Source organism: Ctenopharyngodon idella, chromosome 8, assembly GCF_019924925.1.
Source record: "Ctenopharyngodon idella isolate HZGC_01 chromosome 8, HZGC01, whole genome shotgun sequence".
Lineage (NCBI taxonomy): Eukaryota > Metazoa > Chordata > Actinopteri > Cypriniformes > Xenocyprididae > Ctenopharyngodon > Ctenopharyngodon idella.
The window spans coordinates 17,414,993-17,475,940 of record NC_067227.1 but is presented as its reverse complement, the minus strand read 5'-3'; the positions used below and the strand labels follow the sequence as shown (position 1 = coordinate 17,475,940).

Sequence of the window (60,948 nt, the reverse complement as noted above, 5' to 3'; positions counted from 1 at the left end):
GGGGTTGATGTTTCTAACAAGTAAATAGAGTGTTTGGTATTATCAAGTTATGTTTACCACAGAAGAAAATTGAAAAACCTCATTATAAAAACCCATAGGAAAATTAGTCCCTGCACCACTCTATTTCAAATATGCTGATGTTATTATTATTACAAAGTCGAATATATAAAGTAGTGCAATGTTGAATTCTGTTCTTTTTCTCTCAATTTCACAAGTCTTCCAAAACACTTTATTCAAGGTTTAAAGTCCATTAATAAAAACCAGATTTACAATAAAAGGCAAAACAAAGAAAATTATAACACACAATTCACAAGGTTCAAATCACTGATGGCAGGATTTACCTCTTCATATAAAACATGAAACATCAATTCTACATTTTCTGTTTATGCTATGACTGTTAAGAACATTTTTTTGTTTGAGTCTCCTGGTGAACCAAGCCGCTCCAGCATATACACAGATCACTGGTTCTGTCTCTGTCATGTGGTGTTGGCCTGACCGCATTTTAATTTGCTCTTCTTCTCTCGGTCTCTACTGTACTTTAAAGCCTATAAATCCTTTTTTCCTTAATTTATTTATCATTTTTCCATCCTTCTGAATGGAGGCACTTTCAGGGCGGGTGCCAAACTTCTTGGCACTCATGCATGTGTCCATGTGCAGGAAAAAGAAGTTGGCGTTTCAGTTCAATAATATAAAACACACCCTTTGTGCCTCTATCGTTCCTCAGAAAAATATGCTTTTTTATCATCCGACAGGATCTGCTGCATTCTGGGACTTTTCTGAGAGTTTGCTTTTGTTGATTAATTTAAATAAATCTCTCTAAACCTTAAAGAGTGACATCAGAGACAGAATTACACCTTATTCAAATACAAAAGGAAAAGAACACCATGTACAATTTTTACACTTAAAACGCAAGACAGTATAAACACAAAGCACAAAATCACGAGAAAAATAAATACCATGAAAGATAAATAAGGCAATACATTTCAGTACAGATGAAAAAGTGCCATCAACACTGAAGTCTTTTTAAAACAAAGAACTTTTTTCAGATGCTCCCTAACTTTGGAAGATTTGTCTTTTATTCAACAGAAGATCATTTGGAGACACTCCCTTGCTTTAGAAGATTTTTCAGATATGCTTAACACAGTTCTCAAATAATTAATTAGTTTTTAATATTAAAGTAAACACTTTTCTTGACCACACCCTTTCCAGATCATTCTTAAAAAGCTTAGCGATAGTCCTTCACATGATTCAGATATTAGCTTTGTTCCAAAACCTATAGTGAGCTGCCTCGCTGCCTACATAGGCAGCAATCTAACTATCATTGAACTCAATATGCGATTTGAAACAAACCACAATCCAAACGAAGTTGAAATTTTAATTAGCATGTTGCAAACAGCTCAATATTCTAATAAACATAAAATACTTGAAATATTTGGTAAAATAATATTTGGTAAAATAATCAATTTTTAATTATACTGCTGTTCGAAAGTTTGGGGTTGGTAAGATCTTTTTTAATGCTATTTAATGTTCTTCTGCTCACTAAGGCTGCATTTATTTGATCAAAATACAGTGAAATCGGTAATATTGTGAAATATTATTGCAATTTAAAATAACCGTTTGCTATTTGAATATATTTTAAAACATAATTTATTCCTGTGATGGCAAATCTGAATTTTCAGCATCATTACTCCAGTCTTCAGAGTCACATGATCCTTCAGCAATCATTCTAATATGCTGATTTGCTGCTCAGTGTAATCAATGTTGAAAACAGTTGCGCTGCTTTATATTTTTGTGGAAATCGTGATATAATTTTTTTCAAGATTTTTTGATGACTAGAAAGTTCAAAATAAAAGCATTTATTTGAAGTATAAATCTTTTGTAACTGTCTTTACTGTAACTTTTGATCACTTTAAAGCATCCTTAATGCTTTTGAACAATTTATACTGATACTTCTCTTTGAATGAAAAGTAAGTTTATCAACATTTTTCTCTTCTCATCCCCCATCTTGCATGTATTTTTCTTCCACTGAGCTTTACTGCTGCCGCATGATTCGTTTTGGAACAGAGCAAACATCTTAATATGATGGTGTGTATGCATAAATGTACTATGCATTCCGTATATTGCATGATTTGTTGTATTTATTTGTTTTGAGCAGCTTTGTAAACACCTGTCTATGCGCTCCTCGGCAGCCTCTGTGCTGAACTCTGCATTCTGCTCCGGTTCTTCCGCCCCTTCCCTTTCTCCTTCTCCCCCCCTCCTCTGTGCCTGTGCCGGTCTGCTCTCTTTCTGTCTTGTTTGTTATGCTTGTGATTCGCTGATTCCTTGTTGTTGTGACGTTGGCTGAGTTCTTTGCAGCGTCGCTCCAGTTTGCTGTGGTTGATCAGTGTCATCACATCCTGGTACCATGGCTGGGCAGGACCAAGGAAGGGCTGCAGGGCAGGGCTCCACACAATTAAACGAATAGTAACAGCTGTCCAGCGGAACTGATGCTCTTCTAGCTGACAGTGATAAACGCCGCCATGATTGAGCTCAGTCCGGGGAATGAGGATTCCCCTGTCGATGACAACCAGCTGCTCCCCAGATGTGACCTGAAAGACAGAGGGTTCATATTTAGAGACATCTCAATATTGATAAAGTTTTTAAAGTGTGCATGCATATTTTGAGGGTAGGTGTACCTTATGTTGCTCCAAGCTGTTCTCGCCTATGTCTTTATACCAGGTGACGGTGGCATGGTGAGATTTGGGTAGACACTCTAGGTAGGTGCTGTTACCTACAGCAACAACTAGTGTCTTCTCCTCTGCCTCCACCTGAAGACCAGCTGGATAAAAATAAAATGAATTACTTTACGTTAACTGTAAGTGTTTTTCTAATGGCTGAAATGATGCGAGTTCATTCAACCTTTTAGTTTCCACCCAGATTTAAATAAATAAAAACATAAAAACACATAAAAATTAAAATGACAGTGTTGTTCTAAGCAGGATGTTTAACAACAGTAAACGTCTGGTTGTCCGTGTCTCTTACCTCCCTGTCTGACACACTGGTTCAGCGGGTTGCCGTCATCAATAACCTGACGAATATTTCTTCTGCAGACAGGGAAGAATGTTTCAGATCAGATATATTTCAGATATCCCAAATACCAAAGCTTTCCGGTTTCAATGTACGAGAAACTGCGGATGTAATGGATTCTATCAAACAAGCTGCCCATACAAGATGTTTTTTAAATTTTTTAGTCAGTTGTAATCAAGGTAAAATATGCCTGAGTGTGAGATGTGTGTCACCTGTGTGCAGTTGGCATGTATGGGCTGCAAGAGTGCCCATCCCAAGTGCAGTACGGGTCTCTAGCTAGACAGCATTCAGCGCAGGCCTGGCCGTACAGATCACAGTGGAACAGACGCAACTGAACCACACCCTCTGCTGATCCAGCAAACAGCCACTGCTGGAGACAAAACACACACAACACACACAATGATATGAGCCTGTTTACTGCTCTTTTCAGTAACTGGGCCAGAAAAACCCAAACAATTAAACCACATTCCCATATACAGCTCCAGAATTACAGCGCTCTTTCCATCCTAGATTTTTCATGGGAAAAAATGTGTGAAAACTCTCAGTTTAATTTTAAGTATCTTCCACCCTCTCATGTTGCCATGGCGACAGGATGGGAACGTTTATAAAAGTGTTCATGTACATATTCATGTAAGTTTGCGTGTGTGTATGTGTGCTTCCATTGATAAACATTGTACCTTTTTCTTGGACATCGTCATGGCAGTGATTGGTGACTTGTTCTGTTGAGTGACAGGAGATGAGTAGTTAATGTTTAAAGTTTAAAAGGTCATCCTAATCTGGAATGTTAAAGCTGCAGATGTTTTACCTTAAAAACCTGCAGCTGTTCCAGAGTGACCTCCTGATTTTGTCCATTAGATTTTGGAAGGTGAATCGCTTTCAGAACCAGGCCAGAATCTGAATACACACACACACATAAAACTTTCAATGATGTGTTCTCTTTGAAGTGTATCCAATTGAGTCTTTCATTAATTGTAATTCTTCTTATGTAATTTAAGGTTTGAATGTGAATGTGGACATTTTATATAGGTCAAAAAAAAAGGAAGTTGAGATTGAGAGTGGTTGAACATTATGCTATTCGCACTAAATGTTAGTTGCGTCCTATGGCAAGGCATTATAATGAGGTGGGTCATGGTACTGATAGCTCCCTTAAAGTGATAGAAATTTAAACTATTCCATGTATTATAAGAGGTGGGAATAGATTGAAACGTCTTTTACAACGTGAGACGTTTTGAATTTACATGCTTAAATGGATAGTTCACCAAAAAATGAAAATTATCCAATGATTTACTCACCCTCAAGCCATCCTAGGTGTGTATGACTTTCTTCTTTCAGACGAACACCATCAGAGTTGTATTAAAAAATATTCTGGCTTTTTTAAGCTTTATAAAGGTAGTGAAGGGCATTTACGATTTTGAAGCCCAAAAATGTGCATCCATCCATCATAAAAGTAATCCATACAGCTCCAAGGGGCCTTCTGAAGTGAAGTGATGGGTTTTTGTAAAAAAAAAAAAATCCATATTTAAAACTTTATAAACTATAATAACCAGCTTCCGACAAACATCTATTCGCAAGTCGACTTACGGACGTATGACATAGGAGTAGGTGAAAGTAGACGCCTCTCGCGGTTCAAACAAATAGGGTTGGGCAACAAGCTCAACTCAAGCTCCTCTTCTCTTATATCGAAATCCTCTGACATTTCTCTTTAAAATTCTTGTTTTAGATTTCTAATTCGTGACCAGCGTTTTGTTTTGCTCTGTCCTCTGCTCTTCCGTGTTCCTCAATACGTCATGCGTCGCGTCAGATGTTACGCTTCCACCGTAACTTGATGCTTACGAATCAAGTTATGGTGGAAGCTGGTTATTATAAGTTGTATACACCTAGGATGGCTTGAGGGTGAGTAAATCATGGGATAATTTTCATTTTTGGGTGAACTATCCCTTTAAGGGATATATATATGCACTGTAGCCTCACAGCAAGGTTCTCCCTGTGTCTGTTTGAGTCTCCTCCAGGTGCTCCGGTTTCCCCCACAATCCCAAAAACATGCAGTGTAGGTGAATTGGAGATGCTAAATTGTCCGTAGGTGTGAATGTGTTTGTGTGTGAGTCAAAAGCCATGTAAAGGGGAAGACTGGGAGAAGAAAAATCATGGGCATTCTCATGTAGAATCACCAAGAGTCAGATATGAATTATATATATATATATATACAGTGCCCTCAACAATTATTGGCACCCTTAGTAAATATGAGCAAAGGTGGCTGTGAAAATAAATCTGCATTGTTTATCCTTTTTATCTTTCATTCAAAAAATTCACAAAATTCTAACCAATCATTGAAGTAAAACAATTGAAAATGGGGGGAAAAGCTCATTATGAAATAAATGTTTTTCTCTAGTTCACGTTGGCCACAATTATTGGCACCCAATTATCGCAACGTCCTTTTCCCAAGATAACAGCTCTAAGTCCTCTTCTAAAATGCCTGATGAGTTTGGAGAACACCTGACAAGAGATCAGAGACCATTCCTTCATACAGAATCTCTCCAGATCCTTCAGATTCCCAGCTCCATGTTGGTGCTTCTTCTCTTTAGTTCACTCCACTCATTTTCTTTAGGGTTCAGGTCAGGGGACTGGGACGACCATGGCAGAAGCTTCATTTTGTGCTCAGTGACACATTTTTGTGTTGGTTTTGATGTTTGTTTTAGATCATTGTCTTGATGGAAGATCCAGTCACGGCCCATTATAAGATTTCTAGCAGAAGCAGTCAGGTTTATCTGATAGTATTTGATAGAATCCATGATGCCATGTATCTGAACAAGATGTCCAGGACCTCCAGCAGAAAAATAGGCCCACAACATTAAAGATCCAGCAGTATATTTAACCGTGGGCATGGGGTACTTTTTATCCATGTGTGCACCAAACCCATCTGGTGGGTTTGCTGCCAAAAAGCTCTTTTTTTGTTTCATCTGACCATAGAACCATAGAACCTCCAACTGAATATGCTGGAGATTGTTTCTGGATGAGAGCAGAGGATTTTTATTGAAACCCTCCCGAACAACTTGTGGGGATGTAGGTGCTGTTTGATAGATTTTTTTAGGCTTTCTGAGACTCAAGACTCAACTAATCTCTGCAATTCTCCAGCTGTGATCCTTGGAGAGTCTTTGGCCACTCAAACTTTCCTCCTCACCGCACATTAGGGTGATTTAGACACACGTCCTCTTCCAGGCAGATTTGTAACATTTTTAGTTGATTGGAACCTCTTAATTATTGCCCTGATAGTGGAAATGGGGATTTTCAATGCGTTAGCTTTTTTCTTATAGCCATTTTCTATTTTGTGAAGCTCAACAATCTTTTGCTGCGCATCAGAACTATATTCTTTGGTTTTACTCATTGTGATGAATGATTAAGGGAATTTGGCCTTTGTGTTTACACATATTTGTACTCCTGTGGAACAGGAAGTCATGGCTGGACAATTTCATGCTCCTAGTCACCCTGGTGTGCTAAAAAATGTAAATATAAAGGGGAATATACTTCAGAGATATTTTACGCATAAGAATTTCTAGGGGTGCCAGTAATTGTGGCCAACATGTATTGGAGAAAAACATTCATTTCATAATGAGCTTTTCCCCCCACTTTCAATTGTTTTACTTCGATGAAAGGTTAGAATTTTGTGAATTTTTTGAACGAAAGATCAAAAGGATAAACAATGCAGATTTATTTTCACAGCCGCCTTTGCTCATATTTACTAAGGGTGCCAATAATTGTGGAGGGCACTGTATATATATATATATATATATATATATATATATATATATATACACATACATATATATACAGTGCCCTCCACAATTACAATGCCCTCCACAATTAATTACTATATATATATATATATATATATATATATATATATATATATATATATATATAGTGTACTGGAATTTATTACAATGTTTCATCTCTATAGGAGTTGGTTGGTTATAGCCACTCCCACATTTTAACCAGCTGCTTTGATGTTCCAATGATTGCAAATAGTTAAAAGAATGTTTGTGTGAACAAATGGATGTGTATTCTGAGGAAGGCTTAAGCCGAAACGCATTGATCAATTTTTTAATGACTCAATTTATTAAAGGCATTTTATGCTTAACCACATGAGTGCCTTGGAATATTTTGTTGTTACACACATACAATACACATACAGTATTTAAAAACTATATGGACATCTCACATAATATACATCCTAAATTCAGTAAACCTGCAATTTATTTTAATATTGACCACAAACACACACCTGTGCCGATGAACAACACGTCATATTGTCCATCTACCGCCTCCACTCTGTCCACAAGGAGGCGGGTCAGCTTGTAAGACACGCCCACTCTGATCAGCAAAGGATGACCCCCATGAGGATGCACCAGCTCCTGCATTAAAGGATGTGTGCGGCTAAAGAAGATAACGTCATCAGGATACTCCCTCGTTGATTTAAAGCCTCCGTATGTCTTGCTGGGACACTGAGTATTGACAGGAAGTTCAGTATTAGTGTCTAAAAATAATTACTTACATGATTTTATAGCCGTCAATATTGAAATATATTTAAAAAATGAAACATATGCATGGATGAATCATTCATAAAATTCATTTAGATAATCGTGTGAATTTTCATTTCATACTGACTATAAATCTTTTAAAATACTAATAATTTAATGACACTGTTAAATGTTAAATCTTTAGCAAATCTCAAAATGAACAACCATTTTTATATGTACATTACACTGTTGTGATGCCTAAATTAATATCTAGCATTTCAAATTATTGATTTTATTTTTTTTGTTTATTTAGACAAAATGGTAAAAAAATGTTATATTGGCCATAACGAAAATAATTATTGGCTTATTGTATGGAAAGACTTACTGTGCCAGGTCTGGGATAGGGAACTCGGCCTGTATACTCTGTCCACTTGTACTGTTGTCCCTCCCTGTGAAGGAAGTTTCCTTTAAAAGCTCTAATAATGTCCTGCATGCGGTACACGCACACAGCAGATCCATTCAAGACATTGCTGTAGGGAGAGGAAACCAACACAAACATAAAAACAGATACATAAATTATTAATTGATTGAGAGTTATAAGTAGACAGCATCATTTAGAAACATATGGGAATCAATTACAATGTATCAAAGCAACAGCATTCATTTTATTCAGTTCTCCTATGCATTTTTCACCCAGCTTAAATCCAATTAAAACCCAGCTCTGGTGGCACAAATGAAAGTGGCAGTGTCATCTGGTCTAAAGTGAATTGAATTTGGGACTGCTGTGAAAGCTGGAGTCTTTACGAGTCTCTGAGAGATTTAACACACTCAGTGGAACAGCTCAACAGAGAGCAATAACACTGTCACTCTTTCCAAACAGCTGTTTTAGTATCCATACTTCATTGTGCACTCCACCCTAAGCAACCATCTCCAAAAACTTGGGCACACACACACACACACATTTTCACAAAGAAGATGAATGCATGTGTTATTTGAGATGGCTGATGTAAAATTGGTTCAACTTCTAATGTGTTTTAAACATCATGGGTGCATCATTAATGTCATCATAGACCTGCTGGAAAGTATGACTCAGTAATACTGCAATTTTATCCACACCCTTAACCACACACACACACACACACACACACACACACACACACACACACACACACACACACACACACACAGGGTTTTCATGATTTTTACTCTACTCTTTTCCATACAATTAAAGTGAAGGGTGACCAGGAGCAGTTAAGCTTTAAAAAACGACAAGACAGAACCATAAAAGTATCATTACACTTATGAATATGACTTCTGAAGCCAAATAAGAGCTCTGTGTGCAGAAAAGGCTAAAAGTTGTTCTGTTATTCACTATATATATATATATATATTCACTATGTTGTTGTGTTATTCACAACACTATTTTAAGGTGACGTAGTTACACGTTACTACATATACTTACTATAGTAATAACAGTAAATTATGCATAATTAAAAGTAACTAACCATAAACCAAACCCTAACATAACCCTATAGTAAGTACATTTAGTTAATTAATATTACTCAATACTTATATGAGTAAGTACAATGTAACTGTCACCTTAAAATAAAGTGTAACCATATATTCACTATGTTGTTCTGTTAGTCACTATATATATTTACTATGTTGATTTGTTTTTTAAAAATTTTATTTATTTAATCAAAAATACAGTAAAAAGTGGTGAAATATCATAACCATTTAAAGAACTGTTTTTTATTTTAATATATTTTAAAATGTAATTTATTCCTGTGATGGCAAAGCAGCCATTATTTCAGTGTCACGTGATCCTTCAGAAATCATTCTAATATGCTAATTTGGTACTTAAGAACCATTTCTTATTATTATCAATGTTGAAAACAGTTGTAGTGCTTAATATTTTTGTGTAAACCGTGATACATTTTTTTTTCAGGATCCTTTGATGAATAGAAAATTCAAAAGAACATTATTTGTAACAGAAATCTTTTGCAACATTATAAATATCTTTACTGTCACTTTTGATCAATTTTTTTTTTTTTTCACAATAAAGTCAAGCAAGTTTGGAATGTTTTGAGGGTGAGTAAATGATGACAGAAATTTCCTTTTTTAATGTCAGCTCTTGCTCTTGGTTTAACATCTGATACCAGATCAGTGTATAAGACTCACCTGGTAGTGGTGAAGAGCCCATAGATGAGGGGGTTCATTTTGTCCTTACCACGTTGAATAAAAATATCCTCTACAGAAAAACAGAAAACAGGGTTAGAATATTAAGCATGCTTTGTGTGCGCTTCAGTCAATGCTAATGAGAGAGTGAGTGTGTGTGGTCTCTGGTTTCCTCTCAAGGCTGTATAAACTCATGAAAAGAGTATTTACCTGGTCACACTCTCTTTATCATACAAATAAACGTATGTAACGCAGCAAATTCGTGGTTTCATTTCTGCTCAAAAACACACACACACACACGTCTTCACAATGAACGTGTGGTGTTGAGGGTACGCTAGTTCATTTCTGCATTCTCACATTCCAGCCATGTCAGATATAATCAAAAGCCTTATCAAATCAAACACACATGTTAAGATAGAGGTTCTCAACTGGTTTTTCTTCAGGACCCAGATTTTACAGTGGATGCCCTAGTGCAGCTCAAAACAAAGCCAAAATTGTTGTTAAACTATAAAAAGTAAACCAAAATGTAACATCCGAATGGCCATGAACTTATTAGACCCAACAATATGCAAAACGATTAACATGAAATACTCTACCATTTGGGGACAGTAAGATTTAAAAAAGAATAAAAATAATATTTTTATTCAGCAAAGACACCTTAAATTGATCAAAAGTGACAGTAAAGAAATTTGTTAATGTAACAAAAGATTTCTCTTTCAAAACAAAAACTGTTCTTTCAACTTTTTTTCAGTTCCCACAAAAATATTAAGCAGCACAACTGTTTTCAACATTGATAATAATAAGAAATGTTTTTTGAGCAGCAAATCAGCATATTGGAATGATTTCTGAAGGATCATGTGACACTGAAGACTGGAGTAACATTTTTAAAAAAGTTGCATTTTAAAATATATTAAAATAGAAAACAGTTATTTTAAATTGTATTAATATATCACAATATTACTGTTTTTACTGTAATTTTGATCAAATAAATGCCACTTGGTGAGCATAAGAGACTTCTTTCAAAAAATTTTTAAATATCTTAGCGACCCCAATCAAAAATACTGTGGAGTTTAATCGGACACACAGCCCTTGACATCAACAAAAAAAAGGGGCACAACCCACCAATTGGAAACCACAGTATTAAACATCCATGCTACAGAGGACATGCTACTACAAATTTACTGACTCTCGTAAACTGTTGAAAACCGAGAACATAAACTAGATCTGCACTATAAAATGGTTGAAACCTTAATTACACACCGCTCTGCGGTAAACCACACAGACACTCTGTTTTCCCCTCATATCTTACACACAAACCAACAGAATCCCTTTTATTAAGTATTCACACTCCCTCTTTCCCTCTCATTCCCATTACTATCCCTCATTTCTGTCCCACCCATCCTCCATTTCTTTCTCCTCTCCTCCTTCTCAGATTGTTTTCACCACCCCCTATTCTCTGGCTCTTCTTCTCTTTCACTTTTGCGGGGACGCTATAGTTGTGTCAATTTCCTCCAACAAAAGCTTTTGTTCTCCTTGAGTACAGATAGTTTTGTCTGTCCTGCACATGTTGACACTTCTCTATCCTGCCCCTATCCATTCTTATCCCTCCTAACCTCTGATTCTCCTGCTCTCTGCTGTCCTCCCTCACCCCCATCTAGAGTTAGCCAGTAGATTATGTGGAAACAGGATGGGGGTGCCACCGTAGACGTGAAAATGCACACACACAGATACTGACGGTCTTCAAAACATTCAGCAGACCACCAAGACAAATGGCATATGCACTGGCACACTCATTTTAAGATATATTCATCATCATGAGGTTCAAAAATGCAAAACATTCAAGGGTGGATTCAAGAAAATTGGGTCTAGAGGTCCGATAAAATGTTTATAAGGGTCAATGACGTGACGGGTCATTTTTTTTTTGTCCAAAGGCCTTAATAAAAATAAAAAAAACAAAGATATGACATCCAAAGTATGTAAGGTAGTACAACTAGATCTCTTTTATTGAATCCAAAAGGTTTTAATTATATTTTGCTACATATGAAAGTATTTTAAAGATTTTGAAGTGTCAAAAGATCATTTGGTTTAACTGTCCAAAGGTCAATACAGCCACTTCATTTGTGATTAAAATATCTTAAAATATAATAAATGTATATATATTTTTTTATTCTGGCATGATTTTATAACATCATATATCAACATAGTGCAAAGTGGTATTAAAATTATGTGTTGAAGTCGTTGCTTTGTTATGAGAAAGAATGTCCGGAAAAATTAATTTCACTGATGTCATTCGGAGTAACCAATATAAAGGGCCCATTTTGGATCAAGTCATGCGATCAATATCAAGTGACATGATGTGACATTATTCAGACATCTGCAAAGGACCACATGGTCATGAAGCAAAATAACTAACTCTCTTTTAACTATTTGAAAAATTCATGTTTTCACTTACGCATGTCCCGAAATATCAGGTCTTTCGGTACAACCGCTATAAAACATGAAAAATGCTGTAATATTTTAAAAACTTAATATAATATTAGTACTAAATATAAAATGTCCTTTTTCTAGCTAGCTAGCAAGCTAACAAACTAGATATCAGCCTGTTAGCAAAACATCATAATTCGGTATAACCAAAATTTTGGTTAAACCAAATGACTTTTTGGTGACAAATTTTTTCCATCTTGTAAAAAAGGACGAAAGCAGAGTTAATTGATTATAAAAACCACATAATCTCATTGTTAACACTTAATAAAACCTAAATTACACTTAATAAGACAAAATTAATTATATCTCCATTATGTTTTTTTTTACACTTTTAAAAACCTTATTCGTCAATGACCCATAAACATAAGGAATAATTTCCCTCTTCAGGTGTTAACTCGTGTTCTATCAATTTGTGTCATAATTTCTGACATTAAACAGTCAATATGTATATAATTATCAGATGTCCTCCTCACTATGACAATATCAGTATATTAGAATGATTTCTGAAGGATCATGTGACATTGAAGACTGGAGTAATGATGCTGAAAATTCAGCTTTGCCATTACAGGAATAATTTACATTTTAAAATATATTCACATAGAAAATCTGTATTTTAAATTGTGATAATATTACAGTATTTAGTATTTTTGGTCAAATAAATGCAGCCTTGGTGAATTTTCTTTCAAAAACATCTCACCAACCCCAAAATTTGAACATGCATGCACACACACACACACACACACGCACAAACACACACATAAACACAAGACCAATCCATCTGAATTTCAGCTAATAAATACAGCCATTCATCAATCAACCACACATTATTTAAAATTCAACACAGAACATACATAACAAGAATTCAATTCAAATCAACAGTTTCAAAATCAGAGCCACAACAACTAGCAGCATCACCTCCACACTCACAAACACAGACATTATCTAAACTTATTTACACCAGACCGTGACATTCTGAAGTACCTTTAGTCTCAAATACCAAAAAACACACCAGTCAATTTCAAGATCTAATCAAGCTTCATCTGTTCCATATTTCATAAAAACATAAAATTCTATACAATTCTAACTCTATTCTTCCAGCAACCTCATAGTTCTTAACTCGCACCTGATTGTCAGTTAATGCATGTTTCTTCTTATAATCTATAACCTCACTATTCTTGATTAACATTTACTGTCTGCAGTGTGGTCTGGCTCATCATAACCATGGCAACATGAGGGTCCCTGATGTAGGGGGAGATTATGGGAGTTGTAGTTGTTTAGGGGCCGTGGAGCACAATGTAAACATGATATAGAAGAGAATTCTTATAGATTACCACCATAGGGCAAAAGTACAGCTAAGATGAGATGCATATTAGCATTACAGCATGTTTATATTATAAAATCATTAACACTTTTCACATTCACAATTCAAAGAAAACATGGAAGTGTTCGCCAATCAGAACAAAGCTGTTTTGCATGTTCTAAAAACTTTGGGAGGCCATGAAATAAACACATTTCACAACACTTGAACATAACTGGACATGCACTGAGTTGAACACGTTGCGTAAACGTAGCTGTTTAAAGATTACCATGGTGCTGGACAATGAATAGTTCTGTTCAGAGCTGCTTGCAGATTTGATAAAGATCCAGTCAGATATGGAAGCTATTCTTGATTTCTGATTATCGCAGGGTGTGTGTTTTATATCATAATTGTGTAAAATTGTTTAGGGGATGTGCTATCGTCAATGTAGTCATCTGATAAGTGAGATGAACATTTGAATATGTATGTGTTTTAATGTGTATATCTTATAGATATAATATGAGCATGAGATTATAGTAAAAGTTCAGTCAGACTGAGGATTCAAAAATTGTTTATTCTATGCGAGGACTTTGTTTACACAGACTGATTGATAAGAAACCGGTTTCTGTCTGAGTGTGTGTCTGAGTCTGTGTGTGGCTTGTGTGTGTGTGTGTGTGTGTGAGTGTACTGATAAACTTTTTTTCATAAATCACGGACGTTTAGGCATATATGACACACACTCAGTATCAACAGTATAAATTATATTCTAAAAAAATGTACAAGGTTATCTCAAAGCCTTATTTAATTTGAGAGATTAGCTTAAACTTTGGTTAGTTAATCATGTGAGATTGAAATGTTTGTGTGGCATTTCATGCGGCATGTGTATTACTCACGGAGTTTGTCAAAGTGTGTGTGTATGCCGTCAGGTCCCGGTACGGAGCAAACAATACGAGCTTTCTGGAAGGTGCTCCATTTATGAACCAAACTACGCTGACCACCAATATCATTCTAGAAAGAGAGGAAAAAGAGAGATAAACACACTGATTTAGTATCCCTTTCCTGCTAGTCTTCTTTAACAAAAAAGTACCATATATACTGATTACTTGGAGATGGTACCATGGATTTTTGGACATGTTCCCCTGCTAATACCATGTTTTTGGACATGTACCATGGTAATACAATGTTTTTTGGACATGTTCCCTGCTAATATCATGATTTTCTGACATGTACCAAGGAAATATCATGTTTTTTGGATATGTACCCTGCTAGTACCATGTTTTTTGGACATGTTCCCTGCTAATATCATGTTTTTGGATATGTACCATGGTAATACAACGTTTTTTGGACATGTTCCCTGCTAATATCATGTTTTTGGATATGTACCATAGTAATACAATGTTTTTGGACATGTACCATGCTAATATCATGATTTTCTGACATGTACCAAGGAAATATCATGTTTTTTGGATATGTACCCTGCTAGTACCATGTTTTTTGGACATGTACCATGCTAAAACAGTGTTTTTGGGCATGTTCTTTGATGTAGATACTCTAGTGCATGAATATGGTAATCACTCTTTTCTATGACATACATATGACAGTATTATGGCATTACCATCTGATGCCATCACTTTACCAATGTGCTTATTACAGAAATTATAATAACTGGGTAATAACTAGGTATTAACCCTGAACCTACACTTAAACCTAACCTTAACCCCTGTAGTTACCTTATATCACTCAGTATTTTAATAGGTACACTGTAAGTACATGTAAGTACACATACTGTAAATTAAAGTGCAACCGGTAATTGTGAATTTTTATCTCACAATTCAGATTTTTTTTCTCAGAATTGCTAGTTTTTATCTCACAATTTTGACTTTATTTCTTGCAATTCCGAGTTTACAACTCACAATTTTGACTTCTTTTTTGAGAATTGTGAGATGTACTGTAAACTTGCAACAACCTTTTATTTTTATTCCAAAGTGGAAACAAGCTTCCGTAGTAATCTAGTAGGCAAATTTTACATTTCTGTTTGGATCTGCATGTAATGCATTTTATTTTAATAAAAATTAGGTATATTTTAATTATCTTCTTAAAATATTATTTCATATGAAAACGACAGAAATCAACCAAAGAAACAGACAGCACGTCCTATCAGATTCACAGAGATGGGGACACAGTGGCCACACAAGTGCAGTTAGGCACGTAGGAACATACTGATAGATACCTTACAGACGCGGGCGACTCTAGAATAGAGGACCTTCCCAGCAGCCCCTTCTGCCTCCTGAGCGCGCTCAGTGAAGAACACGTAGACCTTATCATCCTCCTCATTATCACTCTCTGACATCGCTGCAACATGTACAAATTCAGCGCCTGGAGAGAGACAAAAATAAAGTTAACTAACACATAAATCTCTTATTGTGTAAACAATATGGTATTTTCTTGTGTTTAACCTATAGAGCACAGTGCATCCTTAATTGTTGTCAACAACGTGCTGTGTGTGTATTTTTGTAAGCGTAAGTCTAAGTGTTTTGTGCTAGATGAGGTGTATGTGTGGTTGCACATGTATCACCTTGCAGCCATGTAGAGTGATATTGTTCAGTGCGAATCACATGTCGCTCCCCCAGACTCCGAATAAAAGCCGTATCATGACTTAGAAAGTCAGATGAGATGCCAGCGTACAGCTCACCGTCTGAAAAAAAGATTTGGATCAGCGTAACACTGGCATGTTCTTACACAAACAGATAAACTACCGATAAACTATAAACACACTGTCTTACCTACGATGGCGGTAGCTGTTCTCTGGTGAGGGTCGTACGGACATTTTCCCTTCCCTGATTCAGTGTCTTCATACGGCAGTGTTTGCTCCTCGGCCTGAAAAACTCTTTACATTATTTACAGTTCAAATGATTTATTTTTGTTTATACACATTAATTGTTTAAGGATGTTTGGAACTACATTTGAGTTATTTCAATACAGTAAAAAAAAAATGTTTTATTTTATTTTTGTTTTAATTTGTATGTAACACTTTTTTTATTAAACATTTTAAGATTTTAATTATTTATTTATTTGTTTTTCTTGTTTGTATATGCATGTAACACATTTTTAGTTTTAGAAATAAAAATAATTAAGTACATTACAACCACTTTAATAAAATAATATTAGGTGCACGCTGGGAAATGTAGTCCTTCCTTACCCTGAGGAAGAGGTTGGTAGGGATGAAGGCACAGCGAGGGTTGAACGCTCCAGTTCCACATGCGTAAAGATGTGTTTGGTTATAAAGCTCTAACACACGCAGGAAGTTAGCACAGTCCATCTGTTACATAAACAGGAAACTATCACACATGAACAAAGCCTGCTTGTGATGTCGACCAAGCTTCAGTACAGACAGAACTAATAAACTCTCCATACAGTGAGGATTTAAATGATTTAATTTGTTTGTGATTAGACACTTCAAGAATAGCTGTCTAAATAAGCTGTGGTACATAAAATCATGTTTTACCTGCAGGTTTTTTCCAGCCATTATACATTCCTGGATCCGGTCTGGATTTGCAGGCCAGTGTATCTGAAATACAGTACACACACAGATATGAATTTGGTGCACAAGTATGTATAAAAGCTTCTCTATTCATATTAAATGTCGATGCATATGCTGATTTCATCATATAACATGTGAGGAATTACAGTTGAATGCCACTCTGGCATTACTAGATGAAATCATTATGAATACAGACTTAGTTATGTAGACAGGCAGGGATGGGCTCATACACATACTCTTACACACACATGCACAAATACACTCACAGGGCCTCATAGCTTGAGTGAACTATCCCTTTAATAAAATTATTTTCATTTATTAATCCTCAAGTTGCTTCTCTTTTCCGTATAATGGAAGTGAATGGTGACCAGGGACTGTCTAGCGCCAAAATAAAAAAAAAAGAATACCAAAAAAATACCATAACATCGGTCCATATGATTTATATATGATCAAAGTCTTCTGAAGCCATTTGATATTTTTCTGTGAGAAACAAGTTGTTTGTATTTTTCTGAGATTGACATTCACTTTCATTGTATGGAAAAGAGAGGCGCTGAACATTCTGTTAAACTTCTGCTTTTGTAAAGCAAGAGAGTATATGATGACAGGATTTAAATTTTCGAGTTAACTGTCCCTTGCTTAAGAATATAAGGAATATAAGAGAAACAGCGTGTGTGGGTGTGTACATACCTTGCGGGGGATTTGAGTAATATCATCCAGGCTGGTCGACAGCAGATGGTCCTTCATACCAATGTAAAGGCGACGACCGTCTTCATCCGGCAGCAGAGAGCTCAGATCCCCAGCAGGCACAGAGAGAGACATGAGCCTGCCGCTCTTCACCAGCTCTGAGGAAGAGAAAGAAAGAGAACAGGTTATTTTATACATTTCTGTTATGATTGATACCCTCTTGGCTGATCTGAGATCAGCTTATGTGCAGCATTTCTGTTTTCCATCACAAATCATATATATCTGACAGGCCAATAAAGAAAATGCAATTTAGCTTTATTGTTTATATGGGAAAGGGAAAAAACAGAGAAAGAGGCTTTCTTTCTTCCATGTAACACAGAAGGTGAATTTGCAAAGAATATCCTGGTCAATTTTTACAATATATTTAGTGAATGAGGCTGTCAAGCTCTAAAATGACAAGAAATTACCATAAAAGTATCATAAAATGGTCTATGACTCACATTCTATATCCCAAGTCTTCTGAAAATATACGATGGCTTTGGAATAGACCGAAATTTAAAACGTTATTTACTGGAAATAACTGCATATTCAAATGATCGTTACAAAAGTTAACAGCCCACTTGAGGAGATTGTCAGTGAATAATGGCTTAATCTTTGCATCTTTTTCTCATACAAAGTTATTATATGACTTCAGAAGACTTGGAATATAGTGTATGATTCATAAGGACCACTTTTATGAGGCTTTTATGGCACTTTTGCATCCTTTTAAATCCTGAAAGCTCTAGGCTGCATGGAAAGAGTAGCAAGTTGCCTATTTTTCAAATCATTTTTGTGCTCTATGGAAGATGAAAGCCAAGCCACAGGTTTGGGACAACGCGAGGGTGAGTAAATGATGATAGTATTCTGCAAATAAATACTGCCATGTGTTTAGCTGAAACAATAACACTGCAACTATTCAGTGGGGACCTCTATTAAGTGCATACGCTTCTTACTAATGTTTATAACTTTTTAACACAACAATAAATAATCCACCCAACTAACTCTCTTTAACATGGCAAATACCATGGAGACCTATGATTTCCGGAATGCAGAAAACGCGCGCGGAATCCAGTCACAAATAGAACTTACTGTATAAAGCGGAATGTCACGGAATTTCAAAAATAGTACTATACATTGAATAAAATCGTGAATATTAAAGCTCAAAACGACTGCTATTGAAACCTGAAGTCTGCACGTTCTGCGTAATAAACGCCGCAGTTTCATCTACTAAAGAATGCGTGACGGTCGTGGTGTTATCAGCATCTACAGTCTCACTATATGAGGACATGAACTTATGAACTTCATCTCCAGATCTGCTCTGAGTCACTTCACGAGCATTTCACCATTTCATTCAAGAAAAACAATCGCTTTATCATTTACACAGACACTCAGTTCTATCGACAACAAGTTGTTCTTCACGACAACCCGTCAAAATAAAAGTTTTAAAAGTTTTGGTTTAACTTGAAGAAATTATAACAGAAATGTATTACTATTGGACAGTAGAGTGTACTTAAAGAAAAAAAATAATAATAGTAATAATAATAATACAATTTATTAAAGGGTTATTTCACCCAAAAATGAAAATAATGTCATTTATTACTCACCCTCGTGTCGTTCTACATCCGTAAGACCTTCGTTCATCTTCAGAATACAAATTAAGAAATTTTGATTAAATCTGATGGCTCAGTGAGGCCTGCATTCGCAGCAATGGTACTTTCTCTCTCAAGATCCATTAAGGTACTAAAAACATATTTAAAACTGTTCATGCAAGTTCAGTAGTTCTACCTTAATATTATAAAGCGATGAGAATACTTTTTGTTCTCCAAAAAAAATAAATAAATAACGACTTTTCAACAAATATAGTGATGGGCAGATTTCAAAACACGGCTAAACTGCTGAAATCACATGATTTTGGCGCTCCGAATCACTGATTCGATTCGTAAAGCTCCGAAGCAGTGTTTTGAAATCTGCCCATCACTATATTTGTTGAAAAGTCGTTATTTTGGTCTTTTTTGGCGAACAAAAAGTATTCTCGTCGCTTTGTAATATTAAGGTAGAACTACTGAACTCGCATGAACTGTTTTAAATATGTTTTTAGTACCTTAATGGATCTTGAGAGAGGAAGTACCATTTCTGTGAATGCAGGCCTCTCTGAGCCATCAGATTTAATCAAAATATCTTAATTTGTGTTCTGAAGATGAACGAAGGTCTTACGGGTGTAGAACGACATGAGGGTGAGTAATAAATGACATTATTTTCATTTTTGGGTGAACTAACCCTTTAAAACACAGAAACTCAAAGGTCTTCATTACAACACGCCAAAATAAAAGTTCAGTCAGATTTAAAGAAATTATGAAAGAAACATATTACTATTGCACAGTAGAAAGTACTTTTTAAAGTAATAATAATAATACACTTTATTAAAACATTATTTTTATTTTATCACACAAGTTTTAATACACTTTAATTTAAACAACAGTAAGTAAACAGTAAGTAAACTTGATTTTTTTGATTTCTTGATTTTTTTTTATTTGATTACATTTTAAAAGATTAACTAAATTGTTCATTTTATAAATTGATTTTCCAAAGTAAATTTGTATTTGACATTACAATGTTTTTAATAATACTTTAATAGGCCTTATACATAAATAACATTTTAATGTACTCCTGACAGTAAAATAAGCCACAATAAACCTATATAAAGAACAAAATTTTGCCATAAACCTGCCAAAATCTTTAAAAAAATACTGTGATACAAATTTTTTGCTCATACTGCCTTGAAACTATCCCTTTAAATACATTTAAAACTCTCTACCAGAGTAACATTGTATTTTGTACATTTTCTTAACACAATGAACTCATATAAACTCATATGTGGACCAGACAGTCTCACCTTTGGGCAGAATAACCTGTTCAAAAATCTGAACAGCTGATGAGACAGACAGAGAGATAAAATAACCCATGAAATGAATAGAATAGACAAAAAGATTGAAAATATGCCCTGAGAATAATGGAAAATGAATTAATTACAGTGAGAGTGCATCAGATAATATCTTAAAACACCAAAAATCCAGTCACTAAAAAAGAACATATAAACACACACATATCACGTTGGTTGTTCTATACGGTTTGCGTGTCTTTAAAATATTCTCTCACCCACACGCACTAAAATATTTCAGCTGTCACGAGGGACATGCACACAATCTGTCACAGCCTGCAACCTCACACACACATTCCTGGCTTTTTCTCAGTGGCACCGGTCCTACTCATTGCCCCCTTTCTTGGGGGCAGTTGCTGTGGCAACAAGGGTGTGTGTGTGCTAAAATCACTCAGATGGATTATGGGCTGGTATTCCACCTGTCTCCTGATGTGTTTAACAGGAAGTGAGTTTTCATGACTAGGTGGTCTAGAATCCCTTATCCTTAGTCTGTAATCAGTTTGACTCATGACCTTTTTGGCCATAAACTAAATTAGACAAACAGTGAGACATTCTGATGGTCTTATACCATTAGTACAACTACAACTGTCATTTTACTCTCTTTAACAGACACATATGAACGCAAAGTGAGTCACAAACCCTTCTGTCCATCATTCTATGACCAGCTGAGGCTATATTTAGCCACATACAGACCTAGTGTTGTATATCTAACCACACACAAGCTGTGAGTGTATCTGAACATTAGATTACCTCAGTCATGAGAGGGACCGATGTGGGATTATTTGATTAGTGCAAATGTGTGGCGTGTGATACAGCTAAGAAACATTATATATACATCGATCCACAGGAGTACAAGCACAACCCCAGCAACAATTTTTCAAAAAAAAAAAAAAAAAAAAAGATTGGTTTTTTTGTTTGTTTGTTTTTCACAATAAATCAAATTCAAATTAAACTGAATTTTAATGGGAATCAAATCAAGACTTTGTGAATCAGAATTGAATTGGGAAATTTGTTTCAAAAACTTGCTCGCAAGCACACTTTAAGTGTGAATGAAAGTTAGGGTGTGTTTCATTTAGCACATATTCTCTCATAGCGCTACTGGCACGCAAGAACAACCAGTACACACTTCCTGTGCAAATTGAGTTATCAGCTTTTACTGCTCAGTCCACCAGTTGGCATGTTCATATGTGTGTGGTGGAAATGTTAACAGGTGCGACCATAAGTCTGTGACAGGGAAACACAAGGCTCAGGGATCATGCATAAACACAGTTAAAATAAACTGGGCGAACACACACACTGCTGTGTTCTGGTATTTCTCAACTCTCTCAGTCAGACCTACTAACTATGACCTTTGACCTGAGCAAAATATGAGTATACATCATAATTATAGCACTCAAATACACACACATACTGCTAGAGCTTAGAGTGGCTAATTGATTGATGCTCATGTTCAATCAATCACACCTACTGAAGGCCAATCAACTGCAAACTGACCAATCAAAGCAGACCAGCTGGAAAATAGATTTTATAGAGCTGAACTGAAGGATTTGCTGGATATATTACTGCATATATAATTTCCCTTATGCAATGCCACAAAACTGTTGTTAGTATGTGTGTGTGCTACTCAAGAGCTGTCATTTATCATCTCATCAGGGAAATCAAGCCAAAATGAGCTGTATAATAATCAACCACCAGACGTTCCCTTACACAAACACACACTTATGTTCATACCCTTTGAGAGTCTGCGTGAATGAAAGGCTAATTGGGTAATTAAGAAATCCAAGTAAACACAACACACACATACATACAGACATACACGGATTAATTAGGATATGTATTACTTCTAGAACTTTCTAAAACACAACCACTTTATACATAATACACAATATTTTCCCTCACATACACTTTTCTTTGTCTCTGATAGGCAGAATGGTGTGATGGATGAATGGCTGTATCTGTGCAGGGTTTTCTAGGTCATGGAGAAACACAACCAGTTTCAGTCTACACAATGTCACACATGATATAGTCCTGTCAAACCATAGCTGATTACAGATGGCATTAGGGTAAAAAGAGAGAAAGAGTTTGTGTGTGGAGCAAAGAAAGACTGAATATTTTTGTGTATGTGGGTCCACAAGTAATAGTAAAATCTAAAATCATATAGGTTTGTGGAAAGAAAATAGCTTAATGAACATACAAATAATGTCTGGATTAGAATGTTAAATGCAGAGAGGTTTGGGTTAGGAGATAGAATTCAAATTGCTCAATAGAAAGTCGCTATGTACTATGCGGACCAATAGAACATCTTCATAATGGAAATGTGGTGCAGCATAATGCATATGATGAATGACCCAAGCCTTCTTAATTATTTAAAATAATAAATCATTAGTTTATAATAATAATAATACTTATTATCATTATTTAAAAATAAAGATTATTACTATTATTTAAATTGCATTAATAATAATAATAATAAAACCTGAAATCATCTACATTGTAGGAGAAATATGGCTTAATTAACTTACTAAATAATGTTTGGATTAAAATGTTAAATGCAGAAATGTTTGTGTGAGGGTTAAACGGATATTTCACCCAAAAATGAAAATTCTGTCATCATTTACTCACCCTCAAGTTGTTCCAAACCTGTATGAATGTCTTTTCTCTTTTTTTCCTGCTGAACACTAAATAAGATATTTTGAAGCATGTCGGTAACCAAACAGTTGATGGGACCCCATTGACTTCTAGAGCATTTTTTTTTTCCATACTATGGAAGTCAACAGGGCCCATCAACTGTCGACATTCTTCAAAATATCTTTATTTGTGTTCAGGAGAAGAAAGAAATTCATACAGGTTTGTAGCAACTTGAGGGTGAGTAAATGATGACAGAATTTTCATTTTTGGGTGAACTATCCCTTTAAGAGATAAAAATACCAACAGCTCAATAGAAAAAGCAACAGAAGTCAATGGAAAGTCAGTTGTCTCACCTAAATGTTGCACTATGAAATATGCAGACCAACAGAACATATTATGGTAATGTGTTACTAGTGCATATGTTAAATGACCCAAGCTTTATTAATGATTTGAAATATATGTTATATATCATCCACATTGTGGGAGAAAGTGAACATACTAAATAATGTCTGGATTAAAATGTTAAATGCGGAAAGGTTTGTGTGAAGGTTAGGAGATGATAGAAAAGAGCATGATAGAAAAGTCAGTTGCCTCACCTGAGTGTTGGAAGTGCAGTCGTGGTTGTGATGGTCTCCATGCGTCCGTTAGAGGTGCCGCCAGTGAAATTAAGCAAAAGAGAGCCAGCATCCTCCTCATGGCTGTCTGACACACACACTATGTGACTCTAGCAAGGATTAAACACACACACTCTCTGCGTCCTCTGCTCAGAAATAACACAGACACAAATGGTGTCTACCTGATGTCAGCATCACACACCTCTCGTGTGTGCGTGTGTGTGTTTGTGTGTGTGTGTGTGTGTGTGTGTGTGTGTGTGTGCACGCAGTGCAGTGCAGTGTAATATAATCCTGCTTAGGTCAGTGTTGCAGCAAATTCTTCTCTTGGTCTGTCTTCTGTGTTTATAATATTGCTGGTATTTCTTTTTTTCTGCTCCGTTCTCTCTGTTTTGTTCACTCTGTTATTGTCTTGCCCTCTGCTTCTCTCTGCATCTTTTAACTCTTTATGATCTCTCTCTCTCTCTCCTTCAGTCGTCTCTTATCATTCACTCCTTTCTTTCAAACACTCCCCTGCTGGGAAGGAGGGAACTGTCCCAATTGTGCCCAACCCCTCTCTCACTCTTTCTTTCCATCTCTCCCTCGCTCCATTACTGTGTGTATATCTTTTTTTAAAGAATAAGACAGCTGCTGAATGTGACCCTCTCTTAGGATTCATTTGCTTAATGACTGTTGAAATCTCATGCTGGTTTTCTCTCTTTTCATATCTTACCCTCACTGTCTTGTTTATGTAGGCTACACACACACACACACACACACACACACACACACACACACACACACCAATTAAATCTAGCAGCATCAGAATTAATGGTAGCTGAATCAGGTCACATAAACAATTAACAAAAAGATCAAAAGAATAAGTCTCCCCTAGCAGACCTATAACACACACACACACACACACACACACACAGACAGCTCTGAGGGATCATAGTTTTTTTTTTACTGTATATCACTGACATTGTCAGAAATACAACTGTGTGGATTTGACGCCCTCTAGCGACTAAACCGGGATTATGGTTTAATACACCACCCCTCATTACAAGTAAAAATTAAAGTCTATATGAAACTGAAGTTGTGATAGTCTTTTCTTCCCTAGTGTGATGTGTATCCAAATGAAACGGCTTCTTGAACAAGAAAAAATGTAAAGTGGGACGTGATTTTGTCCATAAGTAATTGATTGGATCATCGGATTGTTTTCGTTTGCTATTGTTGTGATCTCATGTGTGACAGGATGTCCCGCCCTCTCGTCCGTGAACAAGTCATCAGAGAAGAGATGTCGTTGCAAGAGGGCACATGAACTGAGTAAGGAATAATTGACTCCGGACCATTGAATTCTTAGAAAATAATGCACACCCTCGGTGGTAATGCTGTTACACCTCGGGTGTGCATTATTTTCTAAGAATTCAACAGCCGGTGTCAAATATTCTGCTTATACTGCGGTTACCACACCTCAAGACACTGTTCAGATGTCATATTTCAAGACAATTGTCAGGGTTTTGTCCTAAAAAACTCTTGTGTGTGGGAATAATTTCTTACACATCTCATCCCAAGCCTCTTTTGCTGATTCCAAAACATCATTTCAGAACTAGTAATGGAGGCTTGAGCCTTGATAGCAGACTAATACAGTTAGAGAGAGAGAGAGAGAGAATGAGCAGCATATGTGAATTAGCCTACCTGAGTCTGTGCATCTCTGACTGCAGCGGTGTCTCTACTAATAGCGAAACTATACATTTATCTACCTCAAGAACCGCACAGTTATTACCACGCTGGTGAGAAATGACATGTATCTTTTTAAGTTGCTAACCTATTGTACTGATTCATTTGTCAGAGCAGCACTGACAAGGACACAATAAATGTATTTTGTGGCAAAAACCATGACAATAATTTGTGTTTTCATCCTATTGTTTACTATATTTATTTGCTTGGTTGGTGTCATTGTGGGTTTTGTTTCTTTTGTGGTTGTAGGACCTATTGAAATAACTGAAATAATTTGGCGAAGTGATATGGAACTGCAATGCGGTCAAGACCTTCCTAGAACTACTTTAGCCGTGCGTTTCCCTGAAAATAATTGCACACCTTAGAACGTTGGTCAACCAATCAGATTCGAGCATTCAACAGCCCCGTAGTATATATATATATATATATATATATATATATATATAGGGCACATGAACTGAGTATATTCATGTGCCCTACATATATAAATAATGTGCACAGATCAGAGTTAATTTATAATAAACGCAGCAATATTCCATTAAAAACAAAATTAAGAATTGTCTATTTTGATTTCATGGTGACTTTAAGAAGAGAAGCCACAGTGTTAACCCTGTACAAGTTACACAAAGGGATCTTGTATTATCCTGAAGGGATTTGCTTTGCGATAATGACTTGCTAACTGTACTTTATACTGCTTATTTAATGGCTACTTGCCATATAAATGGAGTTGAAATTGTTGTTTTATCTTACTTGTATATTGATGGAGAATACGTCTTCGGAGCAGCAACACACAAATAGAGTAAAAATTTACAATATATTCGATCATTTTATTTTATATATTTTTCTGCATCCAGGTTATTTTTGTGTATTTAGAGCAAACTAAAATCCATTAGCTACAAATAAGATGTCTCTTGTCTCTTGCTGGTTTTTATTCTTCCAAGAGATGCTTTCTTGCTTTTCTTCCATCTAGTGCTGAATGATTACCATATTTATTTACCATGGTAGTATTCCCAAGGTATTTCAAAGAATACTGTGGTAGGCTATTATGCTATGGGTCCTGTAGGCTACAAAAGTTCATGGCATTACAATAGTGTTGTGTTTAGGGTCAGCATCACAATACAGCTGGAATGAGCAGCATCTAAAATTTGAGAAAACCACTAAATACGAATATGCAGTAGAACAAACGAATATTAATTTAATATCAAACGAGCATGAATGCAGTTAAATAGGCCTAATACAGTTCTATTTCCTTTATAGAATGCAAAATACAACTAGAATTATGATGATTGGCCACCAGGTGTCGACGTTGTATAGGCTAAATCGGGCTAAATCTAGTTTTTGAACTGGAAGTGGAAACTGTTGTACAGTTAAAAGTTTACTTTCATAGTTCGTTTGCTTTATTAATCTCCACAGTGTCATTTAGTAGAGTAGCCTACAGGTGTTGTAAACATACAGTATAATGTAATCATACACAAACCAATCAACAATAAATAAATAAATAAATAACCCGCGATATAGGGAAGCGGTAGTAGTGCAAATATAGGCTATGATTCACACTACTACTTCTTCAAGGATGTGTTGTACAAACTAAGTGGACAGAAAGGATTTTCCGTGTCTCGGTGGTACACCAGGGCATGATACGTGTAAAGGAGAAGGTGCTCTTATTGCGATGCGAGGGGTTATCCATGATGTTTAAATGTTTGGACACTGCATCCTCTTCTCGGTCACCACCTCACCACCCTCAGTGAGTTTAGTTTAGTCCCCAGGAAAGACCATGTCTACCTCAGAAGATTCTCTATTCTGTTGGCATCTGTCCCTTTGAATGACCCAAGCCTTCTTAATTATTAAAAATAATATATTATTTTATTGTGATTATTTTATAATGATAATTCTCGTTGTTTAAATTATAATAATTTATAAATATAATGAATTTTTAATAATTTTTTGTTATTATTTTATTATATTTTTATAAATATATTCTTTTATTTATTTATTTATTTATTTTAAATTTACTACAGTGAGAACGCGCTGAGCATTGCGCGCTCCCGTACTGCCAGCCCGGTTTCCATCAGCTGTCCGTTTATTCATCTCTCTCTCTCTTTCTGTGCTTCCCGCCCACACACGTGCTCACCCCTGTGCTCTGATTGGACGAGGAGGAAAGCGATGAGCTCATATTGGTTAAAAATAGCTTCAAGCGCTGAGGCTAAAAATAGGCGCATATATAAACCCCGGCGTTTCACTGAGACTCGCTGCACTTACGCAGCAGTAGCGGGGAAGGTTGGAGCTCTCCGAGAGATATATAGAGAGAGAGATTGCGAAAGGGCGGCGGCCTCTTTTTTCTCTCAGTCCCACGTCACGGCGCAGTCTTTCACAAGAAAGACAGAAAAAAGGCAAGGCGTTCAGTTTTTCTCCCAGCCTAGGTCTGGGTGTTGCCCGTTGGGGGTGGGGGCTGCGTGACTATTTCCTTCCTTCCTCAACAAGTCATGTTTTTTTCCTTCAGTCAAATAAAAGCAAGCTGTGTTGTATTGCATAATATCCGAGAATTATCTACTACACTGTCATTGCCCATATTGGTAAAGATGGTTTGGAGAATTTCATCAGGCGGTTCTGAATCCTGGATTATCCAGTGGGTGGCAACTCAAAATAATTCTAGCTCCTCTTCACCAAGTTTTGAATCAGAGAGCTCTCTCAACATTAGCTGGAGTGCAGAGGCTTAGTCACCAGAGTAAAAACAGAACATACTGTTCACTGACAAAATGAAAGCAGAATTTCCACATCCATTAAAACTTTTTTCATTCCAGTCTTGTGAAGTAATTGTCTTGTCACTTAGTAAGTTTTCATGACCCCATAAGGATTATTTTCCACATAGATCCTACTGTATATGGACAGATTATGATTGCATGTTACCAATCTATATTTTGTTGCTGTGTAAAAGGTACAGCTGAAAAATAGTTCCTGATTTTACCCCAGGAACTGAGATTTACAATGTTTGTTGATTTCACCATTAAGGAAGCAGCAGAATTATCCATTCCACTTTTGCTGAAATCAAACCTTTCTGGATTTGGAAACAAAATACTTAGTTTAAGGGAATAGTTTGAAAACTGTACCATCTTCACTCATCCTTATTTGAAATATAATTCATACAACTTTTGTGTTAAAATCATACAGGTGCTTTGTGTGAGGAACAGACCAAAACTACATTATTTACCAATAATATATTAATATGGTAAATTCATATTCATATATTTTTTGTCCATCTGGAACTTGACACACCTATGGGCTCTATACATGACCGTTTCCGCATTCTGCATTATATATATATATATATATACACACATATATTTAGCAAACGCTTTTGTCCAAAACGACTTACAAATTAAATATTGGATACACACTATAATTGTTTGTGACTGATAGTTATTAGAAATATGACAAAGAATTACCCGCTATCATCATATTTGCTGTGGGAGAATACTATACCGAAAGCTCGCATAGCACATTTTAGCAGAAATACATAGGCAGTATGTGTGCATAAAGTCCATTGATGACTATAGTGAATATATGATTTTATTGTAAGGAAAAAAGTAGTATGAACTTTCTTCAAAATGTCTACACTTCTCAAACGGCAGGTTCGGAATGAGTAAATAACAGAACTGTATTTTTCGCTGTGAACTACTCCTTACAAAAAGGTAGGTCAAACAAAATGGTTTTTCCTGTTCATCATTTACATTCTGCTAATTTCCGAAGGTTTAGACATGAATTGTAAATCATTTCCTACAAGCATTTACACAGAAAAACACAGGGTTGCTCCTTATAGAACATCTTTTATTACACAAGATTACCAAGTCTAGTTTACAAATACGTTTTCCAGTCCTGAATGTGTGTACATATAAATACACACATGCTCATATGTACAGGTATGTATACATATCACCCCTCCCACCCCCCACCCAGTCCCATGCCCTTTTTTGCTTTAAAACAACTAGTTTGTACTTTTGTTCTAAAATCCCAATCTTGCCCTGATCTAAAAGAAAACCTTAAAATGATTCATACATACAGAAACAATCAAGTTCAGCCCTGTTTCATGTTGCAGAAAAAAGCCCAGCATATGAGGGATGGGCTGAAGTATTGATTGGCAGCTCACAGGATCACTCCTTTCCAATCAGCCCAAAGGGTCACATGACAGCATTTGGCAGATGGGCAAGCTTAAATGATACCACAAATTCAGGTAAAGCATCAAAAAAAAAGTCCCATTTCTCCAAGTTCTCTTAAATACTGATAAACATCTCCATGACTAAAAATATAAGACCAAAAGGGAGGAAAAAAACAGACAAAAAGCTTTTTTTTTTTGGGATCTTTCCCAAAAGCATTTGGCGAATGTGAGGGGGGGGTGTATGACGGTGTAAATAGAAGTGTGCCCCTCACACACACTCTTTTTGAGCCCCAGTTGAGGCATAGAGTCCAATGGCGAGTATTCACAGCAGACTGCATTTGTTGCTCTTCTTTCCCCTGCGTGCCTGCAGCGCCGCTCTAGTGGCCATTTCAAACACCTCCCGAACTCCATCTTTTGTTTTGGCTGAACACTCCATATAACCAAATGCTCCGATCCGATTAGCCATGTCTCTCCCTTCCTCTGCCTTAACAGGCTCCTATTGGACAGTCAACAAAAAATGCTGTCAGTACAAAATCTCTGCACATTAATTTTGTCTATGCCAATAGTAAAAATGACCAAATACTGTACGTGTTTCTACATTCAAACAGGAAAAGCTAACTAATCAGTGTCAATGAATGAGTGCAAATTTATGCTAAATTGGAAAGATTCGATTTTTTTTTTTTTTTAATTTTGCAGTTTGGATTGGATTAAGAAATTACATGCCTTAACACCCAGTTGAAGAGCAATAATAAGCATTTTTTTTTCTAAGCAAACACTCTATTTGTGTTTACCTGCTTCATCTTTGTCAGCTCCCTGCGTGTGTGTTCATCATTCCGTAGGTCCTTTTTGTTGCCTACAAGGATGATGGGAACGTTTGGACAAAAGTGTTTCACCTCAGGTGTCCACTTCTCTGGAATATTCTCTATAGAGGACAGAAATCAAGGGTCAATTTTATTAGAAAATGAGAAAGAAAGTGTCATTTAAGCACATATGGGAAAGGAACACAAAGATATACTAAAAAGAGTATCCTTACCTAAACTGTCAGGACTGTCAATAGAGAAGCACATGAGAATGACATCCGTGTCTGGGTACGAAAGAGGCCGGAGCCTATCATAGTCCTCTTGTCCTGCGGTATCCCACAGAGCAAGTTCCACCTATCGGGTAAAGAGACACACTGAGCTCAAACGCACATTCTGAACATCCCAAACCATTAAAATTGACTTGCACCGCAAAAAAGGACAGATGGAGAGGCCATCAGCATGTCAAGCTAAATAAGGAAAGTGAATCAGGTCAATATTTTCACATTAAAGCCACATCTAAGACCTCCAACTGACAGGCAAAGACTTAATTAGCTTATTAAACTGGGTTTTGGGGTTTACATGCGAACACAAATGAGCCAAACTTTAATTCCATCTTCATTTAACAATCTATCGTTTCATTAATCAGCATAAAATAACCTCAGTAAATGATGTGATTTGATACATAACTACATAAAAACATCAGAAGACAATGATATTTATGCACACTGTATTTCTCATGCGAGTTTTGCTCACCTGTTTGCTGTCAACCTCGATGTCGGCGACATAGTTCTCAAACACAGTGGGTACGTAGACTTCAGGAAACTGGTCTTTACTGAACACGATAAGCAAACAGGTTTTACCGCACGCTCCATCTCCTACAATCACCAACTTCTTGCGAATCGCTGCCATTCCTACAAAAGACACACACATACACAGTTAAACATTGCAGCATTACACTCCCAGTCATCTTTTTAGCATCTCCATGGCTATAATGTTGGGATACTTTATTTTTCAATGTCACTTCCTGCAAAATACAAATCTCTAATATGAACAGTGCCCCTTGTGGAAGTCCTCTACTATTATTAAGTCCTGTAAATACACACCAACACACCCCTTAGGCCCAGTAATCAAAGCCACACAGGGTTCAGAGCTTCAGAGTCCTCAGTTGACTCATCACAGCCAACGGTGACATCCGAAAAGCCTTCATCAGTCATTTCAACATGACCACAGCAGAATCAACCCATCCGATCACATCAACGTGACGCGTCACTTCATTTTCTGATCCAGAACAGTCGTTTAAATAGAGGCAGATCTGGAAGTGTCTGTTAACTGGGCCAGATGTCTTTGAAGTGCAAGCTGCACCCCAGTGGCCAAGATAAAGCTGGCAGCTACAGAACAGAGCCCACATTATTGATGAACAGGCCCGTGGCGATGAGAGAGGTTCAGATGGACAGTAGATTAAACACTGACACACACACAGTGCAGCAAAGCTGAGATCAAAGTCTGAAAAACAGCAGAAGAGACAAAGCCTCGCGCACTAAAGATCAACCATCGGTTCTATCTTCCATACGGCCCACTATATAAAAATGTATAGCCTATTGATGTGGGAGATTCTCACTCTTAACTTCAACATGTCTACTTAAATGGAACATGATATTAATGATATATATTAATATATGCTGTGCAGCCCAAGGGCCTGGATAACAGGCAATGTAGCTCAAGACCTAAAGATGAATCTGATGTTTATCAGCACCTCCTTAATCTGATATCCTCATGGAAGTCAAACTTCATTGGATTGCGTAGGGCCACATGGCTTCTGGGACCTCCTGGTTACTGCATGGTAACACTGAGATTTGTAAATTATTCAGAGTGATACAGATTAGTGTGGATGGCACCTGTTGGCTCAATGAACCTTCATTCATGAAACAAAGCAGAAGTTTCTGTGTAAAAAGTCTGTAATATCACTCAACAATGTACATTAGCATAGATTTATGAAAAATGTACACTGGACATTGAAAATCCCATCAGGCATTATTTACAAAGCACTGTATGGGATTAAAGACACATATTAATAGGTACATTACTCACAATAACTTCTAATGGTCACTGGGGAAATTTCATATATTGAAATAAAGGGTTGCACTACTGTATCATAACTAACTGGAAAAAAGTTAAGCTTGCATCAATGCATCTGACTGCCTATTCTTTTGTTTCAAACTTCAAAAAATGTTGTTTGTATGACATATTTTAGATAAACATCTCACTTGAACACATCTAAATACTGTTTAACTCTACCCTTCATGAAGACATCACAGTTTTCTAGACTGGGCTAAAACAAATGATGGGAAATTACCTGTTTAAAAAAAGAGATAGCCTAAAGATCTTTGTACTACCAAATAAAACAATACTAAAGATAGTCCCAGAGAAACTTATACATATAAAATGATCAATAACCAGATAAGTATAAATCACTTAGGTTAATAATACATACACCAATCAGATTATAAGATTACTAATCTTATTAATTTAAATATATATATATATATATATTGAAAACCACTTAAGAACAACGGTTCAATGGACGGTTAGAGATAAATTAAATCATTAATCCTCCAGTTACGTCTAAATCTGAGATTATGCGCATGTCTGGGTCGAGCTTTAGCTCTGCTTTAAAAAAACAAAGACAAACAGCTTCTACCACATATATAACTGTTAGCGGTAATACATATGATATCTACGACCAAACACTTGTGTGTAAACTTCACCGCTTTCTTCAAACATTTTAAAGCTCATTTACATGTCTAAATACATAGATAACGCTTTAAACGGTTTTAAAAATCTAGACGCTGAGGGTGAGCTGCTACTCCCGGCCGGCGGCTGCTTGCGGAAGCGGTGAATGGTCAGTCGCTGAGCTCTTACCTTTCCACGATATAAAAAAAGTAGTTTTAAAACATCCATTCAGAGTCGAATTAGGCTTATAAAGTTTATAATAGGTGTATAAACACGAAGACGTGAAAATAAAGTAGTCTTACTTGCAGTTTAGATGGCTAGCCGTTTTGTTTTATTCCAACGGTGGAGCTCCGTCGCCTTTTCTGTCCGATACAATAAACCGTTGACGAGCACGCGCAGAGCGCGGGCATTCAGAAGGGGGAAGGGATGGACGTGCACGAGCTCGAGCCACGCCTGCGCGAGCACGTTGAAGAGAGTTTATTTGGCGGTGGATGAATGAGTCATTATGAGAAACGGACCACCCTATCCACTACAACAAGGCAGTTTTGTGTTATATATGAAGTTAAAAACTAAAAAATGTGTGTCGTTCATGGAACAAAAATGACTATAATCTAACCAACGTACAACTTTTTCCAGCTTAAAACAACCCCTACCACATAAGCGTTCCTTTGAATAAAGTTTCTTTGGAAGCGGAAACTCTATAAATCAAAATGTATCACGTGAAAGGTAATAATCAGTACAAAATATTATGTTTAACAGTTTTGTTTTTTGGAAGCGGTTTTTCGATTTTTTTTAACGTGTAGAAAAACAAGGCAATCACATTTAACAGGACATCCCTCAGGGTGGATGAGCTTGTTTGAGTGGATGAGGAGACAATAATGGTGCGTGTTTGTTGCGCCATCTATCGGCGACTGTACTACGTTACACTGCCTTTAGTCTACAAACAAACCCACCGGTTTTAGTATTTAAGCCAACAATGAAAATTCTGTCATTATTTATTCACCATCATGTTGTTCCAAACCTGTATGTCTTAATTTCTTCTGTGGAACACATACACAAAAAAGAAGATAAGCGGAATGAATGCTTCAGTCACCATCCACTTTTTATTGCATCTTTGTTCCAAATAATGAAAGTGAATGGTGACCGGTGGAGGGCGCTATACTGTGGCTAGGTCCACTTCTTATCCCAGCTTCAATTGTTGTAAAACACAGTAAGCCTCATGCAGAGCCTTTGTTAATTGCAATTATTTTAGGAATTGCTGGACATGCAAAGAAATTATCTCTGATCAAGGTCTAAACATCTTGTAATTAGTGCTGTCAAATCAATTAATCGCATCTAACATAAAAGTTTGTTTACATAATGTGTGTGTGTATATATATATATACAGGTGCTGGTCATATAATTAGAATATCATCAAAAAGTTGATTTATTTCACTAATTTCATTCAAAAAGTGAAACTTGTGTATTATATTCATTCATTACACACAGACTGATATATTTCAAATGTTTATTTCTTTTAATTTTGATGATTATAACTGACAACTAAGGAAAATCCCAAATTCAGTATCTCAGAAAATTAGAATATTACTTAAGACCAATACAAAGAAAGGATTTTTAGAAATCTTGGCCAACTGAAAAGTATGAACATGAAAAGTATGAGCATGTACAGCACTCAATACTTAGTTGGGGCTCCTTTTGCCTGAATTACTTCAGCAATGCGGCGTGGCATGGAGTCGATCAGTCTGTGGCACTGCTCAAGTGTTATAAGAGCCCAGGTTGCTCTGATAGTGGCCTTCAGCTCTTCTGCATTGTTGGGTCTGGCATATCGCATCTTCCTCTTCACAATACCCCATAGATTTTCTATGGGGTTAAGGTCAGGCGAGTTTGCTGGCCAATTAAGAACAGGGATACCATGGTCCTTAAACCAGGTACTGGTAGCTTTGGCACTGTGTGCAGGTGCCAAGTCCTGTTGGAAAATGAAATCTGCATCTCCATAAAGTTGGTTGGCAGCAGGAAGCATGAAGTGCTCTAAAACTTCCTGGTATACGGCTGCGTTGACCTTGGACCTCAGAAAACATAGTGGACCAACACCAGCAGATGACATGGCACCCCAAACCATCACTGACTGTGGAAACTTTACACTGGACCTCAAGCAACGTGGATTGTGTGCCTCTCCTCCCTTCCTCCAGACTCTGGGACCCTGATTTCCAAAGGAAATGCAAAATTTACTTTCAGCAGTCCAGTCCTTTTTGTCTTTAGCCCAGGCGAGACGCTTCTGACGCTGTCTATTGTTCAAGAGTGGCTTGACACAAGGAATGCGACAGCTGAAACCCATGTCTTGCATACGTTTGTGCGTAGTGGTTCTTGAAGCACTGACTCCAGCTGCAGTCCACTCTTTGTGAATCTCCCCCACATTTTTGAATGGGTTTTGTTTCACAATCCTCTCCAGGGTGCGGTTATCCCTATTGCTTGTACACTTTTTTCTACCACATCTTTTCCCTCCCTTCGCCTCTCTATTAATGTGCTTGGACACAGAGCTCTGTGAACAGCCAGCCTCTTTTGCAATGACCTTTTGTGTCTTGCCCTCCTTGTGCAAGGTGTCAATGGTCGTCTTTTGGACAACTGTCAAGTCAGCAGTCTTCCCCATGATTGTGTAGCCTACAGAACTAGACTGAGAGACCATTTAAAGGCCTTTGCAGGTGTTTTGAGTTAATTAGCTGATTAGAGTGTGACACCAGGTGTCTTCGATATTGAACCTTTTCACAATATTCTAATTTTCTGAGATACTGAATTTGGGATTTTCCTTAGTTGTCAGTTATAATCATCAAAATTAAAAGAAATAAACATTTGAAATATATCAGTCTGTGTGTAATGAATGAATATAATATACAAGTTTCACTTTTTGAACGGAATTAGTGAAATAAATCAACTTTTTGATGATATTCTAATTATATGACCAGCACCTGTATATATATATATATGTGTGTGTGTGTGCATATATAAATGTGTACATGAGTGTATGTATGTATATATATATGTGTGTGTGTGCATATATATGTGTACATGTGTGTATATATATATATATATATACACACACACACACATATATATATTTTTCATTATTTTAATAGTTGACATTTTTAAGGTATACATACACTACCGTTCGAATGTCAGTACAATTTTTTTTAATTAAAACTTAAATTATGCAGCAAAGATACATTAAATTGATCAAAAGTGACAAAAATATTTTCAAAAATATTAAATAGCACAGCTGTATTCAACACTTATGATAAATGTTTCTTGAGCACTAAATCAGCATATTAGAGTGATTTCTGAAGGGTCATGTGACACTGACGTCTGAAATAATGATGCTGAAAATCCAACTTTTCATCATAGAACTAAATATATTAAAATAGAAAACATTCTTTTAAATTGTAATAACATTTTATATTACTGTTTTGTACTGTATTTTTGATCAAATAAATGCAGCATTGTTGAGCATAAGAGACTTCTTTCAAAAACATTTTAAAAATCTTACTGACTCCAATGTTAATGTACATGTATATACGTACATGTAGTGTATGTGTATAAATATATATATATATATATATATTACAAAATAACAAAGAAAAAATACAAATAACATAAAGAACTGATTGTTTTGAATCAATGAGGTCCTCTGGTACAGATGTGTTCTTCATTTAGTCTTTATTACAGATGGAGAGAGATCAGAAAATTAGGCTGAAACCCGAATCAGAGAATGAGACTGCCAGAGAGGCATCAAGGCTGACGCCTTGTAACCATGAGAAAACAGGTCAACAATTACTAGTAATAAAAACCCCAAAGAAAAAAATGGTTAAAAAATATTAGTGAAAATTTCAGGAACCCTACCCAAAAATCATACATAACCAGATTTCTCCAAAGAAATAGCTGAGCTATTTGTCAGAATCTGCATTAAATGAAACTCAAGCCACATTGTGTAGACAATCTGTGTTTTATAAAAACAGGTCCATTATGTAAGCTCATAATTTAGAGTGCAACACTCTTATCAAAGCCAACACATATAGACAGATCATTAAAGTACAGTTGAGGAAAAGGGTACAACAGGGGACAGAATCAGATTCTGTATTGCTATCATCATTTCAAACTATTCTGAACAAAAATATCTTTGACATGACTGTATCCAACTCTCTCCTCTCTATGCCTCCACCTATCAAATCGCCATGACTGAAAACAGGAAATCAAAGGACCACATCCTGTGAGAGCAGAACCTTAAATTAGAGATCACATTCTTTAAATAGTCCCAACATTTGCAAACAATCTTCACTTTTAGCAATCCAGCCCTTGATATTCCAGACATTCTTATGATGCTGTTACATCAGTAAGCAGCAATAAGTCCCATGGTCTGCTCAATAAATATCAGAAATTGTCTTTTTCCTGATACAAGCCCAAAAAATACCCAACAAAAAGAGGCAATCCATAAACATTTTGTAGAGTCTGCCATACATTTAAAAACAGAGTTTCAATCCCATCAACCATTAGAGCATTTATTCAGAAAAGATACACCCCAGAAACCTTACACAAGAGGCCAGAGGGAGAGAAGATATTCTTGTTTTAACAAAGCAAAAGTACTGGAGCACTGTAGCTGCTATGATTCAGGCTAGTCCAGGGTTTTTTGTACAGCTGAAAAACTGAGTGTGGATGTCTTTGTCATTTAGTTTACTTATTTGGGTAATGTGTTCATTTAGTGGCAACTCCTTGTTTGTCTATGTAAAACTTTACCAAGATAGTGTGTGTGTGTGTGTCATGTCTCCAGTAGCATTTTTGTAAGGTTAAATTGAACTCTGCAGGACAAAAAGAAGGACTGTGTGTGTCTGTGTTTGTTAGGAATGGGTTGGAGCATCTTCGAAACTTATGATGCTGGACTCCTGTTGTCCCGTAGGATTTTGTGTGGTGCTGGGTGCTGGTGGCAAAGTCTCTCGGCTTGAAAGGAGAGGAGTGTCTGTCCGCACCTCCTCATCTTCATCATCCTCTTCATCTTCCATGCTGGGCCAAGCCGACTGGTCTTCCACACGCTTTAGGCGCTCGTTCAGAGCTTTCAATGCCAATTGCCTATGGGAAAACATATGAAAATGAGCTGATGCTGCTATCAGCCAAAGGTGCAGTAAAAAAGATACATCAAAACTGAGAACATCAGACTGATCTACTTCAAACTGATTTACTTAATTGACTCTAGAGATGCACAATACATCAGAACTATATTGGTCACTGGCCAATATATGAAAAATGTGTCGAATAATTTATGAATCAAAGCTGAAATTAAATACAATACAAACATTAAATGAAAATGTAAATTTAAACAAAAATTAGAAATGTTGCATTGGCAACTAACTGAAGTAATATAAGTTTAAGCTAAAGTACGAAAATTACTAAAACTGAAATAAAAATAAATTAAAGCAAAACCTGAATATTAAAGGATTAGTTCACTTTAAAATGAAAATTACCCCAAGCTTTACTCACCCTCAAGCCATCCTAAGTGTATATGACTTTTTTCTTTCTGATGAACACAATCAGAGTTATATTAATAAATATCCTGATGCATCCGAGCTTTATAATGGCAGTGAATGGGACCAACGAGTATAAAGCTCAAGAAAGTGCATCTATCCATCATAAACGTACTCCACACGGCTCCGGGGGGTTAATAAAGTCCTTCTGAAGTGAAGCAATCCGTTTGTGTAAGAAAAATATCCATATTTAACAAGTTATGAAGTAAAATATCTAGCTTCTGTATTCAACTTACGAAGAAAGTGTAACGCCTCTCGCAGTTTAAAACGCTTACACCATGTCCTACACCTAAGACGGTCTGGCGGAAGCTAGATATTTTACTTTACAATATGTTAAATATGGATATTTTTCTTAGACAAACACACTGCTTCACTTCAGAAGGCCTTTTTTAACCCCCTGGAGCCGCGTGGAGTACGTTTATAATGGATGGATGCACTTTCTTGAGCTTTATACTCGTTGGTCCCGTTCACTGTCATTATAAAGCTCAGATGCGTCAGGATATTTATTAATATAACTCCGATTGTGTTCATCAGAAAGAAGAAAGTCATATACACCTAGGATGGCTTGAGGGTGAGTAAAGCTTGGGATAATTTTCATTTTAAAGTGAACTAATTCTTCTTTTTTTTTTTTTTTACAAAACACACAAAACATTAATAAATACTATGACAGTATAAAATACTAAAATAACACTGAGCTCCAAATCAACATCTATTTTTCATACTGTACATTTTAATGTTGTAATACCTAAATTCACTTGTAACATTTAAAACGATTAAGTTTAGTTTTTAATTTATTAAGAAAAAACAGCACAACATGAAAATAAATATGGGCTTTTCGGTATTGGTCGGAATGAACGTACCTCCGCCTTTCTGCATCTTGTGGGTCTGTGCCTGGCAGGCTGATGGTGATAGAGGATGGAGCCCCAACATCGTAGCGCTTAACCATTTTACGACAAACTTTCATCTTCACAAGGGCGGCGTGCACAAGCCCGGCGGCGAACCCAACAGCCGGCTGGAGTGCCTCTGGGAAGAAAGAGGCGAAGGCAAAGTGGTCCGACATGTCTCCACGCCCCCTAGGGTGCCTCTGGTAGAAGCGCAGGTAAACCCACCCGGACAGAGCGCCGTACCCACACGCTGCTAGTGGAGCTGAAGTGTCCAGCAGCCCCGCTAGCCGCAGTACGGCTAATGCGAGCAGAGCTAGTGCCGGGGCAGCTTTCAAGCGTACTTGAGGAACTCGAAGCACTGTGGTGTCACCCGCAGTCTGCTTCAGCGCTACAAGAACGCCCCCAAGAAAAGCGGGTGCGCCGTACACCCGCACGGCAAACAGGTAGTCCAGGTCAAATGTCGCAGCGTAGGTAAGAAGGTAGGAGAGTCCAGATAGGAGGCCAGCTGCTACATTTACCACAGCGAAGAAAATTAGCAGCTCCAGCGCTCCCCATAATGGCTCCAAAAGCCGCCCGGCAACCATCACGGTAGCAATGTTTGCCGCCACACCAAAAACGTGCTGCTCCACCACCGCATGGGTCAGAAGCGTCCAAATCCAGAAGTTGGGTGGAAAAAGGAAGCCAGGTGTGACGCCAAGCAGGTAAGTGGTGTTAGCAGCCCAGGAGAGCAGGTACAACAGGATTACTGTGGCACATATGGATTTGACCACCACGCTCGTGCTCGCGAGAGCACTCAGAAAGTGCTGCCGTGCCACTGGCAGGTAACGGTTCATCCTGATGGATTCAAGTCCTCAGTTGCAAACGCTCCAGAAATGGTGACCCTAAGAAATCAGCAGCTTGTGTCAAACAGGAGGAACACAACCAGGAGGTGGAACCCAGACATCAACATGCATGGAGTGTGACCTCATCAACAGAGGTTCTGCAACATAAGAAACTTTGGGATGGTGCCTTTGATGAAGATAGAGAAGAGAAAATGACTATTACCTCACACTGGTCTTACAGATGATTGCAACACTTGTGGTGAAATAAGTAGACCTTAACCTCCCTCAAAAATCAAAGAACTGTTGTTTTAAATAATAATGTTTCCAAGCAAATAAAACATATAATCAGATCTGTCAATTGCGCATTCAAAATACTTTAAAATACTAAAGCTTTATTTAAGGTAAATGTTGCTAAATAAGTAGTTGACCTTACTGACAAAACATTACTATGACTATCTACCTGCTCAGGTTGTCCTGTTTCTGAGTTATTAACATATAATTCATCACTTATGTGTTTCTATCAGAGTAGGTACTCTACCTGCTTATCAGCACCGTCTGCTAACACTCCATAAACCTCACCTCCTCGGTCTGTTTTAACAAATTTTTCATGTTAGTTTGACACTCTCATGTCTTAAAAAAGTCTTTTGGTTTTAGTTCAGGCACTTGCCGTTTGTTTTACAGGCAAAACACGCGAAAAAGGGCGAGCTTTGAGCAGCTTTCTCTCCGGTGGCATGTCCTCTCAGACCGGCCTAGAGTCGCAGTTCAGTCCGTGGATTTCCTCTCACAACAGGCCTTCAGGTAACAGGTTTGAAGCCAGAAAGCGTGAATCCGAAACAAATGTCCCAGGCTTCTCTTTTTAAATATCCTCACATCGACATTTCCCTTGAATTAAGCTTGTTTCGCTGTTTGAGAGTGTGGCGTTTCCAGCTAACAGCCACAAAGCGCAAACATCAGATTTGCAAACGTCACCGTCCAGCGTTGCGACTGGGCGTGTCGTTTACGTTGCCGTTTAGCTAAGACCGCTGGGAAATGTAGTCCTTTTTTCTCCTTGAACGCTAAACAAATCGTGTTTTTCTTTTCAGCGGCTGTTTTTATATATTCACTCAAACTAACTAGTAGTTATTTTATGTTACTAGTTTTTTTTTAAATTACTAATACAAAATACAATAGTGACTAGATACAAATATTAATTGCTTTGCTAGTAACTATCATTGCTCGAAGTAGCAACCCCCGATCGGGAATTTTAGGGCAAAAGATTTACCACGCGGATTCGTTGACCAACAGAAAGCTGGTTGATTTGAAAGTGACTTATGTGTGCGCTGTGAACACACAATAGCGATTAAATTGTTTTAACAAAAGAGTAGTAGCCTAGTAAATGAATAATAATAGCCTATCGAATGAACAAGTAGGCTACCAGTAACTAAATGCTATAGTTACTATTGGAGTAAGCATTAGTTTCTAATGAATATTTACTAGTGAAATTGAAAAATATAGGCTACTAATTATGGGATTAAATAAAAATAAAAATACTAGTTTGTTTTAAGTAATAAGTGGCAAATAGCTGTCAAATGACATGACAATGCTAATGCATTGTCCTACCTGGTCCACTAGATGGCAGACAAAATTAATCCCACACTGACTAGTATTCTAGTTGTGATACTTGAGTGATGATGACAAATATCTTGTATTCCATCAGAGTCTGAGAAGGTTATGCAGATATACAGAGGGTGCAACCTCAGTTGTGTAGAGCACCATGTACTCGGCTGTTCATTCACCTGTTCTCCTTTGTACATCTGGAGTCGTGCGTACCCGCTGAGATGCTGACAGGTGTTGTTGCACATCTTGTGCCTTTACAGGTAGGCAGAGCAGACAGTGATACTAAAGCCAGAAAGGATAAAATGTTCTCACCCTCTCATATACAAAACAATTCTTGACGTCTACAAAGATTTAGCTTTCATAAATTCAATATGGTTTTAATTTCGATGGTTTATGTCCATCTATCCTAGCAGTACACACGCACATTTATGTATCATGGCAAAGCCTTTCTATTGAGTTTATATACTGAACTAATGATGTTTTCTATCCCCCAACTCTAAATTATTCAGCATTTTTACATTTTTATTAAGACAATTTACTATGTTTGTGGGGAACATCTGGTACCCAAGATGTTTTACTGTCCTATATCATTTGGACCTCACTCACAATGTATGTAAAATCTGAATGCACACTAAGTTAGTGAAATTTTCTATTAACTAACCTTTAACAGAAACCTTTATGTAGATTTTCATTATGCCATTATTTACAAAATTTTCCTTATGGAGACCACTGGCGTCTGCCCATCCCCCCTAAACACACGCACACCGAATACTAAACAGGACCTTTCCACAAATTCAATATGCCACATTTATAGGAAAAGGGAAGTCATGACCCACTGACAGCACTCTTTAATTTTTATTGCATTATGAAGGAGCTCTGTCTCCTCTCTCCCTTGCCTCCAGTGACACATTTATCCTACACACCTAAGTGTGACGAATCAACACCTGATGAATTTGGTTTGGAGACAAAAATGCGTGTGGTGCATTTCAATGTGAGAGAAAGAAGCAAAGAGAAAAGAGAAAGATAATAGGGGGAGGGCAATAAGATCTTTGTCGCTAAAAATTGCTTTCTGTCCAGGCTTTGAATATACACTCACATCATGCAAACGCAAACACATGAAAACACACTCACACTATCTGTCCTCTCCAATTCTGTCAGTTTGTCATCCTGCTTTCCAGATCACATGTCTTCTTTTCATCTTTCATTCAGCATTTATCACACTACTCATCTGTTGTCTTCTTGTTATCACTCTTGTTAGCTGCTGTCAATTTGCTGCTCTTTGCTCCATTCTTTTTTTAATCATTTCTATTAACAACATTCTTCAAAAATCATCTTTTGTGTTCAACAGAAAAATAAAAGTCATATGACATGTAAATGATAACAGAATGTAAATTTTTGAGTGAACTATCCCTTTAATTTCTTATCTCCAGTGTGAAATTGAATCTGCGTCACTGATATCATGTGATGTGCAGTAGATATGAACAGTAATGTGGGCTTGTGTCATGGGCTTTTTTTTTTTTTTTTTTTTTCAGGCCTTTTGATGGCACTAGACCAGACAAGACCAGGCATTCCCAATTAAAGCCTCTGGTCTGCTGCCATACTTATTCACAGTCACGGTTCATGGAATGTGATCATCAATTACAGAGACTGTGAGAAAGAGAGAGCAGGCACAACCTCACTATTTAAATGGTCAGACAGTGAAAAACATGGTTTCAGTGTGATCAAGCAAATCCAGACAGAGCTGCAGATACCTGGGAAAGGTTTTATCACTAAATTAAAATGATACACAATATGTTTGATAAATTAACAAATAATGATTACAAGGACTGCTATTTGACAGATCTGATTTGGGTTTGTGATTCCATCACTAAACTGGGATAGTTCACCCAAAAATGAAAATTCTGTCAACATTTACTCAGCCTCATGTTGTTCCTAACCCACGTCAAGCAAACATGCTTGAGCTTCCGTTTACCACAACTGATGTGCATGTTGATGAATGTTTATATGTGAATAAAGCCTACATTAAATCTGTTCAAGCAATTGTGTCTCTTCAGAAAATTTGGAGTAAATTGCTCATTTCATATGGATGAGTCCTCTTTATGAACTTTTTGAAGCGTCAAAGTCAATAAAGGTACAGAAATCGCTCAGATTTCATTAAAAAAAAATCTTGATTTGTGTTCCGAAGATGAACGGAAGTCTTACAGGTGTGGAACGACATGAGGGTGAGTAATAAATGACAGAATTTTCATTTTTGTGTGAACTAACCCTATAAGACAGCTTCCCACTGTCTCCGACATTCACATATGATTGTCGCCTCCTCTAGATACTAAATAATGTTCAAACATATACACAAAACAAATGACCAAAAATATGTCTGAAAGAAATACATAGTAAGTTTTCTAGGGCTAATCATTGTTAACAATTATGTTATTGTTGCAGGCCCCGGCTCAGGAGACCTGGCTGACAGATTAAAGGCACAATATGTAATTTTTCACCTCTAGAGGTCGCCTTTTCAAATGGGAAATGTCGTCTTCATCTCACAGCAGGTATAAGAATCCAACGGGACTCGGGCAGAAATCATGTTCATGGATGAGATTATTAACATTACTGTAGTAAGCAGAGCAGGACCGAGTGCTGTGGGAGCTGGAGCGATTGCTAATAAGAGATGAGTGCGACACATGGCTCTAGAGCAGCAAAACTTTTATTATGCCAGAGTCGCTTCTTTTTCTTCCGGTCAAGCAAATGTGGGGTAACGCATCGCTGTTCTATCATATTAGATACATTTGAGTGTGTTGAAAATGATGTGCGTTCGCTTGGCGGCTGCTATAGAATATCATATTAATAAATGCTGGATAGCTTGTGTTGCTAAATGGCATGCAATTAATTTTAAAACATATTGTATGACAGAGAAAATGCTGTATTACTGTTACTAAAAATAAAGCTGCATCTGATTATGATGTGTTATTCACTTGACAAAATAGTGTTTTTCTCTGACATTGTACTCGTGGAAAATCAAGAAAACGAGATTCAAACAATAAGACTAACTGTGTCGAGCTATATAACAATGATTAGTTTTCTGTCTATAAATGTATCCAAACAGTTGTTCCCTTGTCTAATAAAACATGTAATATATTAAAGTGTCTTTGGTGTTTCCATGGTTTCGGAAATCGGGGGTAACGCAGAAATGATGTCACTGATAGGCGACGCACGGACACGGTCCATATCCTGGTTAAAATTGCTTATTTCTCTGGATTTAAACATTCTAGGAAACATCTGGAATAATTTAAGTACACATGTGAACAAAATATATAACACTGTTCTAGTGGTTTTTGGATATTTTAATATTCTTCCCTCTCCCACCTCCTCTTCTAAATGTTTTGGTCAGCCCGTCATCCCAGTCTTCCTCCCAGACCCCAGCCACGTCTGCTGTCCTGCCCGAACTGTCCCCCATCAGTCCCGCTGTACCACCGTCATCACCTCTCAGTGACGTGGTTCCATCGCGGGCCTGCCGTGAGCCACCTCCTTCTGGGCGTGAGGATCCCGTGGCTCCGCCTCTGGCTTCTTTCCTGATCACTCCACCTCAACCCGTTGCCCTGACTCCTCCACCTGCGCTCCTCCCTGCCTTGACGTCTGCTGGGACCTTCGAGACTTCGGCTTCGTGGAGCTCCCTTGAACCGTCGGCTTCACCCGGGTCGGACATCGCGTCACCTGCTCCACAGACTTGCGGGCCGTCCGTTGCTCTCCAGCCCCCCACCCCTACTGCTCCGGCTAGCTCCGCCCTCCCTCAGGCTCCGCCTCCGCCCTCGGTCGCTCCAGCTACACCTCAGCCCTACGGATCCCTGCATCCATCTCGGGGGGTCATCGCGGTCGTCTAAGTCTTCAGCGTCACTCCACTCCATCAGCCCTCCATCTGCGCCGTGGGTTCCTCCTCTGTCATCGCCGTCGCCCTCGCTCGTCCCCAAGGTGGCGCTGAAGCCTTCACCACCATGGCTCCTCCCTCCAGTGCCGCCGCCATGGTCCACCATCCTGGCTGTGTCCTGGGCCACCATCTGGCTACTCCTCCCAGTTGGCTGTCCTCCTCCAAAGCCACCTCCTGCATCATTCGGTCCTCTCATCTTCACTCCATCCACCTCCAGAACCCCCTCCAGCCCTCCCCTTTGGATGTTCCATTACGGCGCGAGGACGTGCCTCACTGGAGGGGGAGGCGCGTCATATTTTATAGATGACGCAACTAGATGACTCTGACTCATCTGTCCTCTGTGTGGATGACAAATCATACTTCACCTGATTGGGATCTTGTGATTCACATATAATAGTATTTTCAATAATAATACTAGCCCAAATAATTTTATGGATGTGTAAGCAGGAATTTTTATCGTAAAAAGTAATATGATGAAAAACTTTTCTTGCGTGACCAATGACAGAAATACAGAAATGCAGAGAGAGAGAGAGAGAGAGAGAGAGAGAGAGAGAGAGAGAGATCAGGGATAACAAATCCTTTGATTTTGTAATTCATTGATTTCCTTCAAAACTTTCAAAGCATTACTCAACAAAACCACGTCATCAGAAAAACCCAGCAGTTGAAAGCACTTCAAACATTCTGTGTTTGTTCTTTTGAGACAGTTGTAGTGATAATAGCAGGGAATCAAGACCAGCTCTCTGTAAAAACTACATCAGACAGCAATTTCCATTCAATAGAATAGAAACTCTTGTCAATAAAAGTCATTTTGACACTTTATAGAACAAATTACTCAGGGACACAAAGAAGAACAATTTCAAGACAGAATGCAACTGAAGTTCAGTCAGAGTATTTGGTCAAAAGATTATTGAAACATTTTCTGTTCTTGGAACAATGCAAATGCTCCTAAGTGTAGCTTTTGCTATATATGAATTATGGTAAACAATGAAATAAATGTATGCAAAAGTAATTTTAATATGAAAAGAAAACAGAATGAATACAATGAGGGTTTTCCACTGGATACTCTCTATAGTCACATTAATTAATTGCTGTCTGTTTTATATGACCTTGCACACTCACATCCACACACATTACTACACACTCATATTATCTCTCCATATTTTCTGCTTTGTTCTGTACCAAGATGACAAGAAAAAAAAATCTCTTTTGGAAAGTTCCATCACAAAGACTAAAGAGATGCTATTTAACTCTGTTTAAGATAATAAAGTAATAATTCAGATACTAAGTTTCACTTAAAACAGATACATTTTGAGAGAAACGTCATGATATTTCTCAAGGTCAGAACAGATGTACATTTATTTAACAAAGAAAATTTGTTAATTTGTTCAAATAAATGCTGTTCTTTTGAACTTTCTACTTTCTGTTCGTCAAAGAATCCTGAAAAACGTGTATTACAGTTTCCACAAAAATATTAATCAGCAACTGTTTTTCAACATTGATAATAATAATTAATATGAAATGTTATAATATGAAATGTTTCTTGAGCACCATATCAGCATTTTAGAATGATTTCTGAAGGATCATGTGACACTCCATGTGACCATCACAGCAATAAATTACATTTTAAAATACATTAAAATGAAAAAAAAAAAACCCAAAAAACAAAAACCATTACTGTTTTTTTACTGCATTGTTGAATAAATAAATGCACCCTGAAATACATGAAATACATGGAATTCATAGATATTCAACTCATAAGAATGTGCCAACAATTGTAGCCAATATGTATTAGAGAAAAATATTTATTTCATAATGTCACCCCCCCACACACACACACACATCCCACATTCATTAGTTTTACTTCAATGAAAGATTAGATTTTTGTGATTTTTTTTTAATGAAAGATCAAAAGGATAAACAATGCAGATTTATTTTCACAGCCTTCTTTGATCATATTTACTAAGAGTGCCAATAATTCTGACCTTGAATGTATAATATCTTAATCTCTCTCTCTCTCTCTCTCTCTCTCTCTCTCTTTCTTTCTCTCTCTCTCTCTTTCTTTCTCTTTCTCTTTCTTTCTCTCACTCTCTCTCTCTCTCTCTCTCTCTATATATATAAAACGGTTAGTTCCTGTCCTTGATTCTGATTGGTCAGTAGCTGTGTTTTATTTACGATAAAACACGGCTATGACCGCTTAACACAACGGTTCTGTGTATCACTACACAACACCCTTAGCAACCACTCTTAGCAACATAACTGTATGTTCTCAATTGATATTGTTCATTGAAGCTTACTGTATTATGTAGAAGAGTTTTGTGAGAAAGAAATCGATTACCTGCATTCAGATTTAGCATTTTCCTTCAGGTCAGTCCTATATTCATAATAAAAAATCTGTTTAAATGTCCGATGTATTATCTTGTCCTTTTAACAGTTAAGGGGTTTTCCCATGACTGACAGCGCTAGTCAAAGCATTTCTTAGTTGCGTCTTGTTCCATGTTCACAACAATTCAGTCTTTTCAATGTAAAAGTCTTCGCTACTGACTGACACACTCATAAAGACAGTTTTGCCACCATCTAATGGCATAATAATGTAACTTCTGTTGCTGTTCACGGTCAGGGACTATTTTTTCCAGTGGAAGGAAGGCTTTTAGTAAGAGTTTACTTCATGAAAGTTGCATTGTTACATATTTTTGCCTTTAATATTTGTATTGTGTGGTAACCGTTTTATAAAAGCAATAAAGTACTCGAGGCGAGTGCTGTATCATGAATAAGTCACGGCTGAAGGGGTTGCAAGTCTGCTTCACGTCGTGCCTAACAACGCCCTTCAGCTGTGACTTATTCACGATATAGCACAGCCTCCCGTAACTTATTGCTTACATATACATATATGTATATATATATATATATATATATATACTGCTCAAAAAAATTAAAGGAACACTTTGAAAACACATCAGATCTCAATGGGGAAAAAATATCATGCTGGATATCTATACTGATATGGACTGGGTAATGTGTTAGGAGCGAAAGGATGCCACATCGTTTGATGGAAATGAAAATTATCAACCTACAGAGGACTGAATTCAAAGACACCCCGAAAATCAAAGTGAAAAAATGATGCAGCAGACTAGTCCATTTTGCTGAAATTTCATTGCAGCAACTCAAAACGGTACTCAGTAGTTTGTATGGCCCCCACGTGCTTGTATGCATGCCTGACAACGTCGAGGATGGTGTCATGGGGTATTTCCTCCCAGATCTGGACCAGGGCATCACTGAGCTCCTGGACAGTCTGAGGTGCAACCTGGTGGTGTCGGATGGACTGAAACATAATGTCCCAGAGGTGTTCTATTGGATTTAGGATTTAGCGTGGGGGCCCTTTAATGGTATCAATTCCTTCATCCTCCAGGAACTGCCTGCATACTCTCGCCACATGAGGCCGGGCATTGTCGTGCACCAGGAGGAACCCAGGACCCACTGCACCAGCGTAGGGTCTGACAATGGGTCCAAGGATTTCATCCCGATACCTAATGGCAGTCAGGGTGCCATTGTCTAGTCTGTAGAGGTCTGTGTGTCCCTCCATGGATATGCCTCCCCAGACCATCACTGACCCACCACCAAACCGGTCATGCTGAACAATGTTACAGGCAGCATAACGTTCTTCACGGCTTCTCAAGACCCTTTCACGTCTGTCACGTGCTCAGGGTGAACCTGCTCTCATCTGTGAAAAGCACAGGGCGCCAGTGGCGGACCTGCCAATTCTGGTGTTCAATGGCAAATGCCAATCGAGCTCCACGGTGCCAAACAGTGAGCACAGGGTCCACTAGAGGACGTTGGGCCCTCAGGCCACCCTCATGAAGTCTGCTTCTGATTGTTTGATGTGTTTGATGTCGTATTGATGTGCCATTCTGTAGGGTCCAGGTATCGCCTCATGCTACTAGTAGTGACACTGACCCTAGTAGCCAAATGCAAAACTAGTGAAAAACTGTCAGAAAAGATGAGTAGGGAAAAAAATGTCAGTGGCCTCCACCTGTAAAACCATTAAAAAAGTGTTCCTTTAATTTTTTTGAGCAGTATATATATATTTATATATATATATATATATATATATATATATATATATGTGTGTGTGTGTGTGTGTGGGTGTGTGTGTTTGTGTGTGTATTTATTTTATAATTTTGCTATAGAAAATTTGCACCAGATGTAATACATGTAGTGCTGATGAACAGGGAAAATATCGTTTAACATTCAGCTCTAGCCATGAGCGAGCTCCATATTTTGGCTCTCCATGGTTCATTTTAGGATGCAATTCCAGAACAACACTTGAGGCTAATTCTCATTCCAAACTGCTAATGCAGTTCCGGTTCCAGAACTCAGCTTTTAACCTGGATTGAGTACTTGGGAGTACTGAACTTCTGCTATTTTAAAGTCTGTGGAGCTGATGATCTTTTGGACATGCCCAGATCGGGTGCCGGATGAAATTAATAGATGAGGTGCTTGAGAAATGTGGGCAAAATGTTTTTTTTGTGTAAACAACATCCATCTTTGTCCCTGTGCCATAATGGCTTTGCTGACCAGCTGGCCTAACACGTTGCCAAAAAGTACACTTCTCATTTATTCATTTAGGCTATACTTATTTCTACTGGTTTTCAGTTGAGAGAGATAGCTTTTCTGTTCTTGCTGATCATGTGATGGGACTGTATCAACAATATTGTATTGTAACAGAAAGTCTCTTAATTTTCTCTAAATGTTCCTCAAACAGTTGCAGTGGAATGCAGCACAAAATTGTACCAAAACAGTCAGGCAGACATACATGTACATCAAAACCTAACAATGAATCATCTCCCCCTGTGTGTGACACAAGTGAGAATATTGTTGTATTGGTAGCTGCTACATGAGGTGGTTGATAATTAGTGAAAACAAATCATGCTGTTTCCTTTCTCCTGTAAACAAAAGACAATTTTCGGGATGACTTGACCAAACTAGCCTTAGAATTGCATCTAATAAAGGGTCATGAATACCATTATAATTTCAAATATTTATATATATTATAAATATTTGTAATTTAATGTTTTATTAGCTATATAATACATATTAGATTTTTTAAAATTTACTTCTTACAGAGAATATTTGATATATTTATATTATAAAAAATATTTATATTGTATATGTATTTACAACACTATATTTATAATATTCACACACACACAGACACACACACAAACACTCCGCTTCACGTCGTGCCTGCAACCCCTTCAGCCGTGACTTATTCACGATACAGCACTAGCCTCAAGTACCTTATTGCTTAAAATGGTTACCACACAATACAAATATTAAAGCCAAAAATATGTATCAATGCAACTTTCATGAAGTAAACTTTCAATAAAAGCCTTCCTTCCGCCGGAAAAAATAGTCCCTGACCGTGAACAGCAACAGAAGTTACATTATTACGCCATTAGATGGCAGCAAAGACTGTCTTTATGAGTGTGTCAGTCAGTAGCGAAGACTTTTACATTGAAAAAACTGAATTGTTGTGAACACAGAACAAGACACAACTGAGAAATGCTTTGACTAGCGCTGTCAGTCACGGAAACCCCTTAACTGTTAAAAGGACAAGATAATACATTGGACATTTAAACAGATTTTTTATTATGAACATAGGACTGACCTGAAGGTAAATGCTAAATCTGAATCCAGGTAATAAACTCGCTCACTCAATCTCTTTCTCACGATACTCTTCTACATAATACAGTAAACATCAATGAACAATATCAATTGAGAACATACAGTTTATGTTGCTAAGAGTGGTTGCTAAGGGTGTTGTGTAGTGATCAGAACCGTTGGGTGAAGCGGTCATAGCCGTGTTTTATCATGAATAAAACACAGCTATTGACCAATCAGAATCAAGGACAGGAACTAACCGTTTTTTATATATATATATATACACTGTATATATGTGTGTGTGTGTTTTTGTAAATTTGCTTTAGCAATTTTACATCAGATGTAATGTGTTTGGTGCTGATGAACAGGGAAAACATTGGCTAACATCCGCAAACTGTAAAATAATATATATATATATATATATATATATATATATATATATATAATGGCACTTTTTAATCTGCTTGTTAAGTCGTGATGTAAGGAACGCCGTTTCCGGGTCCAAGCCTCAGCTCGTTTCACTTGAGAATGCCATCGACGGCCGTTTATGAGCGCTATTTATTCATTTTAAACATCAATCATTTTAAAAAGTTAAACATTTTAAATACTTACAGTCTACACAACAGTCTACGTGCTCACAGCGTCACAGATATTAATATTTTAACGATTTATAAAAGATGAATCACTGTCTGGCCATCTGGAATTTTGGTATGGAGATAAAGGTTATAATTATATATTTTTTTGTAGTATTACACCACATCGTGTGTGTATATTAGCACCATTTGTTGTTTTCTTGTGGTATGAGAGCGTTTGGACCCGGAAGCGCTGCCGCGTGATGTCAGACTTAACAACCGAATATATATGAGTCTGTGTATGGGATCATGTGTGTCTCTCAAAATTCTGTGCTGCTGCTGAGTCATATGAACAAACTTTGCTCTAACACCCTGAAGCAACATTGCTTGCCATATCATCTCATCCTCCAGCCCTCCCTCCCTCAATCCATCTGCCCATCCTTGCTTTCCCCTAAAATTCTTGTCTTCATGCAGTCAGTCTGATTACCCTGCAGGTACAAAGCAGTACCTTATTTTCACCTACTGACTTTGAGGAGAAATTTAAAAGGTGCAGTTGCAGGAAAACAACGTGCACACACATGCTGAGGCCACAGACACAGTTGCTCTCACAGTTGCACAAACTTTGTACCAGTCATGCAGAGCTCAGACATGTTAGGTGAAACCGAATCCTAACAATAAATGTGTAAATTCTGTTTGTCATCTCTCTGTTTGACTCTCTCACTGAGGCACTGATGTTTGTACTTCAGAAAATATGCTTTGGTGCAGTGTTATTTTATTACTGTTTATGTATTAGTATTTATTAATATTTTGAATTAGCTTTTATTTTTATATTTTCTGCTTCATTTTAATTGTATTTTTTTAATTTCTAGCTTTAATTAATTTTTTAGTTTTTTAATATTTTTTTAACATTTAGTAATTTTAGTCATTCAACATACTTATTTATTTCAGTTAGTTGCTAAGACAACAATTCTCTCTCTCTCTTTTAAAGTTTTTCATCCAATATTTATATTTCACTTTATTTCAGCTTTAGTTTAATTACCAAAAAGGTTTTTTTTAATAGTTTTTAATATTTTAATAGTTAACAATAACAACCCTGCTTGTGTGATCTTGCTTTTATACAAAAGTTCAATATACAAGAAGTTAAAATTATGTAACTTCCATTTTAGACTCAATATTGCCAGATTGTCTTGTTCCACTAACGACAATAGTTCATTATTAATAAGAATCATTAAGCGACGTTAACTGTTAAGTCTCCGTGGAACATACCTAGTTGTGTTTGTTTCGTACCTGAATGAATCAGTGTTTTTGAAAGAATTGGCTGAGTGAATGATTCAGTGACTCACAATGGTCATTAATCATTTCTTTCCTGAATGAATCAGTGTGTTTGAACAAATCGGTTGACTTGACTCGTTTGACGTCACCTAGAGTATCTACAGTATGTAACCAGCAGAAAGAGTCACTGAAAAATCCCAACCACTAGTCTGTCTGGAACACACCAACACAAACAAGTGGAGTGACGCAACAGTCCCTTGCTGTATAAATAGCGGCACTCTTGTAACAGTCAGATTTGAAGACCGAAGGTAACTGCTGCATGTTGAGTATTCAGTTTTCTTTGCTTGTTAGAAGTTTTTTAGATCTAAAGATCTTTGACCAAAAAAAAGAAAAATACTTCACTGTAGCTCTTTAATAGTCTTTAATGAGATTAATTAGTGGAATGAGCTGAAACTTATGACAGGAATCAAATTTTATGGTCTGAAATGAATACTGATATGTTTTGATAGTGTTTCTTGAGATATTTATATCCTAATCATAAAAGTTTGGCTCATCTATACATGTGTCATGCTTTGGTTGCAGCAAGGTGAAATAAAAGTGCAGGATTTAATTGCAGCAGTCCTTTCATTTACAACTCAAAAGAAATGAAATATTCAAATGTACATCAACAGAACGGACAAAGACTAACCAAAGACAAACCAAAACCAAGGCTATAAATACACAAGGGGCTGATTAACAAAACAGGTGTGAACCAATAAGTAGCCAAGGCAACAATACAAGGAAAACAGGTAGTCAGGCAGGCAAAAAACAAAACTAAAACACAGATAAACTAAACACAATCCTGACAACATGCATGTTTATCTCCCTATCTAAAGCACCTCATCGTAGGTGGTTGTTTTCTTGCTGTAATCTCCACCGCATTTCAGATTCTATTAAAAATACATGGGGTGCATTGAGACGGATTGCTTTGAAGCATGTCTTGGATGTCAGATCAAAAGAACCCCCGGAACACTTTTTGGATGGTCTTGATGAACAATGTTTGTTTTTTTTGGAAACTAATCACTGACGATTTTGCAAGCAGCGGGGTGTGTGTCTCTCTGGTGGTTGAAATACCTAAATACATTGAAGAAATTAAACGATCTGTTATATTCAAAATTCATATCCACTCTAAAAATAACTTTTTGGAGGTTTTCTTTTCACAACTGAAAGAAAAAAAAAAAAAAAACAGTCCGCAAATGTACAAGATTTAAAGAACTGACAAGAAAAGTGACAAAATCCAACATGACAGTTTGTTTTCTTGTTGTTCAGCAGCGAGTTGATGCAGAACAATTCTGGGAAGCCGTTGGCCAGAAAAAAATGTAATTGCAGATGCTCTTATGTGAAAAGCAAGAGAAAGAGAACACAAAATAGGCAAATTAGTGGATGACTGGATCAAAATGACATTATCACACCAATCTCATTTTACAGTATATAACCTATAAAAAAATAAAAAAAATTCCCAAACACCTCAGCATCTGTGATTAAGAAGACTCACTGTGTAAGGAAAATCTTTGTTTCAATTGTATAAAGCGCTATATAAATAAAGGTGAGAGAGAGAGAGAGAGAGAGAGAGAGAGTCTAGCCATAAAATGAGAGTGGAGAAGAGGGTCAAAAACAAGGGGACAGGGATAATAGACAATAAGAGAAGAGCGAGAGGAGGGAGGGGGGGGGGGGGGTTGGGATGGAGAGGAAAAGCAAAAGGACCAGTAGCAGAGAGTGTGAGCTTTCTAAGCGACATCCGTCCTCAGTACTGTGTCTTGCTCACTGTCAAAGCGGACTGACTGCCATTCGCCTGCAGATCCTCCAGCGCAGAGCACCGGAGCTCGGAATTTGGGGATACACCTCTTTTATGTCTTCCACTGTCTGTGTGCGTGAGTTTTGCTGTACTTTGGATTCTACCTGGACTCCATGTGGGTAGTCAAGCACACACTCTCCCCTGGAAGGTAAGTTCTGTCCAGTCACTTTTATTTATATAGTTCTTTATACAATATCAATTGTTTCAAAGCAGCTTTACAGTGATAACAGGAAAATGATTCAATGATGCAAACAGAGTTAATTTCAGTTGTACAGCAGCTCTAAAAGAAAACAGTGCCATTGTTCAGCTGAAGTCAGTTCAGTGTTGATTCAGTTACATTGTAAAGATCATCAGTTATTCAATTATTAAATTAGTTCATTTCTAAAGCAGTTCTGCAGAAAACAGTGATGTCATTGTCCAGCTCAATTCAGTTCTCATCCAATAGAGTCAGTGCAGTCAAATCAATAATATTGTTGAATATTAAGTGTCCCCAACTAAGCAAGCCAGAGGCGACAGTGGCAAGGAATCCAAACTCCATAAGGTGACAGAATGGAGAAAAAAACTTTGGGAGAAACCAGACTCAGTCGGGGGTCAGTTCTCCTCTGGCTAACAAACGAACACAATATGATTATGATTCAGGCTGCATCACAAGTCCTTTCCCTTGAAAAAAAAAAAAAGTGAGGGATTACTCTTTTTTTTTCTGTAATTTAATTACCGTTACTTCTGATGTAATTGCATTAAATACTGTATAGAACAATTATATATAAAACAATAGTAGATAATCATCAAAATTTAACATGTAATGTTAAAATGTATGTTTTAAATGTAACCTCCTCCTTTTATACACTGTAAAACTCAGTAAGTTCAGAATACTGAAAACATTTAAGTAAACTAACTCATTCTTTTAAGTAACTCATTCTTTTAATCCAAGATGTCCATGTCCTTTCTTCAGTCGAAAAGAAATTAAGGTTTTTGATGAAAACATTCCAGGATTATTCTCCTTATAGTGGACTTAAATGGACTCCAAACATCAAAATTAGTTTTAGTGTAGCTTCAAAGGGCTTTAAACGATACCAGACGAGAAATAAGGGTCTTATCAAGCGAAACAATCTGTCATTTTCTAAAAAAAATACAAATGTATATACTTACGGAAAAAATGGAACTGGCGCCGCGTTCGTTCCGTAAGTAGAACAGGGAAGGTGTAGGACATACAGCGTAAGCTTTTTGAAGAATACGGAAGGCGGTCTGGCAGAAGCACTTGCAAGGCGATCATTTGTGTTTATAAAGCATATACATTTGTATTTTTTTTAAAGAAAATAACCGATCGTTTCACTAGATAAGACCTTATTCTTCATCTGGTATTGTTTAAAGCCCTTTGAAGCTCCACTGAAACTAATTTTGACCTTCAACCATTTGGAGTCCATTGAAGTCCACTATAAGGAGAATAATCCTGTAATGTTTTCATCAAAAACCTTAATTTCTTTTCGACTGAAGAAAGAAGGACATGGACATCTTGGATGACATGGGGGTGAGTAAATTATTAGGAAAATTTTATTTGAAAGTGGACTAATCCTTTAATTATGCATTATTAGCCTTGAAATGATTCTATTTTGTATTCTAGTCTACTCAATTTGGCATATTGTTGGCTCCTCTGTGATAAATTTCAAAATAGCTTGTATTTTTTCTCATTTCATTTCATCCTCATTTCCTTTTATTTTTCCTCATTCCATCGCTTTGGAAAAAGTGCTTGCTAAATTAATGTATAATGTACCTGTAAAGGTATGAGGGAAGAATGAGGGCAGAAATTAAATAGTTAAAAAACACAGGCTATATATTATATCATATTGTAGCTCTTATTAAGAGCAGAGACCTGCTCATGAGGACACAATCATCCAAAAAGGTTATGAAAAAAGAAAATCAGGAAATGTCAGAAGAGAAGAGAAGAGAATTAACACAATTATAAAGAAAAAGCTGGCAATGGTAGATGTTTGGCTTTGAGTTAACAAATGACATGGCAGCAGGAGATGTTGTGAATTTTCACAGAAATGTAGGGTTTAAAAGCAGTCGGCAAGTTAATTCAAAAAAGAGCTGTCTGCTTTAATCAAGGACCCTATCCAGCAAGAAAGAAAATGTATACTGTGAAAATGATGAGACATTAATGGTTGAAAGCGAAATCCAGCTGGGCTTTAAGTCTAGAGGTTTTCCAAGGTCAAATGAATCCCAAAAATGGGCTGTTGTCTGGGGCTTTGCACAAGAGAACTGAACAGAAACAGATTAGGGAGAAAGTAAGTAAGAATACACATTTTGAGGGTTATTTGAAACATTTGCTACAACCATCGCCAGACCTGATGTGAAAAATCCAGATCATCATTATCATCAATTATAATATATTAGCCATAAAGGATTAATGAATTACAAGGAAAATAAAACTTGTAGTACAATTATCATGTCACAAAGAGTGATGGTATATAGACACCTAAAAGACAAAAAGAACACAATAACTAAATCATATGAAATACAATTGTTAGAACTAAAGTTTACCAGTCTGTTTAATTAGACTGTCTCATTGACTACGTAATATGAATGAATACTGACCTGTCAAACAGTTCAACCAGAACCAAATGACTCACTGATTAATAGGCTACTGGCAATTTGCCTGCTGCAAAGAAAGCTCTAAATTCAGCCAAATGTTAATTGATTGACACAGTATGAAGTGTTGAACACTTTTGACAGATCTTTGAGAGAATTAGATGTGTGACAAGTGTGTTAAGAAGACAGTGAGAGAGAGGAGGAAAGAGAAAAATGAATCGCAACCACCTCATTAGAATGAGTTGGGGTTTTTCCATGGAAAAACAAAGTTCAACATGAATTACAATATGAAACATCTCAGAGGAACTTTTAGCAAATTGTTCAAGAAGCTTGTAAGTCAGACCTAATGCTTGATTAGAAAAATAAAAACTTTACAAAAGACATGGACATTCTTCTTTTGTGTTTCACGCAAGTCATACAAGTTCACAATCTAAAGTGTCGGAGAACAGAGATGTGTTTGAAGTTCTGTTTGGAACTGTATCTGACACATAGCTCTCTCTCTTTCTTCTCCACAGATGGGCAATGTGTCAAAAACAGCCCTGTTCGTATCCACAATCTCCAGACAGCATGACATCCTCATGGGATCACTTTATTCAGTGTTCTGTGAGTGCACAACCTCCATAATGTTCTGGCATCCTCTACATCTTCATATTTAACCAGAGCAGGACAACACGCAACACCTCAATGACTTTGCATATCTTTATTCCTTATGAATAATTGAAATGGTTCAGCTGTCATTAACCTCTTTCTGTCGGTTACCCTGCTTGTGTCCACCTTGGTCAAATTGTCTTGAGGATGATCAAATATATTCTAAAATGATTTCCTAAGGTGGCCACAGATAGGGCCAATAATTAGTTTGGGGAAATGATTGGGGTGGCTTACATTTGATTGTCTTTATTTATCATTAATTGATGAAGCAGTTTGTGAAAAATGAGACTAAAGCAGCTGTCTGGGTAAGTTTTAGGAGTGTTATGGCATTCTGCACTGAATTATTTTTGTAACCCTATAATGACCACAAACATTTGACCATTGTCCATGACATTCTTATACTACACTGTGCTATAGTTTCATCTCTTGTAGCAGCACTCTACAATCTCTGTCTGCTCACATAATAAACTCAATTTAATAAAATTTAATTAAATTCTTATTAATATTAATATCATTAATGATATCAAATGAATATTTCATGTCTATGTAGGCTATTTATTCTTTTTCTAAGTAGAAAAAATAAACCCATAGACCCTTTTCACATTTCCAGGTTTCTCAGAAGCATAAGTCGTCATAGTTGCGGTGAATGAGAGAATACATTAAATATATTTTGTGTTTCCATTTGCTCAAATAGCAAAAGAAAAACTCCACAATAGTGTTTTCACAACTTTCAAAAAGAGGAACAAAATAGAGAGCGATTGATAACGGCAGTCAGAAGAGAGAAAGATGTCATTTTTACTGTCACTCCCATAGCTGCTGTATTAGAAACACCCTCACAGCAGTGTTAACTAGATTTTTGTAATTTGATGCAAAGGTAATATAATACTAAGTATAGTGTTATAAATGTACCTACGTTTAAAAAAAAGAAAAAAAGAAAATATAATAAACTGCAGGATTTACGATATTGATGACCGTTAAAACTCATCATCACAGTCTGTGAAAAGGGTCTATTATTCAGAATAGTCACTCATTTTGCAATAAAGAACGGTTGTGTGTAAAAAACAAAACAAAACACTGAATCATTAATGTATCACTGCGAACTGTGAACCGGTTCAGCCGTTTATTGAAAAGAATCGACTCAAAATAATGATTCGCAAGTCGATTTCTTTACTTCAAAATAATGAGGAACGATAGGTTTTAATGAAATGTATTTATGTAAGCGATAGAATACCTCAGGGATGACGTGTTTTTGTAGGCCAACCCGGAATTGAGTGGCGCATGGGTTCCCTCGATCGAAAGCCTATGCATTTTTCCCATGGACTTTTGGATAATCGCAAAAAATAAGCTCTGTGTTTAACAAAGGGTTATGACACTTTTTGTCTATCAAGATAATCTTTACAAGTTAACACAACATTTATACATTTGTAACGATCCAGTCCAAACTGAAGGTGAGATGAACCCAAGTGCAGTTTATTGTAACAGTGTGAACAAACAAACAAAGCAACCACTTGACATGAACTTGAGCAGACTTGACTATGAGCAGACTTGACTATGAGCAGACTTGACTATGAGACTCACCGACAGCAGGGTTACATTAACAATACACGACCAAGAAACATGGGGAAGACAATGGCTTAAATACTAGAACTTAGAGAACACATGACTAAGACAACCAATGGGGAAGTGACACAAGGAACAAGGGAACCAATGACAGAACAGAACTGAAAACCACATGACCATAAACAACCAGAACATGACACATAGATTAAGGGAGAACATGAGGAGCAAGGGAAGCATGGCACAAACAAGCAACATGAAACAAACTACAAAATAAAAGACATGAAAACATGAACATGAAAACAAAACCCAAAACTATACGTGACACATTTTGAAGCCTAAATAAAGTCGTCAGATATAAAAAGCTAACAGTAGGCTATAAACGGACTGCAGCACACCATGGTTGCGGATCAACGTCACCACCACCAAGCTTCCTCAAACTTTATTTAGAAAACAACTTTATTTAAAAACATGCTTGCTGATTATGATCTGTGCTGTGTATGAATACTTATCCACTTTTTCATGAGAAATGCTGTCCAAATGTCCTGTTTGTCATGATGACGTCTAAAGTCCTCGCCAATGGAAGAAGTCCCTTTTAGCAATGTGTTAGTAACCGGCGATTTTTAGACACAATAAAGGTTTAAAAAAAAAA

The 60,948-nt window shown here is 37.0% G+C and overlaps 4 protein-coding genes across 7 annotated transcripts in view; 1 reads left to right on the top strand and 3 right to left on the bottom strand.

Moving 5' to 3' along the window:
- Nucleotides 1-215: 215 nt before the first annotated feature.
- On the bottom strand, nt 216-24,715 carry sema3h (sema domain, immunoglobulin domain (Ig), short basic domain, secreted, (semaphorin) 3H). 2 transcript variants are annotated; one of them, XM_051903767.1, is made up of 17 exons: nt 23,966-24,715; nt 17,768-17,922; nt 17,045-17,107; nt 16,739-16,858; nt 16,323-16,416; nt 16,115-16,234; nt 15,770-15,915; nt 14,433-14,547; nt 9,762-9,831; nt 7,966-8,110; nt 7,346-7,565; nt 3,872-3,960; nt 3,744-3,785; nt 3,279-3,433; nt 3,022-3,083; nt 2,676-2,818; nt 216-2,588 (listed from the first exon to the last, which is right to left on the bottom strand). In XM_051903767.1, the coding sequence occupies exons 1-17, from the start codon at nt 24,063-24,065 to the stop codon at nt 2,172-2,174; spliced, it is 2,256 nt and encodes a 751-aa protein (XP_051759727.1). In that variant the 5' UTR covers nt 24,066-24,715; the 3' UTR covers nt 216-2,171. The 2 variants fall into 2 exon arrangements, with proteins under 2 accessions (XP_051759727.1, XP_051759726.1); XM_051903766.1 differs by having other exon boundaries at nt 3,279-3,436; nt 23,966-24,714.
- Nucleotides 24,716-29,248: 4,533 nt separating this feature from the next.
- On the bottom strand, nt 29,249-33,865 carry rhoab (ras homolog gene family, member Ab). Of its 2 annotated transcripts, none has more exons than XM_051903817.1 (5): nt 33,685-33,865; nt 31,406-31,563; nt 30,886-31,006; nt 30,644-30,774; nt 29,249-30,348 (listed from the first exon to the last, which is right to left on the bottom strand). In XM_051903817.1, the coding sequence occupies exons 2-5, from the start codon at nt 31,559-31,561 to the stop codon at nt 30,175-30,177; spliced, it is 582 nt and encodes a 193-aa protein (XP_051759777.1). In that variant the 5' UTR covers nt 31,562-31,563; nt 33,685-33,865; the 3' UTR covers nt 29,249-30,174. The 2 variants fall into 2 exon arrangements, with proteins under 2 accessions (XP_051759777.1, XP_051759778.1); XM_051903818.1 differs by having other exon boundaries at nt 33,572-33,719.
- Nucleotides 33,866-37,071: 3,206 nt separating this feature from the next.
- On the bottom strand, nt 37,072-41,650 carry tmem115 (transmembrane protein 115). Of its 2 annotated transcripts, XM_051903807.1 has the most exons (4): nt 41,319-41,650; nt 41,190-41,239; nt 39,807-40,838; nt 37,072-38,494 (listed from the first exon to the last, which is right to left on the bottom strand). In XM_051903807.1, exons 3-4 carry the CDS (start codon nt 40,661-40,663, stop codon nt 38,266-38,268), a joined length of 1,086 nt encoding a protein of 361 aa, XP_051759767.1. In that variant the 5' UTR covers nt 40,664-40,838; nt 41,190-41,239; nt 41,319-41,650; the 3' UTR covers nt 37,072-38,265. The 2 variants fall into 2 exon arrangements, with proteins under 2 accessions (XP_051759767.1, XP_051759768.1); XM_051903808.1 differs by lacking the exon at nt 41,190-41,239.
- A 13,711-nt stretch (nt 41,651-55,361) lies between these two features.
- opn7c (opsin 7, group member c) overlaps nt 55,362-60,948 on the top strand; it is a 12,413-nt gene continuing 6,826 nt past the window's right edge. Inside the window, exons 1-2 of the mRNA XM_051904437.1 lie at nt 55,362-55,650; nt 58,607-58,694. Coding sequence (XP_051760397.1) covers nt 58,607-58,694 — 88 coding nt within the window. The 5' untranslated portion in view covers nt 55,362-55,650. The remainder of the gene's footprint in view (nt 55,651-58,606; nt 58,695-60,948) is intronic.

Excerpts from the sequence above, each read along its gene's own strand:
- sema3h (XM_051903766.1), bottom strand. The coding sequence starts at position 24,065 with ATGAGGAGGATGCTGGCTCTCTTTTGCTTAATTTCACTGGCGGCACCT. Across the intron at positions 17,108-17,767 it reads TTACTCAAATCCCCCGCAAG|ATACACTGGCCTGCAAATCC; the intron begins GTATGTACACAC and ends ACTGTATTTCAG. Across the intron at positions 15,916-16,114 it reads TCACTCTACATGGCTGCAAG|GCGCTGAATTTGTACATGTT; the intron begins GTGATACATGTG and ends GTCTCTCTCCAG.
- tmem115 (XM_051903807.1), bottom strand. The coding sequence starts at position 40,663 with ATGAACCGTTACCTGCCAGTGGCACGGCAGCACTTTCTGAGTGCTCTC. Across the intron at positions 38,495-39,806 it reads CAAGATGCAGAAAGGCGGAG|GCAATTGGCATTGAAAGCTC; the intron begins GTACGTTCATTC and ends GTTTTCCCATAG.
- rhoab (XM_051903817.1), bottom strand. The coding sequence starts at position 31,561 with ATGGCAGCGATTCGCAAGAAGTTGGTGATTGTAGGAGATGGAGCGTGC. Across the intron at positions 31,007-31,405 it reads TCGAGGTTGACAGCAAACAG|GTGGAACTTGCTCTGTGGGA; the intron begins GTGAGCAAAACT and ends TTTACCCGATAG. Across the intron at positions 30,349-30,643 it reads AGCTGACAAAGATGAAGCAG|GAGCCTGTTAAGGCAGAGGA; the intron begins GTAAACACAAAT and ends ACTGTCCAATAG.